The following is a 60,948-nucleotide window of genomic DNA, read 5'->3' as shown; positions in this document are numbered from 1 at the left end:
AAGTTTCCAGAAGAAGTTTATTCTCAGGCTGAATTGTTGTAAAATGGCTGATAAACACTAACCTGGGAAGAAGGGAGGGGCTACTTACATTAGAGTTGGGCTACAGGGCGAGACACAGGAAAAACTTCTAAAAGGCAAACCGATTCCACAGCAGTGTAACAGCAACAATATAATAACAAAACAATACTGTATGATTCCCAAGTCGTGGGACATGACATTGATCAAATAGAATTTTGGAAATTTCATTTAATGAATACCTTGAGAAGTGTAGTTTTAAAACGGTCTGTTAGGCTATAATTTTGAAACCCATGAGCCACTTCAAACATTGGAAAATAAAAAGCAGCTTACATTTATTTACATACTAGGTCACTCAAATATTTTAACAGTTTTTCAAAGCTGCTAACAAAATATAGAAATAGTTACAATGTTATAAAATATTCCTATAGTATGTTGTACACGTGTAACATATTAGAAATTAAAAATGGGGAAAAGGAATTTTTGTACATTTTCTGCAAGTTACTAGTTTAATGAATATTCGCTAAAGTAGCAATATGTGTAAGAGTTACTTGGATGTGCAAAACTGTTGCAAACTTAAATGCTCTGACACAGTTCCATCATAGGTGACCATGCACCAGAAGAGGGTGGGAAGTGTCTTCTTTTGGCCTCCATCTGACTGGGATGCTCCAGCATACAGTAAATATACAGAATATAAAATGAAAACTGCATTGTGATTGTTATGGGCAGTAAACAGTTTTTCTTACAAAGGGACAAGGAAGCAGAGCGTTTTGGGTAATGTAAGTGTCAGAAAGCTGCTAAGAAGAATTTTATAGGTGATAAGGTCATCCTGTACTCCACAGGAAGTCAGAGACTGACTTCCTGTCTACACGAGAGCATATACTGGTCCTGGTAGTCAGGCTGGAGATCACATGACCCAACTGCCTATAATGAATGGGAGAAAATGTATGTATTGAACCTACCAGGGATGAAACAAATGACAGAGCTAGGATATTGCTGGGGAGTTACCATTATATGAGGATGTCGGTAAAATAATTGCACCAAGTAAAATAACATAAAAAATATGTGCAAAAATTTTTTACTGCAGTGCTACTTACAAGTGGAATGACTTATGTGAGAAATATGTTACTATCGTAGTTAATTAGAAAGTTTAGGACTCTGAAATGTGCTAAGACAGTTACTTTGTAGTTTTCTTGGTTACAAACCCAAAGGGCAACTGGAAATCTTTAGTAGACCTTAGATACTTAAAGGGGTTGTCCAGAATTGGAAAAAAAATCAACCACTTTATTTCAGAAACAGCACTGCTCACTGCTCATTGCATTGTGTTTCTTTTGTGTTGCAGTACAGCTATACAATATAAGTCACGCCAGGTCTTGGAAACAGTGCAACACAGAGGGAAAGGGAGCCCAGACACTAGGGAAAGGGGGCAGTGGAGACCTCCTAGTCTGGTCTAGTGTCACCCTGTCTCAACTATCGTCCCTAGATTGGCTCTTCACCAATCGCCACAAGCGTGCCTCGCCCTGACTTTCCCTGATATATGGCTAAGGCTAGGGAAGGGAGGAGATGAGCACTAGTCGATCTCCACTAAAACTCTATAGACAGCAAGGGTAGACAAACGGGGGAATTGCTTAGCTTTAGACCACTCCAGACAATTGCACACACGGCCTTAAGCTCCAGAGAGGACAAAGTACTGCTCTTGCTAAAGCCTTATAAGAAGTGATAAATATCGCCGGCACCTCCCTCTCAAGACACACCAGGTATTTATACACCCAGGCCAGGGAGCTAATTAACCAGAGGGAGGTAGCCGCTGGGTCCTAGAGACAGCCAGCCTCTAAGAAGATGTCTGTAATGCCAAACGTAGAGATCTTCTGCAACAAACAGCAGGGCGACTGTGTGTCACCTCTAATACATTCGTGACAATGAGGCTGAGCTGCAATATCACCTTCAACCTGTGGACAGGTGTGGCGTTGTTTCTGGTAAAAAGCAGCCAAGCTTATCTACTACTAAACAACCATTTTGTAAAAAAAACTTCATACAAAAACAAAAGTTTTGAATATGGACCATTGCGTTAGTTATCTCAATCCTTTGAGAAGGAGATCAGATGTCTCTGGTTGATCTCAAAGGGGCCTATTTTCCCATGAAAATAAGGAAAACTAGTGGAGGTTTTTGAACATCATGGCAGTTATTCAAGGAGGACAGCACTACTTCTAGTTTCATGTCTCACTATTTAGCATCTTGAACATCCCATAGGTTTCTCTCTGGTTTTATACTTAGCTGACTGAACGGCGGTGGTGGACCCAACTGTTCTCCAGACAAACAAATTAGTGAAGTTAGTGCTGAGTACCTTAGAAGATGCGAGATTGTAATATTCCTGAAGAAATCCAGTCTAGTTTAAGCAAGATCTTTCATTCTATGACTACAACAAACCGTCTGCTTAGACTAGGCGATAAGTCTCATAAAAATAAGGTCAGTATCTATCAGAAGGAAAAATTAAAATAGTAGGTCTCATGTTAACCCCAGTCGACACACTGCCATGGGCTATATTTCACTGGTGGCCCCTGCAACATGAACATCTTTCTTATTGAGCAAGAATCCATCATACTTCGAAAAGGTCTATTATCCTGCATAATTGTGGAGCCTAGATAGAGGATCACTGAAAGCCGTAAAGGATTGGTGACACATTGGGATAGACCACTCCTCTAACTTGAGGCAGTTATCATTAAAGATCTCTGCAATTTTCAGACTAGGATCAAAGGGAAGGTGGTAAGGTAAGAATATACTCAAACAATCCTCCGTTCTGAAGGTCAGTCGCCAAGTGTATAGGAAAATGGTCTTCTCGTCTACAACAATTTTTTTCACATCATGATCATGTAAAGGGGTCCACAAAGGTTTTATATAATTATCTCTTATAAGAAGGTTTTAGAAAACAAGAAAATGTCCTAGAAAATTACACACAGGCAAAATGTTTATTGGTAATGTCATACATTACATACAATCCTCTGATGTATAAGTAGATCTGATTGGGAGGTAAAACGATTACCACATTCATAACACAAATATGGCTTCTCCTCTGTGTGAATTCTCTGATGATTCGCAAGATCTGATTTGTGGTTAACATCTTTCCCACGGTCTGAACATGAAAATGGCTCCTCCCCTATGTGACTCCTCTCATGTTGATAAAGACCCGATTGACGTGTAAAACCTTTCCCGCATTTTTGGCATGTGAATGGCTTCTCTCCTGAGTGACTTCTCTGATGTCTGAGAAGATGTGATTTCTGGTTAAAATATTTCCCACATTCTGAACATGAAAATGTTTTCTCCTGCGTGTGATTTCTCACATGTGCAACACAATATGACTGATTTGTAAAACGTTTTCCACATTCCGAGCACGAATATGGCTTCTCCCCTGTGTGACTTCTTTGATGTCTAAGAAGATGTGATTGATTTGTAAAACATTTACTACATTCTGAACATCCATACGGCTTTTCTCGTGTGTGACTTCTCTCATGTACAATGAGATATGATTGATTTGTGAAACATTTACCACATCGTGGGCACGAATACGGCTTCTCCCCTGTGTGAATTCTTTGATGATTAAGAAGATGTGATTTCTGATTGAAATATTTCCCACATTCTAAACATGAATACGGCTTCTCCCCTGTGTGAATTCTCTGGTGATTAACAAGATGTGCTTTCTGATTAAAATATTTCCCACATTCCGAACATGAATACGGCTTCTCACCCGTGTGACTTCTCTGGTGTATCACAAGATATGATTTCTTGTTAAAACTTTTCCCACATTCTGAACATGAATACGGCTTCTCACCCGTGTGACTTCTCTGATGTATCACAAGATGTGATTTCTTGTTAAAACATTTTTCACATTCTGAACATGAAAATGGATTATCTCTTTCAAGAGCTGTTTGATTTTGATTACCCCATCTATTAATTTTATTTTGTTTATCAGTCTTTGATGAATCAGAAGATGAAGGTATGTCTGGGGTAATGGCAGGTTCTTCATGTGTAGCTTGTCTGATATCAGGATGATCTGCATTAAAATCTGGCATTTGATATCCCTCCGAGATTCTGGTACAGTCATCTGCCAATAAATAAAACAAATTTTAATATTTTTTAAAAATAAATAATTAAAAGTGTATGCCACTAACCCATTTTAGCTGAGGGTCATTCCATTTCAAGTGATCCAAATCTGAATATGTTTACCTGATATTTTGGATATTGTAAAATGGCCACCGGACATGTCCTTGAGTGGAGATATGTATCGCTGAGATTGGCAACTTCAGTGATGTAAAACCAGAAAACCATGCTCCAGTACAAGTAGTGCTGAGAGGGTTCATTAGGTGTATCGGGGTTGTTTTTAAAGAGCAGTCATAAGAGATTGGGGGGGAAATGACTGCTCACATATCCCCACCCCCAGGGCGTGTGTATAAAATGGAGACCAAGTGTCTTATTCACTGTCTGTGGCTGGAGGTGTGGAGACCTCCAGAGTGTTTGTGCCAAAAAGACACTGACCGTGACCGTGTGAACCCGCCATATTGTATTGGACTGTTTATTTTGTATTTGTTACACTGTGCCGGACAAGGCTTTCTTTTGTTTACTTCTGAAAGTGCGGTTTATGCAGCATAATAAACCTGCCTTGGACATTTTTAAAGAGACAGTGTCCCGTGCCTACCTCTAACGCGGCTAAGTGAGTACCGAACCCTACAATATTTATTTTCTTTGGTGTTTTTTGAAGTGCTACTTTAGTGAATTAAAAATAATAAGTGTTGCATTGTTATCTTCATTAACTCATTTTTACCGAACCCTACAATTGGTGCTAGAATCCCAAGAGGCAGTGTGACTGCTATAAGAAACCATTTATATCCTGGGTGAAGGCCGTCAGCCAGCCAGCCAGGGACGTCTGGCAGCATGGAGGAGCTGATTAAGCAACTGGTGCAGGCTAAACTCCAGCAGCACCAACAGCAGCAGCAGATGCAACAACTACAGCACAAGTAGCAGATGGAGCTCCTGGCAAAGGTGATCCTTGGCAGGGCAACCGCCCCACCCCCTACTCCAGGTGATGACTCATGTGAGGAAGACGGTAAGGAGAGCATTGCAAAAGAGGACCCTGGGTGATGATATCGAGGCGTTCATGACGATCTTTGAGAGGGTGCCGGAACGGGAGAAATTGCCTCCGGAGCAGTGGGCGGAGGTGCTGGCGCCATATTTAACAGGGGAGTCGCAGAAGGCCTATTATGATCTGGCCTTGCAGGACGCAAAGGAGTACGCCAAGTTGAAAAATTTGATTTTGGCACGCTTGGGAGTGACTCTGACTGTCAAGGCGCAATGAGTGCACCACTGGGCCTATTGCAATGACAAACCTCCCAGGTCCCAGATTTTCGACTTCCTACACCTGGTCCAAAAGTGGTTGCAACCTGAATCTTCCTCCCCAGCACAAATGGTTGAGAAAGTTGTCATGGACAGGTTCATACACTCCCTTCCGAGATCGGTGCAATCCTGCGTTGCCCAGGGAGATCCCCGCAATGCCGATGACTTGGTGGGGTTGGTGGAAAGGTACCAGGTGGTTGAGAGTTCTTTGGGGAAACAAGGGGTAGTAGCGTCTCTATACTGGGGTTCCCAAAAGGGGGCGGACACCCAAAAGAGGGGAGCTAGAGCCACACCTGGAGGGGGTCCTAGAGCTCAGGAGGGGTCTGAGTTGTTGCCCAAGGTCCAGTCCCATAATGTAGTATGCTGGAGGTGTCATACCCCAGGGTCATATAGCAGCCCGATGCCCCATGACAAATGAACCAATGGACTGCAGCACAGGATGGCGTTTCTCATATTTTGCATATCCTGCCTGCAGTGCTGTCCCTTAACCAGGCGAGTGACCGCAGGCATGCCTCGTCTTGGTGAATGGTATGCAAGTGACTGCTCTGTTAGACTCGGAGAGTTTAGTAACCCTAGTGAGAGCCACAGTTCCTCATCAGCTGGTTCTGGGGAAAAAGATCGGCGTCCGTTGTATCCATGGGGACGCTAAGGAATACTCTGTGGCCCAAGTGGTCATAGACACAATCTGTGGCGCCAAGTCCCATGAGGTCGGCGTAGTCAAGGACCTGTTGCATCTGGTTATAATAGGGCGGGACTTTGCCCTGTTTTGGGACTTGTGGGAGAATGGGAGGAAGCCGGGTTGTCCGGGCAACAACCAAGTCACCCCTGAGGAAACATCATCACAGGCCGCAGCCGATGGGTTTCCTTTTTGTGTGCTGGTTGGGGAGGAGGATGAGGCAGCATCCCCAGAGGCTAACATCCCTGAACTGGAGTTGTCTGGGGGAAACTTTGGAACTGCCCAGCTCAGGAACTTAACTCTAAAAGGGGTGTTTAATAATGTAACGGTTCTTAATGGTGTTGCTCAAGAGCCGGGGGCTAACACCCGATATCCGCACTTTGCAGTAAATGGGGAGCTATTATATCGGGTCACCAAGCTCAGAGGGGAAGTAATCAAGCACTTACTAGTGCGAGGGCCATACAGATGCAGGGTGTTAGATATGGCCCATGCACATGTCTTGGGTGGACATCTGGGAGTAGAAAAAACCCAGGAAAGGATCCTCCAGAGGTTCTACTGGACCAGGTGTCACCGAGAGATAGTGAATTATTGCAGGTCATATCCCAACTGTCAGCTGACCTCCCCGGTGCCTCACTTCCGTAGCCCTTTAGTGCCTCTGCCTATCACTGAGGTCCCATTCGATTGCATCGCAATGGATCTAGTGGGACCCCTGGTCAAGTCCGCCAGAGGACATCAGTACATCGTGGTGGTACTGGACTATGCTACGCGGTATCCGGAGTCCATGCCCCTATAAAACTCCTCCTCCAAGTGTATAGCCCGGGTGTTGGTCCATATTTTTTCCAGGACGGGGTTGCCTAAAAAGATTACAACGGACCAAGGAACTCCGTTTATGTCAAAGGTGATGAGGGAGTTGTGCAAGATCCTGCAAATCACACAACTAAGGACCTCAGTTTATCACCCGCAGACAGATGGCTTGATGGAGCGGCTCAATAAAACCTTGAAGGCCATGTTGAAGAAGGTCGTAGAGAAAGACAGCCGGGACTGGGAGTGCCTACTGCCGTAGCTTCTGTTCTCCATCAGAGAAGTCCCACAGGCCTCTACTGGATTCTCCCCTTTCGAGCTGTTGTATGGCCGACACCCACGTGGACTCCTGGACATAGCAAAGGAGACCTGGGAGGCTGAGTCTACACCCTACAGGAGTGTAATTGAACATGTGGCACAGAGCAAGAGAGGATTTCTGAGGTGATGCCCATTGTGAAAGAACACCTCCTCAAAGCACAAGAGGCACAGTCTAGGGTGCACAATAGGTCGGCGAGGGTGAGACACTTCAACCCTGGAGATCGGGTACTTGTGCTGGTGCCTACAGTGTGAGCAAATTCCTGGCCATGTGGCAGGGTCTCTATGAAGTAGTGGAAAAGGTTGGTGATGTCAATTATAAAATTCACCAACCAGGGAGGAGAAAGCCCTACCAGGTGTACCACGTCAACTTAATCAAGCCATGGCGAGATAGGGAGCACGTGGAAGCTCTGTGTTTGGTGGCGAAGTCTGAAGCCGATGTGGAAGAGGTCAAGGTGGCTGAGTCGCTGTCACATGCCCAAAAGCAACAGTGCCTAGAGTTGCAGCAGCGGAACAGGGACCTGTTCTCTGAACTACCAGGTTGTACCCAGATCATAGAGCATGAGGTCCTTACAGGCACGGTGGCGCAATGGTTAGCACTGCAGCCTTGCAGCACTGGGGTCCTGGGTTCAAATCCCACCAAGGACAACATCTGCAAGGAGTTTGTATGTTCTCCCCGTGTTTGCGTGGGTTTCCTCCGGGTTCTCCGGTTTCCTCCCACACTCCAAAGACATACTGATAGGGAATCTAGATTGTGAGCCCCGATGGGGACAGCGACGATAATGTATGTAAAGCGCTGCGGAATATGTTAGCGCTATATAAAAATAAAGATCCGATACGGTAAATCTGAAACCGTATCGGATTCCTGAATCCCGCCGAGGGGTAATCTCGAAAGAAGTAAAGCAGATGCTAGGTCTGGGAGTCACTGAAGAATCCAAGAGTGGCTGGTCCAGTCCCATAGTCCTAGTGCCGAAACCAGATGGAGAATGACGGTTTTTCAACGACTATAGGAAACTGAATGAGGTCTCTAAATTCGATTCATGCCCAATGCCCAGTGTAGATGAACTAACTGAAAGGCTAGGGCCGGCCAGGTACATTACCACCCTTGACCTCACAAAAGGGTATTGGCAAATCCCTATGGCCCAAGATGGCAAGGAGAAGACGGCCTTTTCAACTCCAGATGGGTGTTTTCAGTACACCAAGATGCTGTTTGGCTTGCAGGGAGCTCCAGCTACCTTCCAGAGAGCCATGAACTGGATTCTAGCTCCCCACAAGAAGTATGCAGCGGCCTACCTGGATGATGTCGTGATCACAGCCATGATTGAGGAAGCCATCTGAGTAAAGACCAGGCAATATTCGATGCTCTGCAGAAGGCGGGGTTTTCAATCAACCCAAAGAAATGTGTCATGGGCATGGAGGAAGCCAGATATTTGGGCTATGTCGTAGGCAGAGGAATGATAAAGCCCCAAATAAATAAAACTGAAGCGATCCAGGGTTGGCCACAACCTCTCTTAAAAAAACAGGTCAGAGCCTTCCTGGGCATCATGGGCTACTATCGCCGGTTCATCCCTAACTTCGCCATGATAGCCGCCCCTCTGACAGACCTCCTTAAAGGGACAAAGTCGGCTATGGCTAAGTGGTCTCCAGAAGCTGAGACGGCTTTCCAGGAGCTGAAGCAGGCTCTGTGTAAACAGCCAGTGCTGGTGGCGCCGGATTTCTCAAAGGAGTTTGTGGTCCAGACGGACGAGTCAGATGTTGGACTGGGGGCTGTCCTATCACAAGAGATGAACGGGGAGGAGCACCCCATAATGTATTTAAGCTGGAAGCTGACATCTTGTGAGAAGAATTACTCCAGAGTGGAGAAGAAATGTTTGGCCATTAAGTGGGCGTTGGACACCCTGGAATACTACCTCTTAGGCAGGAAATTCAGGCTGGTGTCAGACCATGCCCCACTTAGGTGGATGAGAGAGAAGAAGGGGAACGATGCCCGAGTGACCAGGTGGTTCCTAGCCCTCCAAGAATTTAGCTTCCATGTAGAGCATAGACCTCTGAAACTGCATGGCAATGCTAATGCACTGTCGAGGGTCCACTGTATGATAGCAGAAGGTGCCAAGCCCCCCAGCTTTGGGCAGAGGGGGGGTAGGGGTATGTAAAATGGCCACCGGACATGTCCTTGAGGGGAGATATGTATCGCTGAGGTTGGCAACTTCAGTGATGTAAAACCAGAAAACCATGCTCCAGCACAAGTAGTGCTGAGAGAGTTCATTAGGTGTATCAGGGCTGTTTTTTTTGAGCAGTCATAAGAGATGGGGGGGGATTGGCTGCTCACATATCCCCACCCCCAGGGGGCGTATGAATAAAATAGAGACCAAGTGTCTCATTCAGTGTCTGTGGCTGGAGGTGTGCAGACCTCCAGAGTGTTTGTGCCAAAAAGACACTAACCGTGAGCGGGTGAACCCGCCATATTGTATTGGACTGTTTATTTTCTGTTTTTGTTACACTGTGCCGGACAAGGCTTTCTTTTGTTTACTTCTGAAAGTGCGGTTTACGCAGCATAATAAACCTGCCTTGGACATTTTTAAAGAGACAGTGTCCCGTGCCTACCTCTAAGGCGGCTAAGTGAGTACCGAACCCTACAATATTTATTTTCTTTGGTGTTTCTTGAAGTGCTACTTTAAAGAATTAAAAATAATAAGTTTTGCATTTTTATCTTCATTAACTCATTTTTTATCTGTTTCTAAAGTTTTGAAAAAAAAACTGAATTTTAGGTTTGTTGTCTTATCTCGGGCTAGAATCAAGATCAAGTGATGGGAGAGGCACCATTTTGTTCAGAATTCTATAGGCTTTAATTTGAGTCACAAGACTATGTTTGTTGATATTTTGTTTTTGAGGAGTCAAACTCTAAATTTTGATGAGCGATTTCGGAAAAATTAAGTTATACATTTAAAAAAAAAAAAAAAGCGTATGAGTTACTTGTGTTCTTGGTTACATTTGTTCAGGGATTCAAGTTGAGATCTCCATAGGATCCTATTTCGCAGCGTGATTTTCTAAATACAGTCTGATCCTAATCATGTGTTTAATATTAAATTAAAAGGATCAATATTTAACACCTTTTTAAATATACATGTAACAATTTTTTTCCATTATTACATCGGTAGATGGATCTTTTTTTTCAAGTTTTTAAAAAGAATAGTACAGTAAAATCATCAACCTATAAAATAAAAAATATGAACTAGTCTTAAACAATTAATATAGTCTTTACACTGAGCTTTTACCATCCATTTGCCCCTTCTACTGGGTGAAAAGTAATCTTGTCCACAATCTCTTACTAACAATGGGCGTTTTCTTTTGTGTCAGTACGTCCGGCTGTTATGGGGTTTGGCTCCGTCTTCAGTTAATATCTGATTATTGTTTACTTTTAATATTTCTGGTTTTCTTGGATACACAAAGGACGGTGTTGGACCAGAAGGTGCCGAAAAGTCACTTCTACATCACCATAATCTTTGGAGAGTCCATTAGCCGGCAGCCACCAGTGCCGATCATACTCACAGGCCACAGAACCAGTTATGTCATCCATTGTCAATCTTGTGCCACCGTCAATCACTTTCATGGACTTCACTGTCGTTGCTGAATGAAAAAAATCCTTGTTTTTATTTCTGTTTCACTACATGGAATGAGAGTGGTATTGCGGAGTCCCTTGATGGGTTCTGCTCCCTGTAACCTATGTTTTAACAAACTCTCCTCTTCTTCGTAGTCCTGGTTTGTACAGTACATGAACTGGATGTTGCATGGGTGTTAAGATTTGGTCTAACTATGGCCTCTGGGGGCTAGCTCAAGCTGCAAGATGTTTCACGGTGCCCTCTAAACCATCACATACACCTTTGCCATGAGCTGTCGCAAAAAAAAAAGTGCCATTCAGCTTCCTCTACAAAATCTTCCTTGTGATGGCAGCCATTTATAAAGTTTTTCCTATTTTTATACTGTGCAGAAGAGCCCTCCGAGAAGTTGTAGGCCTAGCTCAAACTTGGTAAGATATCACTTTTTATCACTGAAATCAATTTTTTTTGGAACAAAAGAACAGCTATTGAATCATGAAGTAAGCAGTCAGATATCATATCTACACTTTTGTATTATATTGAGCCGACTTATTACTATTCAGCTAAGCAGACAACAGACCGGACGCTGCGCTCATCGCACAGGGCGTTGGGGGAGACATTGCACAAGGGAGATGCTGCACAAGAGAGACACCGCAGGGACTAGCCCCTGAAACGAGCGTCACTGATGACACTTCGTTTCAGGGCGGCAAATAAAGCGAGGGGAGTGACGAAAAGGGGAGTGACAGCAGTTTCAGCTACTAGATGACAATCGGTTGGAGTATCCCATCATCCACTGAGGATTCTCAAACAAATCGTCATAGGAAGTGGGTTGTATAAACAGAACCCTAAGCTGCAGTACAGAGTGAATGGTAGAGAATTTTTACCATGACTTGAATTACAAAAGTTATTCGTATTTTAAAGATTTATTAATGGAAATTTACTTTTGGGTTTTGAATTAACCCTTTAAGGACTATCAGCTGGTCACAAAAACGTTCTACAAAGTCTTATGCACTTTTAGAAACAGTGGCAAAAGTCAATCTGTCACCAGATATCCACTGTCTAAAAGTTATACTATCTCCCATAGCCTCTTCAAAATTGTTTGAAGGGAACCTGTCACGTCTTAGCTACTATCTACACTGCCCCCATAGCGTTGTTAGTGATGCATGATTTTATAACCATTGATATACTTAGATCCTACCTGCTCGTTTTCAGTCATAGGGGTGTGATTCTCACATTCAGTCATGGGCGGCGCCGCATTCAGCCACTGCTGGCGCCGCCCATGTATTTGACTATTGCTCCCGGCAAGCGCTTTTATTGTGGGGCGCAGGCGCATTTGTACACTCCTGAGAGTGCAGCTGATATTACTTTTCTGCCTTTTTAATATTTGTGATGTTGTATTCTGCCATTTTTTGTGCCTTTTATACTACGGGATCAATAAAGCAATTCTTTTAAGAAGATGTGAGTGCCGGCTATCGTTTGGACTGCTGCCATTACTGGAATATTTTGCCGTGCACCTGGACAGGTGAGCCGATTGCTCCTTTTCACATTCATTCATACGATCAGGGATGGCGTGAAATAAATATTACCTGCTGTGTTTTTTTCCTAGTCACTATGAGGCTGTTGCGTTTGGGTCAGGAGACCTGTGGCCAGCCCATGCATCTTGGTGTGTACTCGAACCGTGAAACGTGGAGGAATGAAGTCTGTGTGGGCATGCCAAGGGAAACATGGAAGATGTTAAACTCATAGGAATTAATCCCTTTAATTTAGTTTTTTTCCTCCCCCCTCTGCCATGAGCCATAACTTTTTTTTCTTCTTTACTTTTTATATAGGAGTATTAAAGGTTTGCATCTTTGTGGGACAAGTTGAAGTTTCAAATGACTCCATTTACCTTACAATACAACGCCATTGTTTTTCTTTTCAGTTTTCTTTTTATGGTGTTCGTTCGTGCGGTGAAAATGACCTGACAATATGATTCTTCAGGTTGGTACAATTTGATTTTGCTCTAAAGTATAATATTCCAAAACATTAGATCTGTTGGTGTAAAACTAATAGGTAAACTATTTAGCAGATATCTACTAAAAACCTGGGGACCATAGTAGAGCACGGCCCCCTGATTTTGAATTGTAGGGTGCCGATAGCCAGAGAGAGTCTGTTTAACACCTTAAATGCTGTGGTTATCATTAACCGTAGTATCTAAGGAGTTCAATCTGATTCCAGACTGGTGTGTCCAAGCTCGTAGCAAGGAGTTAGCAGAATGAGAGAACCCCGGCGAGACCGCAGAGGCCATTTAATCTCTTAAATTGAAGCAGCATGTTCCATAAGGAGGTTAAAGAGAACCTGTCACAAGATTTATGGTGCTTAAGTGCATGCCTTACTCTGAAATGCCACATCGTTTCATAGAAAACAGACTTGAAATGATGGCCACAGACCATAGGGAGACCAGTCTAAACCGCAGCATCCCCCGGCTGGCTTCTACTCCCACTCCTGCCCAGATGGTCGAGCAGGTGGTGATTGACAGGTTCATACACTCCCTTCCCAAGTCGGTACAGACTTGGGTCACCCAAGGCGATCCCCAGAACGCACACGACCTCATCGGCCTAGTAGAGGTACCAGGTTGTTGAGAGATCCCTTGGGACACCAGTATAGTCACTTCCCCCGTACTGGGATAACAAAAAGGGGGAGGGCTCACCATGGAAGGGGTTCAGAGCCACAACTGGGGGGCGTCCCACTTCCTTTGAAGGTGCCGCAAAGACTGCTGTTAGGGACTGCAGCCTAGGCAGACGGTGTTCATATTATGCTTATCCAGCCTGCAGTGTGGACTGTCAACCCGGCGAGGGGCCTCAGGCATGTGCCGTGTCCATTAGTGGAGTAAGGGTGCTTGGACTATTGGACTCTGGTGACCCTAATCAGTGCCACCCTTCTCCACCAGCTGATGCCTACCAAAACTGTGGGCGTCCGCTGCATACACGGGGACGCCAAGAATTACCCGGTGGCCAAAGCGACAGTCGGAACAGGCTGCGGCGCCCAATCCCACGAGGTCGGGTGGTCAAAGACCTGATAACATCCCGTCATATTGGGGCCCGATTTTCCCTTGTTCTGGGACTTGTGGGGGAAGGGATCCAGACTGAGTCACGTAGACAAAAACCAGGACCTGAGAGAAACACACCGGTCGACATCGGAAGTGAATGAGTTCCCACTGTGTGTCCTTGCCGGCGACAAGGATGAGACTGCGACCGAGGTGGCCGACCTCCCTGAATTAGAAGGTGCCCAAAGAAAACTTTGGGTCAGCTCAATTTTGGGGCTTGACCTTGAAAGGGGCATGGGACAATGTATCTGTTTGTAATGGTGTTGCTCAAGAGCCGGGGGCATATAACAGGTACCCACACTTTTCAGTTCAGGTGGAGCTATTATACCGGGTGGCTAAACTAAAAGGTGAAGAGGTAGTGAAACAGCTGTTAGTTCCAGGGCCATACCGTCAGAGGGTGTTAGACAAGGCCCACTCACATATTCTGGGGGGACACCTAAAGGTTGAGAAAACCCAGGAGAGAATAATGAGGAGGTTCTATTGGCCAGGATGTTACCGGGAAATCTTAAACTATTGTAGGTCCTGCCTCATCTGCCAGATAACCGTGCCTACCTCCCATTTCCGTAGTCCCTTAGTTCCACTATCTGTGATAGAGGTCCCCTTTGAGAGGATTGCTATGGACTTGGTGGGGCCCTTAGTCAAAGCACACCGTGGCCACCAATACATTCTGGTGGTCATGGACTATGCGACCCTGTATCCAGAAGCAGTACTGCTAAGGAACTCAAGTGCATAGCCAGAGAACTTGTCCATATATTTGCCAGGACCGGTCTGCCGAAGGAGATACTAACTGATCAAGGGACCCCGTTCATGAGCAAGGTAATGAAGGAGCTGTGTAGGGTCCTCCAGATTACCCAGCTGCAAACCTCAGTTTACCTTCCGCAGACAGGCGGCTTAGTAGAGCGCTTTAATAAAACCCTAAAAGTGATGCTCAAGAAAGTCGTAGAGAAGGATGGACATGACTGGGACTACCTGCTGCTGTTCCTGCTGTTCTCGATAAGGGAGGTTCCGCAAGCCTCCACTGGCTTTTACCCGTCTGAATTATTGTATGGACAACATTCGCGAGGGCTCCTCGATATCGCTAAGGAAACCTGGGAAGCCGAGGCTCCGCCACACCGGAGCATCATTGAACATGTCGCCCAGATTCAGGAATGAATGGCGAAAGCGATGCCTATTGTAAAGGCACATCTCCTCCAAACAAGGGTCTATAGCCGATTGGCGAGGCCGAGGTAGCTCCAGTCTGGGGACCGTGTTTTGGTTCTAATCTCTACCGTTGAGAGCAAGTTCCTGGCCAAATGGCAAGGCCCGTACAAGGTGGTGGAAAAAATCAGCAAAGTTAATTATAAAGTCCACCAACCTGGCCGAAGAAAGCCGCATCAAGTGTACCATGTGAACCTGCTCAAGCAGTGGCGAGATCGGGAACCTGTGGAAGCTCCTTGCCTGGGAGCCGCTCCTGAAGGCAAGGTGGAAGAGGTCACGATAGCAGAGACTCTATCGCCGGCCCAAAAGCAACAGTGTCGAGAACTACTACAGCGGATTAGTGACCTGTTCTCAGAGTTGCCGCGGCATACTCAGGTGGTAGAGCATGACGTGCTAACAGAGCTGCATATATGTACCTGAAGCCCTACAGGATTCACGAAGCACGCCGAGGTGATCTCAACCGAGGTGAAAAGGATGCTAGACCTCGGGGTGATAGAGGAGTCAAAGAGTGGATGGTCGAGTCCCATCATCCTTGTGCCAAAACCCAATGGGAGTGGAGGTTTTGTAGCGACTACCGCCGGCTGAATGAGGTGTCCAAGTGTGACGCATACCCGATGCCCCGCGTTGACGAACTCATCGAGAGGCTTGGTCCGGCGAGGTATATCACCACCCTTGCCTTGACGAAGGGCTACTGGCAGATCCCCATGTCTAATACAGCCGGTTTTCTCGATACCTGATGGGTGTTTCCAATACACTCGGATGCCGTTCGGACTGCAGGGGGCCCCAGCCACCTTCCAGCTTCCAGAGGGCTATGGATCGGATCCTAGCCCCACATAAGATGTATGCTGCAGCCTACCTTGACAACATTGTCATCTTTAGCCCAGATTAGGCTAGTCATCTACCTAAGGTACAGGCGATTCTGGATGCTCTAAGGAAGGGGGGATTTACAATAAATCCGAAAAAATGCGCTGTTGGAAAGGAAGAAGCCAAGTACTGTCGTCGGGAGAGGCGAAATAAAGCCACAAGTCAATAAAATAGAGGCAATCCAGAACTGGCCGCAACCACTCTCCAAGAAGCAAGGGAGAGCGTTACTAGGAATGGTGGGATATTACCGGTGGTTTATCCCAAATTTTGCCATGACGGCCGCGCCACTTACGGATCTCCTAAAAGGCACCAGATCAACAATGGTGAAATGGACAGAGGAAACAGAGACGGCGTTCCAACGGTTGAAGCACTGTGCACTGTGTAAGCAGCCGGTCCTGGTCGCACCAGACTTTGAGAAAGAGTTTGTGGTCCAGACAGACGCTTCAAAAGTTGGCCTAGGAGCCGTACTCTCTCAAGAGATAAATGGGGAAGAACATCCCATTCTATATCTGAGCCGGAAACTCTCATCCTGCGAGAAAAACTAAAAAATAATAGAAAAAGAGTGTCTAGCCATAAAGTGGGCCGTAGATACACTGAGATACTACCGTCTAGGCCGGAAGTTTAGACTGGTATCAGACCATGCACCCCTGAGATGGATGAGTGAAAGGAAGGGGAACAATACCCGGGTAACTAGGTGGTTCCTAGCACTACAAGACTTTAATTTTCATGTAGAGCACAGGCCCGGGAAACTACATGGAAAAGCAGATGCCCTGTCCTGACTTCCCTGTTTAGCGAGTAAAGGTGCTAAAACCCCTGGCTTTGGGCACGGGAGGGGGATATGTAACAAAGTCACTGGTTAAGTGCTGGAGGGGAGATACGTTTCCCTGAGGCTGTTTGTTTCAGTGAACTAAAAACCATTAAATTTCCTCCAGCATATTATTTGTTGAGAGGGGTTAAGTCTGTAGTAAAAGGGAGTGTTTTTTGTGAATGACCATTGTGAAGGGTGGGAGGTCATTCACCATATCTCGGTAATCAGGGGAGTGGCTGGGCTTTAAATAGCCAGCCTTGACACTCAGAGGTGGTCAGTATCTGGAGGCCAGCTCCTGAGAGAGGAGCGTGTGTTTTGTTCCTGCTAAAACTGAACCATGTGTGGTTTTTGCTAACCCTGAGTGGCCAGGACCCCAGCCGGTGCAAGAATTTTGCTGGATTCTTTCTTATTTTGTTTTGCCACTATGCCAGATGGGTTACGTTTATGTTTCATGAACTATACATTGGTTTATGTCACTAAATAAACCAACTGAAAATGTAAAGAGACAGTGTCACTTGCTTACCTCCGCATACAGCCAAGTAAGTCGCTTTACCACAATGGCTTCCCTTTAAAGTGGATTTGTCACCAGATTTCAAAATACCTTAGTAAATAAAGCACTTTGACCTGATGGAGGCTGGTGTACTTACTGTGAAAAAATGCACATTAAAATTATGGATTTCAAATGTGCCTATTATGAGTCCAGCTACAAACTTTTGGTTTCAAAAATTAGTACAGCAGCCTCTTCAGGTCCAAGAGATCTATTTAATACTGATGCAGTTTATGTTGTGAAATCTGGTGACAGATTCACTTTAGCAATTTGACCGTAAAATTGTTGCTTCCAGTGGAGAAGTCGAATATGTGACTGTAATCTGCATTTACTGCTCACCTGAGCCGTTATCTGTAGGAGTCTCGTCTTTATATTGCCTCTTCTCCCAGATGTCGATCTCCTCTATTTTTATTATGGTTAGATCATTACTACTGTTCAGATCTTCATCCTGATTCAAAAGCTGTGAAATAAATATAGTGAAAGTCACAGATACTTGGACGCTTCACATGGAATGAGCAGAAAAGATCCCGAAAAACAAGTTACATCCTGTCTGCTGATGATCGGCGGGGGTCTGACAGCACCATATATTGACTATGGGAATGCAGCGCTGCATCGTGGATATAGCGGAGGCCGACAATGCGCACCTGCGGTCCCATTCAGGGTGGGGCCAAAGAACCGCAATCTCGGTGGTACAGAGCCCCAATCTAATGATCTGATAGTCTCAGATGTCAGACCCCCAGTGTTCAACAAGTCTCCCATCATCAAATGCATAGGGTATAACTTGCTGTTTGGGAATATCCCTTTAATAAGCAGGATTACCAAAAAAAACACAACTGCAAATATCTGCAGGTCTCCTGTACACAGTAAATTAGACCTGTCCGTTCATTATCCCAATCTATTCCATACCCAGAAAACTGTGAGAAGATCCAGACAACCTGTAATGTCTGTGATCAGCTGCCTTCTCCGCCATGTATAAATCATATAATAATGGAGATTGACAGAACACACGACCTGCGCAGCCTCCTACACGAGATTCCTACAATCTTCTCTCCACCTACCTGATGGTCCCATGAACAGTCCTGAGGTCTGGGATGTCTCTCTGGCGTCGTCTTCTTACTGGTTCTTACTGTAGGCAAAACATAAGGAAATCAATTAATTCTTTATATACAGTCAAGGCGGAAAGTGTTGGCACCCTTGAAATTGTCCCAGAAAACGAAGTATGTCTCCCAGTAAATTAGTGCAATTAAACATGTTTTGTTATACACATGTTTATTTCCTTTGTGTGTATTGGAACAACACATAAAATACTGAGAAAAAAAATAAAGGCAAATTGGTTATAATTTCACACAAAACCCCAAAAATGGTCCAGAGAAAATTGTTGGCACCCTCAACTTAATATTCGGTTGCACATCCTTTGGAATAAATAACTTCAATCGCTTCCTATAACCATCAGCTTCTTACACATCTGACCTGGAATTTTGGACGACTCTTCTTACAAACGTCTCCAGGTCTCCCCTATTAGGAGACGTCTTCTTCCAATGGAATTTTAAGATCTCTCCACAGATGATCAATGGGATTTAGATCTGGACTCATTGCTGGCCACTTCAGAACTCTCCGGCGCTTTGTTTCCATCCATTTCTGAGTGTTTCTTGAGGTATATTTGGGGTCATTGTCCTGCTGGAAGACCCATGACCTAGAGTGCAAACCCAGCTTTGACACTGGGCACTACATTGCCACCCAAAATCATTTGATAATCTTCAGATTTCATGATGCCTTGCAAATAGTCAAGGCCCTCAGTGCCAAAGGCAGCAAAACAACCCCAAAACATCTGTGACCCTCCACCATATCTGACTGTAGGTACTGTGTTCTTTTCTCTGTAGGCCTCATTCCGTTTTGGTAAATTGTAAAATGATGTGCTTTACCAAAAAGCTCTATCTTGGTCTCATCTCTCCGCAAGACGTTTTCCCAGAAGGATTTTGTCTTACTCATTTACATTTTGGCAAACTGCAGTCTATCTTTTTTATGTCTCTGTGTCTGCAGTGGGGTCCTCCTGGGTCTCCTGCCATAGAGTTTAATTTCATTCAAATGTGGACGGATAGTTCTCGCTGACACTGATGCACCCTGATCCTGCAGGACAGCCTGAATTTCTTTGGAACTTGATTGAGGCTGCTTATCCACCATCCAGACTATCCTGCGTTGCAACCTTTCATCAGTTTTTCTCTGCTGTCCATGTCCAGGGAGATTAGCTACAGTGCGATGGGTTGTAAAGAGGGATTTTTGGTACTCACCGTAAAATCTCTTTCTTGGAGCCTTCATTGCGGGACACAGGACCATGGGTGTATGCTGTTGTCACTAGGAGGCTGACACTAGGCAAAAAAGAAAAAGCTCCTCCTCCGCAGTATACACCCGCCTACAGGCATCAAGCTCACCAGTTAGTGGCTAAAGCAGTAGGAGGTCTTAAACAATTAACTATGCAATGCCCAACATGGCACAACCGCGAAAACTATATTAGATGCCCAATAGCTATGCCCAAAAACAGGGAGGGTGCTGTGTCCCCCAATGAAGGCTCCAAGAAAGAGATTTTACGGTGAGTACCAAAAATCCCTCTTTCTTTATCGCTTCATTGGGGGACACAGGACCATGGGACGTCCAAAAGCAGTCCCTAGGGTGGGAGAACAAAACAAAAAGGTAGCCACAGACTAGGTCTGACTGCAGGCAACTGCTGCCTGCAGAACCTTCCGTCCAAGACTGGCATCAGCCGAGGAATAAGTGTGGACCTTGTAAAATCCTGAAAAGGTGCGGAGTGAAGACCATGTTGCGGCCTTACAAATCTGAGAAGCTTAAGCCTGATGGCTAACAGCCCAAGAGGCCCTCACCGCCCGGGTGGAGTGAGCCCTTACCCCCGGAGATTTGTCTGAGACGCGATATGCTTCCAAAATGGTAGAAAGTATCCAACGGGCGATTGTTGACCCTTGCGACGACCCTCAGGAACGACAAACAGGGCGTCCGAATGCCGAAGGGAAGCAGTTCTCGAAAGGTACAAATGTAGAGCTCTGACCAGATCCAGTTTGTGCAGGGACTTCTCCCGAGGGTGCACTGGGGCCGGGCAGAAGGAAGGCAAAACAATGTCCTCATTGATGTGGAAAGAGGAGACTACTTTTGGCAAAAAGGAGGGCACTGGCCTGAGCACTACCTTGTCCTGATGGAAAACCAGAAAAGGCGACCGACAAGAGAGGGCTGCGAGCTCTGCAACCCTCCTAATAGCGGTAACAGCCACCAGAAAAGCCACCTTCCAGGAGAGAAGAGAGGCTGAGATGTCCTGAATGGGTTCAAATGGGGACTCTTGAAGGACGCTCAGGACCATATTAAGGTCCCATGGATCCACCGGGGGGCGGTAAGGCGGCGCTAGGTGAGCCACCCCTTGCAGAAACGTCTTGACCTGAGGACGGAAAGCCAAGTTACGCTGGAATAGAATAGACAAGGCCGAAACTTGTCCTTTGAGAGTAATAGAGAGAGTCCCGCTTCCAGGCCAGACTGAAGGAAGGCCAAAATGACCGGTAGCGAAAAGGACATGGGAGCTAGCTGATCCTTTTCGCAGGGACGAAAGAAGGCTCTCCAGGCTCTGTGGTATATGCTCGAGGTTGCAGGTTTCCTGGCATTAACTAGGGTCTGGATGACGTTGTCCGCAAAACCAGCTTTCCTCAACACTGCGGCCTCAATGGCCATGCCATTAAATTCAGAGACCGAGAACTCTGATGAAGAATAGGTCCGGACAGGAGGTCCGGACGGTCCAGCAGTCTCTAGGGGGAGTCGACGAGCAGGTTTACTAGATTTGCATTCCAGACGTGTCTGGGCCAATCCGGGGCTATTAGAATTACCGGTACTCCCTCTGTCTTGATCTTTTTGATGATCCGAGGGATCAATGGTAGAGGGGGAAATAGATAAGGGAGCTGGAACTGAGACCATGAGATGACTAGCGCGTCTTGAGCGATCGCAAGGGGATTGCGGGACCGGGCTACGAAGGATGGAACTTTGTGGTTTAACCGAGACGCCATGAGGTCGACGTCCGGCGTGCCCCATCGTAAGCATATCTGATGGAACACCTCGGGATGGAGAGACCATTCTCCTGAGGCAAGGCCCTGCCGACTGAGGAAGTCGGCCGCCCAATTGTCGACCCCCGGAATGTGCACTGCTGAGATTGTCGGAACAGTGTTCTCGGCCTAAACTAGCACTCGTCACCTCTTTGAAGACGGACTTGCTGCATGTTCCTCCCTGACGGTTTATGTACGCCACCGCCGTGGCGTTGTCCGATTGTAGGCGGACTGGGAATCCTGCAAGGATGTCCTGCCAGTGATGCAACGCTAGGTAAATCCCCTTATCTCCAATATATTGATCGGTAGGGAGGCTTCGTGGAGACTCCAACGGCCCTGCGCTGTGTAGTTGAGGAAGACTGCGCCCTAACCTATGAGGCTGGCATCGGTTGTGACCACCTGCCAGCGAAGTGGTAGGAATGACCTCCCGGGTCTGAAGGAAGAAGGACGAGTCCACCATATTAGTGACCTTCTGACATGAGGAGGAAACCTGATGCGTCGATCTAGAGAAGACGGGTTCTTGTCCCATGCCGACAGAAGGGCCAGTTGAAGAGGCCAGGTATGGAACTGGGCAAACGGGACTGCTTCCATGGCTGCCACCATTTTTCCCAGGACACTCATGCACAGGCGAAGGCGGCGTGGACTCGGGTCGGAGAGAAGGTGAATCCCCCGATGGAGAGAGTTTATCTTCTCCCTTGGAAGAAGGACCCGGGCATGGGTCGTGTCGAACTGCATCCCTAGAAAGGTTAAGCGCTGAGATGGGACCAGGGAGGATTTGTCTGTGTTGATCAACCAGCCTAACTGAGAAAGCATGTTCAGGGTGATCTGGAGACTGTGGAGACAGTCCCTGAACGTGGGACCCTTGATCAATAGGTCGTCGAGGTAGGGGATAATTACAATCCCCCTGGCTCATAGAATGGCCATGACCGTCGCCATTACCTTTGTGAAAATCGTCGGGGCGGAGGCAAGCCCTAAGGGGAGAGAAGTGAATTGGTAATGTGTGTTCTAGAAGGCAAATCGAAGGTATTCCCCGGCCTCCATCGAGGCGATTACCGACCTGAGGGACTCCATTCTGAAGTGCCGTACGCGTACATGACGGTTTAGTTGTTTGAGGTCTAGGATCGGACGTAGTGAGCTGTCCTTTTTTGGAACGACGAAAAGATTTGAGTAGAAACCTGAACACCTTTCTTGAAGGGGGACAACTTCTGATGTGGTGCGGAAATTGGAATATGAAGATACGCATCCTGAATATCTACTGAACATATAGTGGAACTATAACTCCTGAATGCAGAAGGGAGGCAATGGCCTGAAGGAAACCGGGAAGTAGAGATGGATGCGGGTGGCGGGACCTGAAAAATCGTGCTCTTGGTATGGCGTTGAACTCGATCTTGTAGCCTGAGGTCACTATCTCCTTGACCCAGGCATCCTCTATTGCCGATACCCAAGGGTCTCGGAACAGAAGAAGACAGCCGCCCACCCTGGGAGAAATCCCAGGTGGGGGTGACCCGTCTTGCTGAGGAAAACCTGTTGGATCATGATCGGGATCCAGAGGGCTTGGAAGAGCGACCCTTTGCGCGCCAGCTGGGAGTGGGCCTAAAGGTAGGGTTACGTTTGTTGTGCTGGGGTACGGTCCTGTTGAGAGGCGGATCCTGGTTGAGGGAAACGACGAAAGGATCGGAACTGAAGGTAACGTTTTCTAGGAAAAGGGCGATTAGGTCTCGGCTGAGGAAGGGAAGTGCTCTTGCCCCCAGTGGCATCAGAGATGATCTGGTCTAATTTAGACCCAAACAGTCTGGAGCCCTGAAAAGGGAGATTTGTTAACGATTTCTTGGAGGCCAGGTCGGCGTTCCAAGCCTTCAGCCAAAGAATCCTACTTATAGCGATGATATTGCTGGAGACGCGTGCTGAACAGGTAGCGGCGTCAAGGGATGCCGTGAGGAGATACTTCCCTGCGTGGGCGATCTGATCCGCTAGGTCAGCCAGATAGTCTGGGGAAGCCCCGGAGAGGATGCCCTGCCTAAGCTGTTTGGCCCATGTGGAGACTGCCTTTGATACCCAAGTTGAGGCGAAGGAAGGACAAAAGGAGGTGCCAGCAGCCTCGAAGGCTGACTTAGCCAAGGCCTCAACCTGTCTATCCGTAGTGTCCTTGAGGGAAGAACCGTCTGGAAGGGACAGTACAGTCTTAGCCGAGAGACGAGAGACAGGAGGATCCACAGAAGGGGACTCCGTACATTTGCTGACGAGGTCGTGGTTAAATGGGTATAGCATGTCTAACTGTTTCTTTCCAGTGAAGCGCTTTTCTGGATGCTCCCATTGTTTTTGAAAGATACCATCAAATTCTGAATGGTTAGAAAAGGTGCGCGCCGGGCACTTAATTCTCTTGAAGGAAACTGAGTAGTCCTGAGAAGGGCTCTTGTCCTCTTTAACATGCAGAGTGTGATTGACGGCCGATATAAGGCTGTCAACCATGTCCTGGACTCTAGAATATTGGTCCGTGTCGGATCCAGAGTCAGAATCTGATTCCGTGTCAGATCCCGGAGCGACCTCTGGGGAAGAGGTGTGAGATGCAGGGAGCAATTTGGAGTCTGGAGAGCTGGAGGATGAGCTTGTGTGAGTCCGTTTCTGAGAACGTGCCCTCGGTCTGCCCTTAGAAGGAGGGGGCAGGGGTGCCTGCGAATCATCCGTTGGAACGTTCGGAGCACTGGTGGCCGTGGATAGCATGGGCAAACGTTCTAGGACCTGCACCAGAGATTGAGATACCTTGGTGAGATCGGAGACAGACTGGGACATAGCAACAGCCCACTCCGGAGGAGGTGGAGTTACCTCGTCATGGGCGGCAGGGGGGGTCTTGGGGTGCCAGCATGGTGGGAGGCCTGCAGGTCGAGCAAAAGGCCGTTGTCAGACCCGCGGGCCACTTAGTACTTCAAAGAGCGCAGGCGTAGTATGTGACTGTGTGAGCGGGACGGACAGAAAGCTCCCTGGGTTTGGGCATATGTGCCTGACCAGAAATACTGCAGAGGAGGGAGCCTGTGTTGTGAGGGTGCCAGAGGAGGTCCTACCCGGTCTGGAATGTGCACTGTCCCGTATCCCCCTTCGGAAAGTCCGGAGCCGCGGAGACAGGAGCAGGGCTGCGGTGATGAGGCAGTCAGACAGAATGCTGCTGCCGGAGCCAGAACAGAGAGCAGCGTAGAGGGGCGGAGCATGTTGCCCTGAGCGAGCTAGGGGAGCCAAAGCTCCGATAGGTAGAGGGGATGGGGGAGGCGGGCTTAAGAACTTGGCCGCTGATAGGCCCCCGGGATAAAAGTGGGCGTGACAGAAGTGTCATAATGCTCCACAGTCCTGATTGGCCGTTTTCCGGGAGGGGCGTGTACCCGCCCGAAAGTAACGCCCACCCGGACCCGCCCCCCTATCTGAAAAATAAAGAAGAAATGTTAATAAAACACAACAGGGTTGGATCAGTAGAATCCAGGTCTACCTCCTACAGACACTAAGCTTAAACTGGTGAGCTTGATGCCTGTAGGCGGGTGCATACTGCGGAGGAGGAGCTTTTTCTTTTTTGCCTAGTGTCAGCCTCCTAGTGACAACAGCATACACCCATGGTCCTGTGTCCCCCAATGAAGCGATAAACAAATGTCTTGATTATGTTGCGCACCGTGGACAAAGGACCATCAAGATCTCTGGAGATGGACTTGTAACCTTGAGATTGTAGACGTTGTTCAACAATTTTGGTTCTCAAGTCTTCAGACAGTTCTCTTCTCTTTCTGTTCTCCATGCTTAGTGTGGGACACAGAGACACACAATGCAAAGATTGAGGCAACTTCTCCCCTTTTTATCTGGTTTCAGGTGTGATTTTCATATTGCCCACACCTGTTACTTGCCATAGGTGAGTTTGAACGAGCATCAGATGCTTGAAACAAAGTTGTTTACCCACAATTTTGGAAAGGTGCCAACAATTTTGTCTGTCCCATTTTTGGGATTTTGTGTGAAATTATGTCCAATTTGCCTTTTTTTCACAATGTTTTTGTGTTGTTCCAATATACACAAAGGAAATAAACATGTGTATAACAAAACATGTGATTGCAATAATTTTATGGAAAAATACTTCATTTTCTTAAAGGGTACCATGACTGTAAAAGAATGGGAAACTCTTTAAGAAATGCAATAATTGTAAAAAAAAGTTCTGCTCTGTTTTCGCTCCTCCAGAAGCCACGTCACCTTCTTATGACAGCTGCATCTTCTGATTACTCGCCGGTCCAGTCATTAATATGGGAAAGCCTGTAACCAGACAGATCACTCTGCATCATATACAGACGACTCATCATGGGCTGCAAAGGTGACTACTACTCCTGTACCAGTGATTGACGGAAGTGGTCACATATCCGTTTATACTGTGACAAGAGACCGGTGAGGAACCCAGGAATGGTTGGAATCAGTAAAGTGAATATTTATCTTATATCGTTCTGAATTTTTCTTTTTCAGTGGTTGGACGACTCATTTAAGATTTTCCTAAAGCAGATAAAACGTTAACAGACGTGTAGTTGGTCGTGTCTATTACCTGGTGATGTGTGGGGCCGGTGCTCCTCCATTATGACTTCCTTGTACCGATCCTTGTGTCCTTCTAGATACTCCCACTCCTCCATGGAGAAGTAGACGGTGACGTCCTGACACCTTAGAGGAACCTGACACATACAATGATACCGTCATCCCCCCCGATCCCTTCATAGCGTCACTGTATAATGTCCCAGCATTCCCAGCAGTGTCACCTCTCCAGTCAGCAGCTCAATCATCTTGTAGGTGAGTTCTAGGATCTTCTGGTCATTGATGTCCTCATGTATCCGGGGGTGCGGTGGAGACCCCGGGATTGGGCTCAGGGTTCCTCCCCATCCTTCAGACACAGGGGCCTGATAGATATCACTAGAGGTCTTCTTCATCACCGTGTAATCCTGTGTATGGAGAAACACAATAATAAATATCACTGTAGACATTTCCAGAGTCCTCAGCTCTCCGATCAAATCATCTGTTATTACCATAGATGATGTAATGTGAAGTCATCAGAGTCTCTCACCTCTCCTGTAAGCCGGAAGAGGATCTCTAGGGTGAGGTGTAATATCCTCTCTGCCATCTTCTCTTTGTTCCTTTCCATCCTTAAAGGGTCAATCAGGAAAATTCTCTTGTATAAAAGATATCAGCGCAGAGGCTCCTCTATTGTAGGAACCTGAATGGAAAGAAGATGAACAAATGTAAGATGAGATGAAATCCCGTGGAAATTTAAAGTGCAGATTTTTCCGTCTACAGATTGGAACATGATTTAAATGGCTTCATACAACCGCTGCAGCTAATCACTGGCTGCAGTGGTGATGCTAATATTAAGTTCTTGAAGAGCACTTCATAATCTAGAGCTCACAGATTTCCCAATGTCCCGTCATTTGGGATCACACACTGACCGTCCAGGACAACAATGATGGTTGCAAACATCAATAGTTCCTGGAAAGATACCGTAAATTCTATTCATGGTAAATGGTTAAAATTGCAGGGTGCTTCTAAAAACAAACCACTATTTGTTAACAATCCTCTTCACAGGCAAAGATAGTCTCCTGCACTTTGCAAAGGCTACCAGACACCACTGCAGTCTAAGGCAGCCAGGCTCATAGATGAAGAGCTCAAGTGCTTGCAAATTCTTTGCCGTCGCTGGCTGGATCACTGGATCTGCTCGGTTTCGGTGCCATGCTCACCTCCAATCCCTCAGACAGACAGGGCTTTGCCCCTGCGGCATCAGAGAGGACCAGCAGCGCAACCACGCCAATGGTCTGAACTGTCAGTCAGTTTCGTTCACCATAGTGAACCCCTTAACGACATACTGGTACATCGTATGTCGGGTCCTGTTCTTTGATGCAGGCTCAGGAGCTGAGTCTGAATGTTTGCCGGAAGATGATGGCTGTGATATTTAGCCATCCTCTGCCTCTAATAGCCGTGAGAGGAGCTGAGTTTCGCCCTCAGCGGCATTTACAGGGCCCGTCATGACGGTACACCTATGAAAAGTCAGCCCATGGGAGGGTGTTCATAGGAGAACATGATTGTCGCTACACGCAGCAGTAATATGGTATTGCTGTATACAGTACAAGCGATCAGACGATTGCAGGTTCAAGACCTCTAAATATTTGTAAAAATATGAAGAAAAATATCACCGTAGTAGATAATAGTTAATAAAAATAAAAAATGCAAAAATATATATACAAGTTTGAATCACCCTCTTTTTTTTCCACCATTAAAAATAAAGAAAAAAATGTAAAAAGATAAAGATATGTGGTATCTCCATGTCCGGAAAAGTCCAATCCATCATAAAATAAAATTAATTGACCTGATCAGTAAATGGTGTAATAAGAAAACCAGATCAAAAGGCCAGAGTTGGGATTTTTCACAATTTTGCCGCACTTGGATTTTTTTTTCTCTGCGATCTTGTACATCACATACTAAAACTGATGGCGCCATTCACAAGTACAACTCGTCCCGCAAGAAAAAAACAAAAACCCCAAGACATCACACGACTATGTTGATGGAAAAATAAAAGTTATAGCTCTTGGGGAAAAAAAAAACAAATGCACAAAAATGGTAAATTGCCATGTCAGGAAGGGGTTAAAAAAAAAACCAATAAAAAAGTGATCAAAGCGGAAAACATTAGTTCAAGGAGCAAAAAAATTAGTAAAACTAAAAGTACAGATGTAAAAAAAACAAACAAACTGGGGACAAACTAAATAATTTTTGTTACAAATTTCAGAATTTTTGTTTAACCCCTTTACGACCCTGCCAGTAATAGTACATAGCTGCGCCCTGGGCCTTATAGACCAGCTACGTACTATTACGCGTGCGGCGATCGCGCACGCACACAAGCGGTAATTGTAACAGGTGACACCCGATGCTATGTGCCAGGAGCAGTCCCGCACCGCTGCTGGCACATTAACCCCCACAATGCTGCGATCGAAGTCGATCGCAGCATTGCGGGGGTAAGGGGAGGTAAGCGCCGATAGTCACTTCCTCTGCTGGTGTCCCGCGCTGTCTGCGGCAGCTCCCGAATGTTGTCATGGTGACCCGATGTCGTCATGACAACATCCGGGTCACCAGACAGCAGGAAGTTACTTTGGTCATGCGCAGTGCATGACCAAAATAATGTCTCCCTGTGTGCAGCGCTGACAAGCTGTATAGAATAGAGATGCTGCTGCTCTCTATGCTATACAGCCGATCAGGCTGCAGAAAGTGAAAGTCCCATAGTAGGACAAAGTTTAAAAGTAAAAAAAGTGCCAGAAAGTGAAAAAAAAAAAAATCCCCCAAAAGTACACATATTTGGTATCGCCGCATCTGGAACGACCTGACCTATAAAACTGTCCCACTAGTGAACCCCTTTAGTGAACAAGGTGAAAAATAAAAATAAAAAACACGAAGAAAAAAACAATGCTTTATCATCATACCAACCTACAAGAAGCAAAATGAAAATAAACCCTGCTGTAAATAAATAAAAAGCAAGTGCATTTAAATAAAATAGGGTTCTTAGTAACACAGTTTTTGATCAAAAATAGTATGTATTGCAAATTTCGTGGTTTTTTTCTTTGTATATTTTGCATTCTGTGCAAACTTGGGTGTGGCCTCCCTTCCTAGAGCTGGATAACACATTTAAAAGCTTCACTTGGCTTGTGTTCCCACTTTGGGACCGAAGCCTCAGTCTGCCCTTATTCACACATGAAAAGGTTTTTAATATTAGACAGAGTAGGTTCTATCCCGAATGGGTTCACCTCGTCGCTGGTGGGATAGCTTTCATACTATTTTTGATCAAAAACAGTGTTACTAAGAACCCTATTTTATTTAAATGCACTTGCTTTTTATTTATTTACAGCAGGGTTTATTTTCATTTTGCTTCTTGTAGGTTTTTCTGATTCATGGCTATTGTGAAACATGCATTTATGTGCTGCATGTATACCATTTTAAACCAAGCTCAAATTTTGTGTTTTTTTCTTTATCATCATACCGCCAAACAAAAAATGGAATAACACGTGATCAAAAAGACGTAAATAAAAATGGTACCGCGGAAAACATCATCTTGTCCAGCAAAAAACAAGCCGCCATACAGCTGAATCATCCGAAAAATAAAAAAAAGTTATAGCTCTCAGAATAAAGCGATGCAAAAAATATTTTTTTCTATAAAATAGTTTTTATTGTGTAAAAGCGCCAAAACATAAAAAAATATATAAATGTGGTACCGCTGTAAATGTACTGACCCGAAGAATAAAGCTGCCTTATCAATTTTACCACATGCGGAACGGCATAAAAAAAACAATCCCTGAATGGTTGGTTTTTGCTTATTCTGCCTCCCAAAAATTGGAATAGAAAGCGATCAGAAAATGTCACGTGCCCCAAAATGGCACCAATAAACTTGTCCCGCAAAAAACAAGTCGTCACATGACTCTGTCGGCCGAAATCCGGAAAAATTATAGCGCTCAAAATTTGGCGATGCAAAAACTAGTCTTTGCAAAAAAAAAAAAAAGCGTCTTTTAGTGTGTGACAGCTGTCAATCATAAAAACCCGATATGATTCTGGTATCTCTGTAATTGCACTGACCCGAAGAATAAAGTCGTCTAATCACTTATACCGCACGAGGAACGGCGTAAAAAATAAACTCTAGGGTTAGAGTTGTTGTTTTTTTTCATAAGTAGAGAAAAAAAATATGATGACAATATGGCGACTAGTGTTGAGCGCAAGTGCTCGCTACTTGAGTTTGCATCGGGTGCTTGGGTATGCACCGAGTATCGCAGGTGCTGGAATGACATGCTCGAGTCTCCGCCCCATATGCTTCGTGGCCAAAAAAGCTGCATGGATTGCACAATCGATCCCGCATGTTTTATTTTGGGTGTCTTAACAACCGTGAAACATGCAGGGTGAGAACCCGCGATACAAGCTGCATTCCCGAGTACCAGATGCAAACTCAAGTAGCGAGCACTTGCGCTCAAGACTAATGACAACTTATTCAATATAATGACCTAATGTTATCAAATTCTGTGTCGTACCTCTGGGTTCAAAATGTTCACTATACCCCATGATAAAATCCTTGAGGGGTCTAGTTTCCAAAATGGGGTCACTTGTGGGGCGTTTCCATTATTTAGGCACATCAGGGGCTCTCCAAATGCGACATGGCGTCCGCTCTCAATTCCAGCCAATTTTGCGTTCAAAAAGTCACACAGTGATTCCTCCCTTCTGAACTCTGCCGTGCGCCCAAACACTGTATTTTCCCCATATATGGGGCATCGGCGTACTCAGGGGAAATAGCACAAAAGTTTTTGGGTTCCATTTTCTCCTCTTACCGTTGTGAAAATATTTTTTAAGGCTAAAACATCATTTTTGTGGAAAAAGTTAGATTTTTTTTTATTTTCACGGCTCTACGTTATAAACTTCTGTGAAGCACCTGGGGGTTCAAGGTGCTCACCACACATCTAAATAAGTTCCCTGAGGGGTCTAGCTTCAAAAATGGTGTCACTTGTGGGGGATTTCCACTGTTTAGGCACATCAGGGACTCTCCAAGGAATTGCACAACAAATTTTGGGGTCCATTTTTTTTCGGTGACCCCTGTGAAAATAAAAAAATTGGGTCTAAAGTAACATTTTTGTGAAAAAAGTTAAATGGTCATTTTTTTCTTACACATTCCAAAAATTCCTGTGAAGCACCTGAAGGGTTAATAAACTTCTTGAATGTGGTTTTGAGCACCTTGAGGGGTGCAGTTTTTAGAATGGTGTCACTTTTGGGTATTTTCTGTCATAAAGGCCCCTCAAATTCACCTTCGAATGTGATGTGGTCCCTAAAAAAATGGTTTTGTAAATTTTGTTGGAGAAATGAGAAATCGCTGGTCAACTTTTAACCCTTATAGCTCCCTAATAATAAAAAAAAAAATTTGGTTCCAAAATTGTGCTGATGTAAAGTAAAAACGTGGGAAATGTTATTTATTAACTATTTTGTGTGACATATCTCTCTGATTTAAGAGCATAAAAATAAAAATTTTGAAAATTGCAAAATTTTCAAAAAATTTTGCCAAATTTCCATCTTTTTTTCCATAAATAAACACAAGAGATATCGAAGAAATTTTACCACAATCATGAAGCACAATATGTCACGAAAAAACAGTCTCAGAATCAGGGGGATCCGTTGAAGCGTTCCAGAGTAATTACCTCATAAAGTGACAGTGGTCAGAATTGTAAAAATTGGCCCGGTCATTAACGTGCAAACCACCCTCGGGGGTAAAGGGGATAACAAAAATTAAGTGGAAAAATGCTTTCGCCGTAAAGGAGAATCTCATTACCGCGTAATAAACACTGAAAAAAAAATTACCCTCTTAAAAACAATGGCGGGATCGGTTTTTTTTTCTAGATATCTTTGCTGTTTTTCAGCAAAACATGCCGTAAAGTGAGCAGTTCGTCTGTCGACACAAAAACTGATGATTTATTGTACTGAATCTATAGGCGTCTGCTCTCGCCGTAATGGCGCCGACCACAGAATAAACTTTATCTGTCAAAAATGACATCACAGACAAAAAAAACAATAAAAAAATTTTAAAAAAAGGTTTTGGCTCCTGGAAGGCAGCGAGTAGATAAAATACAGGGAGTAAGGAAAGAAAATGTGTGATAAAAGCCTAAAACTGACTCCCCCAGGAAGGGACACAAGAGCAGCCCGCTGCTGAAGGGGTTAACGCTGGCTGAGCCCAGAGACGAGTTCACACCTACCTCCTCCTGCAGAGCCGCACAGCTCGGGTGTACGGGGCACTTCCGGCTGTGTGTGCTGGGGGGGTGACATCACCGGAAGGGGCGGAGCTAGTACCAGGAAGTAGCGGTGCACGTGTGTGCTGGAGCCGGTGAGCTCAGCTCATTCCTGCTTCTCTGTAGATGGCTCAGTGGTGACGGAGAATCGCACAGGAGCCGCTGTAATGTGCACAGCTCGTCACTGACAAGAAAATGGAGGAAGCTGCTCATGGAAGGGGCTTTCTCTCTACAGAACAGGCTGCACGGAGGAGACTGAGCTCATAATGAGGAGCAGGGAGGCAAACTATTACAGGGCTTATACTGGAGCAGGGAGGAAGCAATAACATGACAGATATAATATATATATATATATATATAAGACATATCATTTTTAATGATTTCATGGTCCTCTGTATGGCCGGAGTGCAAAGACCTTAACTATAACATCCATATGTCCTAACAGAAAATAGGAAGAGGTTGTCTTCACAACCTACCGTAAGTACTATAAGGATACAGTATCTATTCTGCTAAAATAATGTAACAATTTCTTCTTTTTTTTTTTACTAGGACCTAGATTTTTACTGCTGAGCGAATAAATTTGAGTGGAATTGAATTCTCAAATTTTTTTTATGAAAATTGACATTTGCCAAAATGCAGATTTTTTTTTTTTTTTTTTTGTGATTCGCATCTGCGCAGATTCAGCAAAATGGCGACCACTGAATGCCATTTTTCTGAACCATAAAGGGCTATCAAAAGGTCGCTCATCTTTCCAGTCCCTCTGCTACTTACTGCCAACCATCCAATCCTCGCTCCGTCTTTGGATCCCTGCTGCACATGCTGGAATCCTCAGGCCTCTTTCTCCGGAAAGTTCTGCGCATGTGCAGAAGGTCACGGTGCACTTTGTGATTTCAGAACAATGTGAAATCCCATTGGCATGCAACAAACCCTTCCAGGCTTCGTGAATGCCCTGGCTATAGGCCCGGGGAATCCATTACAAGCGGCGGAGATCAGAAGATTCAGCGAGGACAAGATGGGCGGCAGTGAGTGCGGAGCCAGAGAGGTCAGCGGTGAGGTGAGTATAAGGATTTTTTTTTTTTTTTTTCTTTCCCCACATATTACGTTTATTATGCTCAGGGGTCTGGAGAGGCCTCATACCATGATAAGGAGCATTGAATTCACATTTCCTGGGAAAAATCTACACAAACAGGTGAACTCGAATTTTGCCAGATTCACTCATCTCTACTGCTGATTACTAGTTTTTGTTGTAGAAGCTAGACTGTGGATCCGCGCTGTTTCTGAGGTGTTGCATAAGACGTAGGAGTAATTTTATTAATTCTGTGTAATGGTTAGATAGTGTAAACTTAGACTAGACAGTCTTAAACTGCACCAAACTTATCACAATGTTAAAAAGGATTATCCACGACAGAGGTGTATCTAGGTTTTCTGGCACCCGGGGCAAGAACTCAGTTTGGCGCCCGCCTCCCAATAAATATCCCCCCCTCCCCACAACATCTGAAATACGCAAGCACAATTGATCACTGATAGGTAGCAGCTGCACGTTCTGTGAGCTGGGTGTCCGTTTGACACCCTGCTCAGAGAACCGTTGAATTCCGGTCCAGGGGGCGGCAGAACGCAGCCGCCGGGGGAGACACTTCGGACCGCTGAATTAGGTGGAATGATTGCACCCCTCGTGCCTGATGCGCCCGGGACACATGCCCCGGCTGCCCCCCCCCAGATACGCCTCTGATCCACCACATTGTGAAAAAAAAAAAAGGGTGTAGAAGCACTAACAGGCAGGTAGTGGCTATCACACAGGCCACTCCAGCCGGTGTTTCTGTGGCTTTGCTGACGTCACGTCAATAGACCAGAGGCTTCTTTTCCGCTCTAGTCTGTTGACGAGGCGTGACTGCCAATGTCATGTCGATTAACCGTCTGCTCCCTAATTACAGGAACCTGACTGTCAGTGAGCATGAGGCCAGAAGTCTCGCCCTGTCGGTTGACATGGAGCAGCTGAATCGCCAGCAGGAGCGGTCAGTGACTCCAGGTACAATAGATAGGCAGTTACCTCTGTTAAGGCCCCGTCACACATAGCGACGCTACAGCGATCCTGACAACGATACGACCTGTCAGGGATCGTTGCTGCATCGCTATGTGATCGCTGGTGAGCTGTCAAACAGGCAGGCTGAGCAGCGACATCGTGGAAAGAATCTTTCCACGATGTCCTGCTCCTGGTTACCAGCCTGCTGAAGCAGGAGTAGGCTGGCAACCATGATAAACAGCGGGTTACTAGGGGCACACGCGCACCTAGTAACGCGCTGTTTATCATGGTTACCAGCGATGTGTGCTGACCAGCGGGAGGGCAAAGACCAAAAAATGGTCCAGGACATTTTGCAGCGATCTCACAGCAGGGGCCTGATCGCTGCAAAGTGTCACACATAGCGACATCGCTCGTGAGGTCGCTGTTGCGTCACCAAAACCGTGACTTAGCAGCGATCTCGCTAGCGATCTCTGTATGTGAGACGGGCTTTAGCAATTACCTGCCTGTTAGATTTTAGGCACACAGTTTAAAAGAAAAAAAAAAAACTTCCGGATATCCTCTTCAAAAAAGACATTTTTTGACACTTGTCTAACTTCACACCACCTCGTAGTTGGCTTACTTTACCACTTATTAAAGATTACCTGTCACCAGGTCCAAAGTGCCCAGTTTTTTCTCTTATTTTCTTTCTGCTGTTTCGCTGAATATTCTATTTTTTTTAAATTGCCATACAGAGAGATGGGGATTATTATTTGACACAAATTTTTATAGCATTTATTAAGGTTGAAAAGATCACAGGGTGATTATGCATTGCATCCTGTAGGCACTTCCTCAATGATTCCTGTGAGCCACGTCCCTTTTTGTAATGATTATAACAATAAAGCACAAAATAAAAAGGTCCGTATGTGTATGGGATATTCAGGGAAGCAGTGGGAACAAAACAAGTGCAAAATTGGCCAAGAAAAAACAAATCAGTCAGGTCACCCACTTGAATGTCCAAAGCACGGAATCAGCTGTGCGACAGGGCTCCAAATGAAAACACAGGATATATTCCAGCTTCAGATAAAAAGTCCAATTTTTATTAGAAAAATATATTAAAAATTTATACTCATGACCTTGAATCAACAACCTCGGCCAGAATATATATTATACTCAGACGCGTGTCATTCATTGCATGTGCTGCAGACTCAGGGCGCATCAGTGTCAGCACGAACTATTTGTCCACATTGGAATGAAATGAAATGCGATGGCAGGAGACCCATGGGGACCCCACTGCTGGCACAGAGACATAAAAAAGCTAGGCTGCAGGTTGCCAAAATGTATGTGAGTAAGCCAAAATTTTTCTGGTTAAGCGTCTTGTGGACAGATGAGACCAAGATAGAGCTTTTTAGTAAAGCACATCATTCTACTGTTTACCGAAAACAGACTGAGGCCTACAAAGAAAAGAGCACAGTACCTGCAGTCAGATATGGTGGAGGTTCAAAGATGTTTTGGGGTTTTGCTGCCTCTAGCACTGGGTGCCTTTACTGTGTGCAAGGCATCATGAAATCTGAATATTACCAAAGGATTTTAGTTTGCAATTATAGTGCCCAGTGTCCGAAAGCTGGGTCTGTGTCCTAGGTGATGGGTCTTCCAGCAGGACAATGACCCAAACATATGTCAACAAGCCCCCAGAAATGGATGGAAGCAAAGTGCTGTCGAGTTCTGACGTGGCAGCAATGAGTCTGGATCTAAATCCCATTGACACCTGTGGAGAGATAGCGTAGGGGAGGGTTCAGTGGGGCCCAGTTAGGAGTTTTTACTTAGATCCTTGCTTCGTGTTGTTGAGTAGATGAACACCGAGAAACCAATCTCTGCCTCATCCTGTCCTGTGGAACCGCCACGTCTCATTATCAAATTAAAGAAGACAATCTTTTCTGCTGACACCTGGAAAGCTGATTCTGTAGAAGCGGACTGACTTATACCCATGTTCCATTATCTCATTTCCAGGAGACCTTGCTACATAGTTTCATCTTATACAGAGGTTAATTTGATGAATCAAAGTGGAAGAAATAATAGCTCTAATTTGTTACATGACCAAAAATTTCATAAAGAAATTGGTGCAGGACACCAATTACTTATAATAATCTAATTATTGTTTATTAATGTGATCACAGGAGTGCTGTGTGTGATGGGAGACTGTATCTGGTTATGATTAAAACAGTATAGCCGAAACACATTGACATTATCTGTGGCTTCTCTATAGATATCATGTACTAATGATTGAAGAAATAAAAGTCAAATTTTCATGGAGTTTTATCACACTTCTGGATTAATGTGGCGTCCCTGATATTTAGGTCTCTCTCCTAATTCCACAAGAAAGAAGGGAAAACCAATCCGAAGGAGATCCCAACATGGCATAAAGTCAATGTAGAGTGTGTGTAACAGGACATGAGCCCAGGGATAGGACTTCCAATGACATTTTGTGGTGGTGAGTGAATGGTGTAGGCTGTGGCAGGGAGGAAAGGGAATGTGCTGTTGGATTGCCCTCCAACATGCTAAAGAGATGGTACCCGCTACAGTCTTCATGTTACATAGGGTCATCAAAGAGCTGTCTCAAATACAGTCAACTGCCCTAAAATAACTCACAGGGGACCAGCGCCTATGCACTGAGTCACAGATCATTGGTAAGGGCAAGGTTTCAGATTTCAATTCTTACCCTATTTTTGCAGTTTCCACTCTGTATTTTCCAAACCCTCAGTGTTTATTTTCATGCCATCCATTCTGTATAATACTTTGTAGTGCCCGTTTATTTTTGACTCACCCGCGGTATTTCTTCTTGCTATGCAATTAACACTGTATTTGCTCTGTTCTTGCCATAAACACTTCATTCCTTTTTTGCCACAGACATTTCATTCCTTTCTTTGCCATGCACACTATTCTTTTTTGCCATACTGAACATTCCCAGCTTCTTTCTCCGCTTGTGAGTGATATCTGTAGCGATCAGTTGATGCTACGGCCAATACTCAAAGCTACGAGGATTGTTCAGTGCAAAGAACCCAGGAACCCGGTACATGAAGGGAACACCCCTTAATCACAACCACGGGGACAATACAACTTGGATTCCTCGGCCATGCAACCTGCAGGGCCGTCCATATAGGTTTATAAGACCTATAGATTTCAGTGAAATGCAATGCCTGCATGCAATCTGAAACAAATCTTCATTACAGCTTATGTAAGTTTCTTGTAATGGCAGCATTACAGCACACATTGTGCAAGTGATTGAAAACATTTCCTGAAAGTTTAGATTGTTTGACTTCTCCTTTGTGTTTGGCCAAGTGCCCAAATAGAATCAAGTGACGAAGATTCTGTATACACATCTCGGTAAAGTCTCATTACAGAGAGTCTCATTACAGAGAGTCTCATTACAGAGAGCCGCTACAGCTTCTACTATATGCGACAACAAATAGAGCTGTATCTTCTTTATGACCCCATATACTTTTATTGTGTCATTATTCTTTTTGTTTTTAGTTTTGCCCGGACTCTCTCTTCTTTGTAGCAGCTTTTTTTTTTTTCACTGATCTTTTTTAATTTCCTTTGTCAGTTCCGCTTTTTGTTTTAATCACTCTATTCTTTTTTAATGACCCATTTTTTATTTTCTCACTCTATTTTTACTGTCATTGTAGGTATGTCTTTTCCTTGCTATGCCCAGTTTTTGTGATATCCAATCTGTTTTCTCTGGCAGAGAAATTCCTACTGCGTTTTTATACCATTCTCTTCCCACTCTCTATTCCTGCCGCGGTTGCTTGTTTTTTTTCTGCCTTCCTCAATCTGCTTTTGACTTTCTTGCTTAGTTTGGTAAAACAGCTTTTGGTTGCGTGCTCTGTGCTTTGTCTTCTTACTGCAAACTTGTGACAGTATTGAAGGTGACGGGCGGTCACTAGAGATGAGCAAGCACTGAAATGCTCGGGTACTCGTTGCTCGGGTCGAGCACATTGGAATACTCGAGTGCTCGGTCCGAGTAACGAGCCCAATGTAAGTCTATGGGAAACTCGAGCATTTTTCAGGCGGCTCCCCCCGGCGGTCTGCAGAGGGCCTAAAAATCGCCCAAATCGATGGGAACAGCGCTCAAATGGCATGGGAACAGCATGGGGAAGAACCCCAGAAGCCTTTCTGACTCCCAGGTCACTGCTGTCAACAATTGTGTCAGAGGTATTAAGCCACTTTTACGGACTCACGATAAAACATACAAAATCAAAATGGATTTTCCTGGAAAATATGTTAAGGAACATCCTTTCCAGGGTAATGACTTGTATATAAAGCAAAATAAATAACCAAAAACAAAAATGCTCCTCTCCACACCTTGGGCTATGTTCACACATAGCGTTTTTGATGCTTTTTTTTTGCAGTTTTGCATTGCTTTTTACCGTGACCAATGCATTCACTGGGAAATCTCATTTTAACATTTTACAACCTTATCTGGCCATGTGGTGTGTGACATGGGAACAGCATGGGGAAGACCACTGAAAGCATCTCTGACTCCGCGGGCACTGCCTAAAACTGTGGTCATCTCATCAGATGGTCTACTCCATTTAAAATGGGCAAGGTGTGTGTCAAGGGACGGGGAAGTCGACGTTATGGTGATCGTGATAGTGCACGCAGAGGCCGTGGGCAAGATGAAACTGCCTGCTGAGGTAGCACAATAAACACCCATGTCATGTCGAACTACCTTCCTGTCCCAATTTCTAGGGGACCGCGGAACACCACTATTGAAGCCAGAGCAGTGTGAAAAGGTTGTTGTTGGATAGCAGATAAAGCTTCCAGTCAGTTTGCCACCACCCCGTGTTCCACATGGTCCAGTCTCACTAGATGTGAGTCTGGATCACATTATTATTATTACTTTATCACCATTTATTCCATGGCGCTTTACATGTGAAAAAGGGGTATACATCACAAAAACAATTACAGTAATCTTGAACAAAAATGGGACAGTGACTATTACAGGAGAGGAGAGAACCCTGCCCGCGAGGGCTCAGTCTACAAGGCATGGGTGAGGATATAGTAGGTGAGGATAGAGCTGGTCTTGCAGCGGTATGGTGGAGCGAGGGTTACTGCAGGTTGTACGCATATTGCAAGAAGTGGGTCTTCAGCTTCCTTTTAAAGGTTTCAACAGTAGGTGAGAGTCAGAAATGGTGGGGTAGAGAGTTCCAAAGAAGGGGGGATGCACGGGAGAAATCTTGTATGCGATTGTGGGAAGAGGAGATAAGAGGGGATTAGAGAAGGAGATCTTGTGAGGATCAGAGGTTGCGTGCAGGTAAGTACCGGGAGACTAGGTCACAGCTGTATGGAAGAGACAGGTTGTGGATGGCTTTGCATTCCAAGGTTAGTGTTTTGAACTGGAGTCTCTGGGTAATGGGGAGCCAATGAAGGGATTGACAGGAGAGGCCGGGGAATAGCGGGGGGACAGGTGGATTAGTCAGCAGAGTTTAGGATACATTGGAGGATATGCGAGAGTGTTGGGAGGCCACAGAGCAGGAGGTTGCAGTTGTTGAGAAGGGAGAGGATGAGCGCGTGCACTTGTGTTTTTGTAGATTCGTGGTTAAGGAATGTGTGGATCCGGGACATTTTTTTTACTTGGAGTCGGCATCTTCCTCACCCTGATCCTCCTTCCTTCCACCATTCCGAGTGCCCTTAGACACCTGATCCCACACTTGGACACTCCAAAGAGTTTTGTTCATCTTTCCATTTATAGATTCTGGCCTCTAACTCGGTCCGCTCGGAAGTGGAAAGAGCTTGGATATGTGGTTTGAAGGAGAGATTAAAGTCCAGGGTTACCCAAGAGCTGTTCACTTTTCCATCGATAATTATGGGCCTCTCGACTGGCCAGCTCCGAGCAGGGCAACAGAAAATCACATGTAGCGATTTGAGGAGCCATGGTCACCCAAAAGTGACTGTGGGAAAGTTCAAATAATGTTGCAAGAGGTGGATAATGATGAGACACAATGGACATAAAGTCAGGAGGAGGACCAGGGTGCGGAAGTGGAAAAAAAAGCGGTGGACAATGAAGTCACTAACCCAATCTGGCAAGGGGACATGTAGCGTGAGAACAGCAGCACACAGGGGGAGGGAGGCGTAGCCCCAGAACAGGCAGGAACAAGCAGTGAGGTGGCCAGACACAAGGCGGGCAATTGCTCCCCGAAACACCAACACAACGGAAGTTGCCAGTACAACTGTTAGGTCTTCCCGAGTCTGGTTCTTTTTTAAGGACTGTTTAGATAACCCCAAAAAGGCCATTTGCAACATCCGCCAGGCCAGCATCAGCAAGAGAACCAAAACTACCAGCCTGACCACTATCAGCATGCTCAGGCACTTGACAGCAAAGCACCTGACAAGTTGGGCCAAACACCAAGGTACAGAAACAGTGTCTGCGGGTGACACCACTGCCTCTTCCGCTGTTGTGTGTGCATGCCAATCCCCTATTCATGGCGCATGCGAAGATGCCTCCCGCCCTGCACCTGTCATTGCAGACTTGCAACCATCACCGTCCATGTCCTTGTCCCTTTGCAGCGTTCAGTTGTTCCTACCACAGTTCTTGGAATGCAAGCGCAACTATAAATCTAGCCAACCACCCACCCACAGGCCGCAATACTAAACTACCACATTTCTGGACTGCTTGAACTTGAAATGTTGCCTTTTAGGCTCGTGGAGGCGGAAGCTTTCCACAACCTCATGGCGGCGGCCGGGTGTCCATACTCAGTCCCCAGCCGCCACTATTTCTCCCGGTATCGTCTCCGCCTTCCACAAGCGCAGGTCCCAGAAAATTACCCGTGCCCTCCCAAGTGCACTTACTGGGAAGGACCGCCTAACCACAAACACGTGGGCAAGTGAATGTGGCCAGGGACGGTACATCTCACGGACGCATGTCACTGGGTTAATATCGTGCTCGGTCTCCTAGACAACGACCAAATTATTCATGATGGTTGGATCATCCATCTCCTTAGCTTTGTGTTACTTATAATGCAAGAGCAAGTATGCAGCCAACCACCCACCCACACACAAGCTGCAATCCTAAACTGACACATTTCAGGACTGATTGCATTTGAAATGTTGCCTTTTAGGTTCGTGGAGGTGGAAGCTTTCCACAACCTCATGGCGGCGGCGGCCGGGTGTCAATACTTGTTCCCCAGCCACCATTATTTCTCTCCGTGTTAATATTGTGGAAGCCGTGACCCAGTGGGACCCTGAGATGGAGCACATCCTCCCGACGCAGAGGATTGCGAGTCCTGGGTCAATCAGGGTTACCCCTACATTCTACCGCTCCTGCACCTCCTCTTCAGCCTCCATATCCATCACTTGATTCATTTTTCAGGACATATTCCAGATTATTTACTTAAACTTCATGTGTGGCAATAACAATAAGCAGGACTGTATGCTTAGGCGACAAACCGCATACCGTTTCAGAGTTGTTGAAAGCCGTATCCGAGAACCTGGTGTCAGCTCTGAAGCTAGGCAAGCTTGCACATGTACCATGCCTGGCCCATGTGCTCAACTTAGTAGTTCTGCAGTTTCTCAAAATCTACACAGATCTGACAGAGCTGCTTGTGAAAGTATGCTGCGTGTGTGCCCATTTCAGAAAGTCAGGTACAGCTTCCACTGCCGTCGTAGGGCTTCAGCAGCGTTGGCAGCTTCCAGCTCACCGACTGGTGTGCGATGTGACTACGCATTGGAAATCAACGTTGCAGATGTTTGGAATGATTTTGAGCAGCAGAGAGCAGTTGTTGAGTACCTGCTTCAACACATCCGTTGGCATTCAGGTCAGCCTCCGCACATAAGAGCTGATGAGTGGGCATGGATGTCTGACATCTGTGCTCTGCTCCAAAACTTTGAGAACTCACCAAGATGGTGATCGGCGATGATGCCATAATTAGCGTCACCATCACGCTTCTCTGTCTAGTGAAATGCTCGCTCACAATTAAAGAGGAGGCATTGCAGGCAGAGCAAGGCACTGTACAGGGTGATGCTACCCAGCCTCATCTCAGCGCAGATTGGGTGATAGTGAGGAGGAGGAGGAAGAGAACATAGACAGTAATACTCTCGGTGAGAACAAGGAAGTCTTGGCTTTGGCAGTCTGGCACACAAGGCCTACTTTATGTTCCCCTGCCTTTACCATGACCATCGCATTGTACTCATTTTGGGCATTACAGAAAACTAGCACGGCACGAGGGAATTCTTGGAGACGGAGGTGTGAGGTTCTGATTAAGGAGGATGTCTGTCTTAGATCAGTTGCAGAACAGACGACACAGGAGGGGTGATACACAGAAATGAGGGAAGAGATATAGGCCGGTGCAGAACTGTGAACAACTTGGTGGGTGAGAGAGATGAGTTTGTATTGTATTCTGTAGTGATTGTTTAACCTGACCTGTGCAATGACTGGCACAGGGTAGAGGCATCGGTGAAGCGGCTTGATAGAAATACGACCCTGGCTGCTGCATTCGGAAGGGATTGGAGAGGAGACAGTTTGTTTAGAGGGAGACTGATTAGTAGAGGCACTAGTGAATAAGAGTGACAGTAAGAGTTTTTGCAGTATCAAAGGTGAAAAAAGTTTGACTTCTGGAGAAGTTTTTAAGGTGCAGGTGATATGAGCGAGTGAGTGATTTTCCAAGTTGAATAAAGGAAAGTTGTGTGTAAAATATGACTCCAAGATAGCAGACATGCCGAGTGGGAGGTATGGTGGCAACACCTAAAGGAAATTGCAAAGTCAGGTATACAGTTGTGCTCAAAAGTTTACATACCCCGGCAGAATTTTTCCTTTCTTGGCCTTGTTTCAGAGAATATAAATGATAACAAAAAAACTTTTTCCCCACTCATGGTTGTTGGTTGAGTGAAGCCATTTATTGTCAGACTACTGTGTTTTCTCTTTTTAAATCGTAATGACAACCAAAAATATCCAAATGACCCTGATCAAAAGTTCACATACCCTGGTGATTTTGGCCTGATAACATGAACAGAATTTGACACAAATGGGTTTGAATTGCTACTAAAGGTAACATCCTCACCTGTGACCTGTTTGCTTGTAATCAGTGAGTGTGCATAAAAGCTGAGTGAGTTTCTGGGATCCAGATAGACTCTTGCATCTTTCATCCAGCCACTGACGTTTCTGGATCGTGAGTCATGGGGAAAGCAAAAGAATTGTCAACGGATGTACGGGAAAAGGTAGTTGAACTGCATAACACAGCAAAGGGATACAAAAAAATATCCAAGGAATTGATAATGCCAGTCAGCAGCGTTCAAACTGTGATTAACAAATGGAAAATCAGGGGCTCTGTAAAAACCAAACCACGGTCAGGTAGACCAACAAAAATTTCGGCCACAACTGCCAGGAAAATTGTTTGGGATGCAAAGAAAAACCCACAAATAACATCAGCTGAAATTCAGGACTCTCTGAAAACTAGCGGTGTGGCTGTTTCAAGATGCACAATAAGGAGGCGCTTGAAGAAAAATAGGCTGCATGGCCGAGTCGCCAGAAGAAAGCCATTACTGCGCAAATGCCACAAAGTATCTTGCCTACAATACACCAAACAGCACAGAAACAAGCCTCAATACCTCTGAAACAAGGTAATTTGGAGTGAAGAGACCAAAATTGAACTTTTTGGCCATAACCATAAACATTACATTTGGAGAGAGGTCAACAAGGCCTATGATGAAAGGAACACCATTCCTATAGTAAAGCACGGAAGTGGAACGCTGATGTTTTAGGGATGTGTGAGCTACAAAGGCACAGGAAGCTTGGTAAAAGTTGAAGGAAAGATGAATTCAGCACGTTATCAGCAAATATTGGAGGCAAATTTGCACTCATGCGCCCGGAAGCTGCGCATGGGATGTACTCGGACGTTCCAACATGACAAAGATCCAAAACACAAGGCCAAGTTGACCAGTCTACAGCAGAGCAAAGTGAAGGTTCTGGAGTGGCCATCTCAGTCTCCTGACCTCAATATCATTGAGCCACTCTGGGGAGATCTCAAGCGCGCAGTTCATGCTAAACAGCCCAGGAATTTACAGGAACTGGAGGCTTTTCGCCAACAATGAGCAGCTTTTACATATGAGAAAATAAAGAACCTCATCCGCAACTACCACAAAAGACTTCAAGCTGTCATTGATGTTAGAGGGGGCAATACACGGTATTAAGAACTGGGGTATGTGAACTTTTGATCAGGGTCATTTGGATGTTTTTGGTTGTCATTAAGATTTAAGAAGAGAAAACACAGTCGTTTGACAATAAATGGCTTCACCCAACCAATAACCATGAGTGGAGAAAAAGATTTTTTTGTTATCATTCATATCCTCTGAAACAAGGCCAAGAAAGGAAAAATTCTGCCGGGGTATGTAAACTTTTGAGCACAACTGTATGTAGGTTAGTAGAGGGAGGAAACCAAAGGAGTTTATTTTGGGACATATTAAGTTCAGGCTCTTGTTGAAGAATTATAACAAAGAAAAAAAAATTCCCATCTGACTACTCTGGCGACAGAGGTCACAGTCAGACAGTTCATTGGACAACCAAGGAGTACAAGCGAGGAAGACACAAACCAGATGCGGCAGAGGCAGGAGAACGCTGTCAATGGTCTGGGACAGTTTTCTCAGACCCTCCCAGGCCCTGATACATGGGGTACTCTGACAAGGATGGAAAAGTTTTGGAAGATGCAAGCTGGACACGTGGCATGAACTGTCTTTCTACGCTTTGGAGGTCCTGGCCACTAGCGTTTTGTCAGAGATAGTTTTTAGTGCCGCCAGGGGCATTATAACTGATAAAACTGATAGGCGCATCCACCTGTCAACTGAAAATGCTGACAGGCTGACTCTTATAAAAATGAACAAGGGCTGGATTAGGCCAGACTTCTCAACACCACCGAATGATAGCAACGTAACTCAAATCCAGTGGTTATTTTTTGGGGGGTCTATTCCTATGCAACCCTTCACACCCAGACATGGGTATACCCTTCAGGAATTGTTCTATTTTATGTCGCCCTCCTCCTTCTCCTCATCCTCCACCACCATATAACCAGGGAGACCGTGATGCAACACCCACATAATTTTTTTAAGGGTGTTTCTGATTAGAGACAAGCAAATATTTAAATATTTGTTTCGTATTACAATCGCCGTTTTTGCAATATTCGCCAATGCAATTGTCGAATATTCGCCGAACATTGCCAAACGCCATTGGATTCAATGGGTGCCAAAACCAAACGTATACACAACACCTTCAAACGGGACCAAAAGCTGCCAAAACACATAAATTTAGGGGCAGTCACCAGGAAAGTGCCATCAATTGACCCAGAGTACAACAAGTAGCATAATTATTATTATTCATTATCATAGCGCCATTTATTCCATTGCGCTTTACATGTGAAAAGCTGGTACAAGAGCAGAGAGGAACCGACCCGTGAGGGCGCACAAATAGTCTATAAGGGATGGGTGAGGGTACAGTAGGTGAGGGTACAGCTGGTTGTGCAGCGGTATGGTGGAGCGAGGGTTACTGCAGGTCGTAGGCTTGTTGGAAGAGGTGGGTCTTCAGCTTCCTTTTAAAGGTTTCAACAGTGGGCGAGAGTCTGATATGTTGGGGTATATAGTTCAAGAGTAGAAGGGATGCACAGGAAAAATCCTGTATGCGATTGTGGGAACAGGAGAAAAGAGGGGAGTAGAGAAGGAGATCTTGTGAGGATCGGAGGTTGCGTGCAGGTAAGTACCGGGAGACTAGGTCACAGATATGTGGAGCAGACAGGTTGTGGATGGCTTTGCATGTCATGCGTTGCCAATGGGGAGCCAGTGAAAGGATCATAGATTGCAATCTTATAGATTACTGAAGGCAGTCCACAGTAAAAAAAAAAAAGCAGCCATAGAGTGTCCGGGAACCTTCCCACACACTTTTCTTAGGGCTGCTTCTCAGCAGGGTTTTAGGGGCCCACCAGAGAATCCTCGGGTGGGCCCTGGCTTCTCCATCAGGAGAGTTCATGATAGCACAAACTTTGCAGCTGCTATGGGGCTCTTGAGTGGGGGAGAAAGGTGGGCCATCAAAATCAAATCCTCTGGTGGGCCCAATGTTTTTCACTGACACTGCTTCTTGTTGAGAGTTGTATTTCACCACAGCCATATTCTTTAGCTCAGTGAAAGGATTGGCATATAGGGAAACCATATCTACTCCGGCTGTCATTTCTCCGCCCATTGCCACACTCGACCATGCCTGGCTGTATGTTCAGCGGTGAGAGCCACAGATCAGGCTGCTGTGTTACAGCTTTCAACAACTCTGCAGTGCTGGGCGGTTTGTCACCTGAGCATTAAGCATAGTATCTTCAGCACAGCCTGTTGCTGCTTGGCCAAGGCAGTGCTGCACTACTTTCAGCTTGTGACTGATGTGGTCATTTTGGAGATGGAGGCCGAACTGGAGGAGGAGTTGCAGGAGCTAAACAATGTGATTACATTGAGGTTACATTGGCAAGTCTGGTTTTTATACTAAAGAAAAATCCTACTGTGTTTTTTTTATTTTTTATGTCTCTTCAAATGTGTATTGGAGTGCGTCCTAATTTTTGGCAGCCCTTGAAATTGTTGCATATGCAATAACAGTATAGAAGACACACGCCTTAATAATGGGAAGGACAATTCAAATAGATTCTATGTTCTAGAATATTAACTGAAAATAAATATCACTGCACTCCCTTTGTAGGTGCTCGAGCAGGGGCCAAACCCTTTAGGACACAGTTCAAGAAACCTCGGCACTCAAAATGTCCTTTATATGTGGACACCGCGATGCGCAACTGGAGCCTACGCATGCTCCTCTAAGGTAGCCCGTTTGGGACCCTATCCCTCTACCTACACCAGCAGTTCTATTGTTATGTTCTGCTACCAAAGCTAAGGAAAGAGAGGAGATCTGTCCCTACTATAAGACTCAGCTGAATCCCTACGATGTAACAGGGAACCTGATCCTGCGATCAGACCTGCTAAAGTCCTAATCTAGTCTGTACGGAGACCTATAGATTTGGGGAGGGAATCCCTACAAGTACTAAGGACTGGGAGGAATATGGGACACCTCCTAACAGAAATAGTAGCAGAAAGACGAACAAACAAAATAGATAGAACATAGAGGTCCGTAGACCAAGCAAACTAACAGAGTTAGATACAGAGCACAGGCTAGCTAGAAAGTAGATATACAATGAAGTCCAGCAAAGCCAGAAGGGCGGAGCAGGATTAAATAGGCCAACAAGGTCATGTGACCAGCAAAGGAAAAAAAACCTAACAGCAAGGTTCTAACATCTATTGGCCAACTGAAGAAGGTCATCATGACCGAAACGTTTTGTTGTAATATTGCTGTGTTTATCTTGCTAAAATAAATTTTCACATATAAAGGACGTTTTGAGTGCCGAGGTTTCTTGAACTAGAATATTAACTGTCTTATTTAAAATTCTTTTACGGGTGAGGTATTGCAGTGGATAGCGTATTACACCGATCCAGCCAGGTATTATTGCCTTATACTGCGTGCTGCTGGTGCTGCCCAAAAAATTTTTAAATCTATTCTATTCCCTATCGATAAAGCTGTCAGATGCATTTACAATAGGAACAGGTGTGTTGCTTGGTGGTATCATCACCATCACCAGTCTGCAAAAGTGGCATAATACTATGACAACATTGTTCACAGATATGTTATTTGTCAGCGGCCAACTGAGAATAGGTTTGAACCCTCAATGGCAATACTTTAAATGGAGTGTAATATTTGACACGCTGACAATAATTGCTGGATTCATATGGGATAACGTCTGATGGCCACGGCTTCAGGCAGTTGCCTAATAGTATGGTATTTGTCAGCAACCAAGTGTCAATTGGTTGAACAAAACACAGGTGGCTGACTTTAAAAGGAGTGGAATATTTGGTACGCTTCACAAAATTTATGCATTATTACGTCAGTCATATGAATCATGTGCGTCTGATCATTGCAAAAAGTTCCTCTGCTTCCACAATGCAGTAATATGAATAAAATGAAAAAAATCTGGCTGTATTCTGCATACAAGCAAATGGAGCTGTAAAATGGTGTACACTGACACACTGCTACAATCTATAAATGGAGGACAATATTTTCCACGTTCACTACAAATGGCTGGATTTGAACTGCAGTTATATGTGATACGTCTGACAGAGTACCACGGTTTTAAATAGCAGGTGTTATGATCTGCAACATATACTAAGGAAAGATAGGGGAAAGCTGTCCCTACAGTAAGACTAAGCTGAATCCCTACGATGTAGCAGGCTGCCTGTACCTAGTGAACAGACCCGCCTTAGTCCTCAGCTAGTCTGAACGCAGACCTATAGAATTAAGGGAGGGGTCCCTAAAAGAACTAAGGACTGGGACAAAAATGGGACATCTCCTAAACAGAGAAGTTGTTGCAGAACACAAAAAGACAAACTGACAAAAATGTACTAGAGGTCCCAGAGGACCAAGCGAACTTGACAGAGAAAGGCACCGAAGCACCAGGCTAGAGAAACAGTCAAACACTGAAGTCCAGTACATCCACAAGGGCGGAGCTGGAATATAAAGGAAGATGGCGTGCCACATAATAGGTTGGTATACAAAATGAGAATGATGGGGCTGGGGGAAAATGTTTGCAAGTGGGTAGCAAACTGGCTAAGGGATAGAAGGCAGAGGGTGGTTAAAAATGGAATATACTCAGATTGGGTAAGCGTCACTAGTGGGGTACCACAGGGGTCTGTACTAGGCCCAATGTTATTTAATATCTTTATTAACGACATAGTCAACGGGATAAATAGTAAAATATCAATATTTGCAGATGACACAAAGTTATGTAAAACAATTAATACAAAAGAGGACAGTGCAGACCTACAGAGGGATTTGGATAAGCTGGGTAGGTGGAGCATTAAATGGCAAATGAGGTTTAACGAGGAGAAATGTAAGGTCATACATATGGGAAGGAAAAATGGAAGTCACCAGTACTCACTGAATGGGAAATCATTGGGGAATTCAGAGATGGAGAAGGACTTGGGCATCTTGATTGATAGCAAACTAAATTGGAGTGCCCAAAGTCAGGCCGCTGCTGTAAGGGCAAACAGGGTAATGGGATGTATCAGAAGAGGTATAGCTGCAAAGGATGAGAACATTGTTCTTCCACTGTACAAAGCACTGGTCAGACCACACTTGGAATACTTTTCTCAGTTATGGGCCCCAATATATAGAAAGGATATAAATGAGCTTGAAAAGGTGCAAAGGAGGGCAACAAAATTAATAAAGGGAATGGAGGGACTGCAATACCCAGAGAGGTTGGCAAAACTAGGACTATTCAGCCTGGAAAAGAGAAGGTTGAGGGGGGACATAATAAATGTGTACAAATATGTTAGGGGACAGTATAGAGACCTTGCCAGGGATTTGTTCAAAAGGAGGGATATTACGGTAACAAGAGGGCATTCACTAAGACTGGAAGAGAAAAGGTTTCAGCACCAGCATAGGAAGGGGTTCTTTACGGTAAGAGCAGTGAGAATATGGAATTCACTGAGTGAGGAGACGGTAATGTCGGATTCACTACACCAGTTCAAGCGGGGACTGGATGCATTTCTAGATACCAGGCAGATTTCAGCGTATACTTAAAAATAAAATAAAATAGTAGGTTGATACAGGGATTTATTCTGACTGCTGGTTTTAGAGTCGGGAGGGAATTTTTCCTCAGGTGAAGATTGGCTAAATCATTTGGGGTTTTTGCCCTCCTCTGGATCAACTTTAGCAATTACAGAACTAACAGGTCGAACTTGATGGACGCAAGTCTTTATTCGGCTTTACAAACTATGTTACTATGTTACTATGGTCATGTGACAGCAAAACACAAGATAGAAAAAACAAACAGGAGGGTTCTAACAGTACCCCCTCTTTTATGAGGATCCTCCGGATCCTCCAGGCCCAGGCCTATCCGGAAGCCTCCTATGGAAAGCTTTAACAAGCCTAGGAGCAGAGACATCATCCGTCCTTACCCAGGAGTTATCTTCTGGACCGAAACCCTTCCAGGAGACAAGATACTGTAATCTCGCTTTATGCCATCTAGAATTCAGGATACGAGAAATTTCATATTCGCCGTCTTCCACAACAGGAGGAACTGTGACAGTGGCATCCCTATCAGATACATCAGCCTTTTTCAACAAGGAAACATGAAACACAGGATTAATCTTCCAGGAAGTAGGGACATCCAACCTAACAGCAGATGGGTTAACAACATGAAGCACTTTAAATGGACCCACAAAGTTAGGACCCAGTTTTTTAGAGGGAATCCTCAACCGCAGGTTCTTTGAGGACAACCAAACCATGTCACCCACAGTAAACAAAACCTCCTTAGGTTTCCTGTCAAAATACTTCTTGGACTTCTTGTTAGCCTCTTGAAGGTTGCAACGTACAGTACATTAGTCTAAACTCTCTCCAAATCACCGGAAAAATTCTCCTCCTCCGGCACCGCCGACCCCAATTTGGAGAACCAACCAAAAGACGGATGTCTCCCAGTACAACAAAAAAAAGGAGAACACCCAGCAGAGGAGGATGTATGATTGTTAAGAGCAAATTCTGCGAGAGGCAGAAACTCAGACCACACCTCTTGATTGTCAGCCACAAAACAACGCAAAAACTGTTCAACATCCTGGATCTTTCTTTCATTCTGTCCATTAGACTCAGGATGATACCCAGACGAAAATGACAAATGGACTCCCATCCTGTCACAAAAAGCACGCCGAAAGCGAGCCACAAACTGAGGTCCTCTATCAGAAACAATATCCGTGGGAATGCCATGGAGCTTGATAATCTCCTTAAAAAATGCCTTAGCGAGTGTCTTGGCGCAGGGCAACTTAATGAATGGAACCAAATGACACATCTTACTAAAACGATCCACGACCACCCAGATGGCAGTAAAACCCTCGGACACAGGAAGATCAGTAATAATATCCATTGTGAGATGCGTCCAAGGTGCACTAGGAACCTCCAGAGGGCAAAGCAACCCCGCAGCAGGAGTATGTGAAGCCTTTGACCTAGCACACATAGTACACTGACACACCCACTTGATGACTTCCTTCTGCCACCTAGGCCACCAAAAACTGTGACTGATAAGTCTCTTAGTCTCCGAAATTCCTGGATGACCTGCGAACCGAGACTCATGACACTTCACAAACAAATCTCTCCTAAAGGCTCTAGGCACGAACAACCTCCCATGGGGAGTGTTAGATGGAGCATCATCTTGAGCTTTCAGAATCCCATTCTCCAAAACGGAGTCCAATGCTGCCACCACAACTCCTTTCTGTAAAATGCTCTCCTCCTCCTCGGCACCGACCGTAGGAGAGAAGCTGCGAGAGAAAGCATCGGCTTTAACATTCTTAGTACCAGGGATATAGGTAACAAAAAAATGAAACCGAGAAAAAAAAGTGCCCACCTAGCTTGACAGGCATTCAAGTGCTTGGCCGAATCCAGATAGATCAAATTCTTATGATCTGTGAAAACCTGAATAGGAAATCTAGCGCCTTCCAAAAAATGACGCCAATGTTGAAACGCAAGTTTAATAGCCAGCAACTCCCGATTTCCAACATCATAGTTCAGTTCGGTTTCCGAATTTTTTTTCGAAAAGAAGGCACAAGGATGTACTCCACCCTTGTTCTCCTGAGACAAAACTGCTCCGACCCCCACCGATGAAGCATCGACCTCGACCAAAAAAGGCTTGGTCTCATCAGGCTGCATAAGGATAGGGGCAGAACTGAACCTCTCTTTGAGATACTCAAACGCTTCAATGGCCTCAGTAGTCCACTGGGCCGTATTCGCAACTTTCCTGGTGAGATCGGTTAGAGGTTTAACAATTACAGAAAAATTCTTAATGAATTTCCTGTAATAATTGGTGTGATGAACCTGTAGCCGCCATCTTGGTAATGATAAATCATATCCAGGGATGGCCACACTTCAGCAGCCCCCACCCTTGGGACCTTCTGTTAAAACGTCAACTAGATAGTTTCCCCCCATCCAGGCTCCTGTAAGATAAGAAGCCTACTTAACACTTGAATGCTAGGAGCTTCAAAGACTTCGAGAGGAAACACAGCCAGCAGGGGGGGGTGCTTCGTCCATCTGTAACTGACCATTTGTCCCATAGGACTAGTTTCTTTGTCTGTCACAAGCATGGAGGCATAAGATATAGAAACATGAATAGTACACGCATGTTGCGTGGGATGGGCCAATAAAAAAATATCACGGCGTCCCGGAGCCATTGCGCACACAAGCCTCCGCGGTAGACGTTTGTACGTGCTCTGGAAGCCAAGATATAGCGCGGAGCCATTCCTGAGGACCGTATGGTATCATAATTGATATCAAAAGGTCGGTTACGGCGGCCCGAATCCGTGGGAACCCCTGTGGGTATCCTGAGACCATCCCAGAAGAAGTTATTGGGTTCCTTAGAATTTGGGCTTCTGATCGAAGTTAGACCTGAGGGTGGAGACTGAGTCAGCTGACCTCACCAGCAGTGGGCGGGACAGGGCAGGTAAGATAGCAGGACAGACAAGAGACAAGTCAGTTTTTGACCCAAGAGTGGGGTGCTGAACATCTGAGCACCAGCTGAGGCCACCAAGGGGAGGAGCAGTTTGACCATGCGGTGGTAGGCCTCAGCCTGTAACAAAGAACCGTGCCTGCGACCGCAGAATCCTCTCCCTGCGTCACAAGAAAATCAAGAAACCGGTAACTGATATGCTGTGGTGATTCTGTGTGTTGTATTCCATTGTTGTATAGTTTAGCCTGACCTTATACCTGTGTATATTTAGTTGTATATCGTGTATCTAGTGTATTATTATAATCAATTACCTCAAGTAATTGTGGGCCTGCCTTTTATTCTGCATAACGAACGCACGTCCGTGTGAGCTCGGCTCAAGCCAAAAACGCTACCCAGGGTTGGTTCCTGACCCGATATAGGCCCATTCACGGACTGGGCGTATATCTAAAATAGGGACTGGTGGCAGCATACCAACTGGGGATTGGGGAAGGCTGGTAGTGACGGTCGGAGGTTCAGATATATATATTCCTGGCGCGGCCAAGGAAGATATATATACCGCCCTCACTACAGAGGGCCCCGATACCCAGTAGGTTACAGGACAGTCTCCCTGGCGACCGCTTATCCTAGGTGCAGTTCCTTGACTGACCTGAGGCTAAGAGGGCGCTAGCGAGTTGTGCTGTGTAGTGACGTTACGGTTTAGTGACGTTGAAGGGATAACACACTACCGTGTTCCCTGCGCTGGTTGCAGCTTCCTGGCACTACTTTCTCTAGGTGCAGTACCTTGACTGACCTGAGAGGTAAGGGGGCGCCAGAGAGCTGCACCCACCGGCCGGCTTTCATCACAATTGGCAAAACCAAAAAATCTCTGTATAGATTTCATACCAACCTAGGCCATTCCTGCACAGCCTGAACCTTCACAGGGTCCATCTCAAAGCCCTAGCTGGAGACAATGTAGCCCAAAAAACTAATTTTCTGCACAGCGAACTCACATTTCTCCAGCTTAGCAAAGAGTGAATTATCACTCAATAACTGCAAAACTTCACGTACGCTCTGCCAATGGGACTCTAGATCTGGTGAGTAAATCAAAATGTCATCCAAATACACAACCACATTCTTACCAATCAAAGGTATCAGGTGCATTGGTAAGACCAAAAGGCATCACCAGATTCTCAAAATGACCTACCGGAGTGTTAAAAGCAGTTTTCCATTCATCACCCTCCTTCACTCGTAACAAATTGTATGCCCCCCGGAGATCAATTTTGGAGAACCACTTGGCCCCCACTAACTGGTTAATCAAGTCAGGAATTAACGGAAATGGGTAGGAATTGCGTACGGTAATCTTATTAATTTCACGAAAATCCAGATATGGACGTAAACCGCCATCCTTTTTTTTTAACAAAGAAAAATCCAACTGCCACAGGCGACTTAGAAGGTCTAATGTGACTTGCAGCCAAGCTAGTCTGTATGTACTCCTCCAAGGCCTTTCTTTCAGGGATAGTCAGATTAAACAAGCGACTCTTGGGAAGAGTAGCTCCCGGAACAAACTCAATGGTGCAATCATAATCCCTATGAGGAGGTAAAACTTGCGACTTCTCCAAAAAAACCCTCCAAAAATCTTGAATAGATACCGGTAATTCCCCTTTTTCCACAGCCGCAATGCGACCATTACAACATTTATCATAGCACTTCGGACTCCAAGACTTAATCACATTAGTAGACCAGTCCAATAAAGGATTATGCAGTTTTAACCAAGGCAATCCTAGAACAACTGGAGAGGGTAAATTATCTAAAACAACCAAGTCCAAAATTTCTTGGTGAACTCCATTGATAGTGAGGGGAAATGCAGCAGTCTTGTGAGTAATACATTTCAAAGGAGTGTTATCAATTGCAATCACAGAAATAGGTGATGACAAACGTTTGGATTTCAATTTAAGGTTTTCCAAAAAACCTTTATCAATCACATTAAGTGTTGAACCACAATCCACAAATACCTGAAATTCAATCAAATCTCCCTGCAAAGTAGTACTCCCAGAAAGAAATAGTCCTGCAGAGCGTAAACAAGCTATACGGGCAAAACTGACCTTTTTTTTTTCTTTACTTAAACGAAGCTCACAATGCTTAATCAAATGGTCAGGTTTACCACAATAAAGACACAATCCCTCGGTAAACCTCCGGTCTCTTTCCTGAGAGCGGAGTGACTTCGCCCCAACCTCCATTGGTTCTCCGCCATCAGAGCAAATTTTCTGGGGACTAGGAACTGACATTACAGGAGTCTTTACCTCATTGAGCCTGCACCTCAGTCTCCTGTCTATATGAACAGCTAACTGCATGGCATCCTGCAGAGTCTCAGGTGCAAGGAATGCAATTAGCAAATCCTTAACCCTTTCACTCAGACCAGCAAGAAATAAACATCTCAGCGCAGGATCATTCCACTTAACTTCTGAAGCCTATCTCCTGAAGTGTGTGCAATAATTTTCAACATCATCTGACCCCTGATTCAAACGCCTGAGTTCAGATTCAGCAGATGAGATTAGATCAGGATCGTCATATAATAGCCCCATAGCAGAAAAAAATTCTTCTACAGACCTTAAACATGGATCATTAGTTTGGAGAGAAAAGGCCCACCCCTGTGGTTCATTGCGCAAAAGTGACACAATAAAACCAATGTGCTGTGATTCATTCCCAGAGGACCTTGGTCTCAAGCGAAAATATAACAAACAAGCATTTTTAAAGGAAAAAAAATCTTGCTGTTTACCATAAAAAACATCAGGTAGTCCTACCTTGGGTTCAACAAAATGCGCTCCAGAACAGCTACTCACGTGTTACTGAAGCTCGGCCACCTCCAGAGACAATCCCTGCAGGCGTTGAGCAAAATCCTGGACGGAAACCATACTGATCCCCGAATTTCTTTCCTTTTAGTTTTTTGGGCTGGACTTACTGTTATGATCTGCAACATATACTAAGGAAAGATAGGGGAAAGCTGTCCCTACAGTAAGACTAAGCTGATTCTCTACGATGTAGCGGGCTGCCTGTACCTAGTGAACAGACCCGCCTTAGTCCTCGGCTAGTCTGAACGCAGACCTATAGAATTAAGGGAGGGGTCCCTAAAAGAACTAAGGACTGGGACAAAAATGGGACACCTCCTAAACAGAGAAGTTGTTGCAGAACACAAAAAGACAAACTGACAAAAATGTACTAGAGGTCCCAGAGGACCAAGTGAACTTGACAGAGAAAGGCACCGAAGCACCAGGCTAGAGAAACAGTCAAACACTGAAGTCCAGCACAGCCACAAGGGTGGAGCTGGAATATAAAGGAAGATGGTCACGTGACAGCAAAACACAAGATGGAAAAAACAAACAGGAGGGTTCTAACAGCAGGCCTGTAATTTACTAATATTATTCTATACAGAGACCTAGTGTGAATAGCTTCACCGACACACTGCAACGGAATGAAAATGGAAGAAATGTCTGATTTTGGAACACTGTTATAGGTGATATGTCTGACAGAGAACCACGGTTTTAAATAGCAGGCCTGTAATTTACTAATACTATTCTTCACAGACACCTAGCTTGACCGACACACTGCAGCAGAATGGAAAAGGAGGCCAATATTTTCCACGTTCAGTTCAAATTTCTGGATTTTTATCGCTGAAATATGGAACAGATCTGGCTGTATTCTGCAGTGAGAATAAGCAAATGGAGCAGAAAAATGGTGTACTCTGGATTGCTTTTTAAGCAAATAACCAGGATTAAGATAAAAAAAATTTGCCCTGGCCCCTGATATCTGGGGCTATGTCTACAAATATCTGTAATTATTACAGCAGCAGACAGGACATTCAATGGACCATCTTGTGCTGTATCATACACTGCAGTCTGCCACATACACTGCCTGCCTGCCTAGCTGCTGCTGTCACCTTCACCACTGAAAATATGCAGCTGGATTAGTCCTCAGAAGGACTGTTAGTTCAGATGGATATATACAGTGCATTGTGAAAGAATTTGGCCCCCTTGAACTTTTCTACCTTATGCCACATTTCTGGCTTCAAACATAAAGATATAAAATTCTATTTTTTGGGGGAAGAATCAACAAGTGGGACAAAATCGTGAAGTGGAACAAAATTTATTGGATCTTTTAAACTTTTTTAACAAATTAAAAGCTGAAAAGTGGGGCGTGCAATATTATTCGGCCCCCTTGAGTTAATACTTTGTAGCGCCACCTTTTCCCGCGATTACAGCTGCAAGTCGCTTGGGGTAAGTCTCTATCAGTTTTGCACATCGAGAGGCTGAAATTCTTGCCCATTCTTCCTTGCAAAACAGCTCGAGCTCATTGAGGTTGGATGGAGGGCGTTTGTGAACAGCAGTTTTCAGCTCTTTCCACAGATTCTCGATTGGATTCAGGTCTGGACTTTGACTTGGCCGTTCTAACACCTGGATACGTTTATTTTTGAACCATTCCATTGTAGATTTTGCTTTATGTTTGGGATCATTGTCTTGTTGGAAGCCAGAAATGTGGCAAAAGGTAGAAAAGTTCAAGGGGGCCAAATACTTTCACAATGCACTGTATATATATATGTAGTTTTAAAATATTTTTATTAAGTTTTCAATTAACAAAACTGTAAATACTTTATGTATTATATTATACAGAGTGGTAGTTGTAGATGTAATGCACACGCCCGGGCTGAGCGGCGTGTGCGTGTGATTCCACTGGACCGTGCCGGAGAGTGAATGCCTGGAGGGGCGTAACTAGGTATTCACCCGATCCGACCAGGGTCGCATGACGGCATACAACGCCAGTGCACCAAGGAGGAACCGAGCAGAGGGACCAGGTGCTACTCCAGGACAGATCCCGGACACGGCTGTTGACCCACACAGGGGAATACAGGAACAGACTGGTTAGGCTGGCACACAGACTGGTGGGAATAGGCAGGCACGACTGGTATGCAGGCAGGCGGGTATGCAGGCAGGGGGGTACAGGCAAGCACGGCTAGAGTGCAGACAGGAAGGCACTAGCAGGTAGGAACACAGGCGGGATAGGACCCAGTACACACTGGGACTCTGGAACAGAACCACAGATGTGGCGGACAAACACAGCAGAGTGAGGCCGCCCAGAGAGGTGAGCGAGAGCAGGGCAGGACGAGACCGCCCGGAGCGGTGAGCAAGAGCAGGGCAGGACGAGACCGCCCGGAGCGGTGAGCAAGAGCAGGGCAGGACGAGACCGCCTGGAGCGGTGAGCAAGAGCAGGGCAGGACGAGACCGCCTGGAGCGGTGAGCAAGAGCAGGGCAGGACGAGACCGCCTGGAGCGGTGAGCAAGAGCAGGGCAGGACGAGACCGCCTGGAGCGGTGAGCGAGACCGCCTGGAGCGGTGAGCAAGAGCAGAGCAGGACGAGACCACCTGGAGCGGTGAGCAAGAGCAGAGCAGGACGAGACCGCCTGGAGCGGTGAGCAAGAGCAGAGCAGGACGAGACCGCCTGGAGCGGTGAGCAAGAGCAGAGCAAGACGAGACCGCCTGGAGCGGTGAGCAAGAGCAGAGCAGGACGAGACCGCCTGGAGCGGTGAGCAAGAGCAGAGCAGGACGAGACCGCCTGGAGCGGTGAGCAAGAGCAGAGCAGGACGAGACCGCCTGGAGCGGTAAGCAAAGGGTCAGAGCTGAGCGAGACTGCCGGAGCAGTGAGCAAGGAGTCAGAGCAGGACGAGGCCGCCTGGAGCAGTGAGCAAGGAGTCAGAGCAAGACTGCCGGAGCAGTGAGCAAAAGGATAAGAGCAGAGCGAGACTGCCGGAGCAGTGAGCAAAAGGGTCAGAGCGGAGCAAGGCTGCCGGAGCAGTGAGCAAAAGGGTCAGAGCGGAGCAAGGCTGCCAGAGCAGTGAGCAAGGAGTCAGAGCAGGACAGACAGGGCTCTGTTCACACGGAACAGACAGGAAGGGAAAGGCAGAGCCAGACACCCACAGGGCACCCGCAGTGAAGCAGCGAGTGGACCACAAACTCACAAACGGGAGTACAGAGACAACAAGCAGGAGTTAGGTACGAGTTCAGACTCTGCAGAAAAAGGAAAGGAACGGACATAGAGGCAAAACAGGTAAAGGATAGGAGAGAGTTCAGACTGGAACTGAGTGTACGGAAGAGACCGACACTGCAGCGGGATACAGGAGCGGGTCTGGGAATACGGCCCCCAGAGAGGCGGGACGAACAGGCAAGGAGCGTGTTCAGACAGGACAGACAAGATACAGGAGCGGGTCTAGGTAATCGGCCCCTAGAAGGCGGGAGGAACAGGCTAGGAGCGTGTTCAGACAGGACAGACAAGATACAGGAGCGGGTCTAGGTATTCGGCCCCTAGAAGGCGGGAGGAACAGGCTAGGAGCGTGTTCAGACAGGCCTGGAAATACAGCCTCCAGGATAGGCAGACAAGAGAAACACAGAACGGGACCTGGCACCTTCAGAGTGCAAGCACACACTGAATGAAGCACAATGCTCAGGCAGGGATTGATTGGAGCAGCTGGGTTATATACCAGGTGACAGACAGCAATAGGCTGAGGACGCACAAGGGGTGTGACCCACAGCAGGTACAAAAAGCAGGAAGTGATCGGGCGCCGCCCTTAAGCAGCAGAAACAGACACAAACAGACAGCATGGAGGGAAGCCAGAGAGACATTCTGGACTGGAGATCAAGTGCGTGCTCTTGCACAGTGGGAGATGGACCACCATGCAAGGGCACCGCCAGGTATGTTACAGTACCCCCCCCCTTACGCCCCCTCTTCTTCAGGCCTGCCAGAATGTTCTGCAGGGAATTCGAGGGCCAATGCTTCACTTTAAGGAGATCACTCTCACTGTCCACAGGAAAAACTGGTCTCATCTGGTTAGCTAGGATGCTACCTCCTATCCAGCCATCCTCAGCAACAGACGAAATGGGTGGAGTACCAGGAACAGCACACAAGGAAGTCTCTCTCCACATATTTTCAGGTGGCACCCCAGGGGGTACAGGAGACAACTGGAAGTCCTCCACCGGGTTGGAGGGGAGCAGAGACTTGGGGGTAACCTCTGCTTCGAGGTACATCTTGTCAAGCTCACAGGAAGAAATAGACGGGTTATCAGGTACAGGATGAGGAAAAATCACTGTCTCTTTGTTATCTGGTGGTACCCCGGAGGATTCAGGAAACAACTGGAGGTCCTCCGCCGGGTCAGAAGAGTGCAGAGGCTCGGAGAAAACATCTGCTTCAGAGTACACTAGGTCGAACTCACTGGACGAAGCAGGCGAGGTATCAGGTACAGAGTATAGGAGAGTCTCTGTCCTTTCGCTACCAGGTAGCACCCTGAAGGGTTCTGGAGACAACTGGAGGTCCTCCGCCTGGTCGGAGGGGTGTAGAGACTCGGGAGTAACCTCTGCTTCGGAGTACACTAGGTTGGACTTACTGGACGAAGCGAGCGAGGTATCAGGTACAGAGTATAGGAGAGTCTCTGTCCTTTCGCTACCAGGTAGCACCCCGAAGGGTTCTGGAGACAACTGGAGGTCCTCTGCCTGGTCAGAGGGGTGTAGAGACTCATGGGTAACCTCTGCTTCAGAGTACACTAGGTTGGACTCACTGGACGAAACGAGCGAGGTATCAGGTACAGAGTATAGGAGAGTCTCTGTCCTTTCGCTACCAGGTAGCACCCCGAAGGGTTCTGGAGACAACTGGAGGTCCTCCGCCTGGTCGGAGGGGTGTAGAGACTCATGGGTAACCTCTGCTTCAGAGTACACTAGGTTGGACTCACTGGACGAAACGAGCGAGGTATCAGGTACAGAGTATAGGAGAGTCTCTGTCCTTTCGCTACCAGGTAGCACTCCGAAGGGTTCTGGAGACAACTGGAGGTCCTCCGCCTGGTCGGAGGGGTGTAGAGACTCATGGGTAACCTCTGCTTCAGAGTACACTAGGTTGGACTCACTGGACGAAACGAGCGAGGTATCAGGTACAGAGTATAGGAGAGTCTCTGTCCTTTCGCTACCAGGTAGCACCCCAAAGGGTTCTGGAGACAACTAGAGGTCCTCCGCCTGGTCGGAGGGGTGTAGAGACTCATGGGTAACCCCTGCTTCAGAGTACACTAGGTTGGACTCACTGGACGAAGCGAGCGAGGTATCAGGTACAGAGTATAGGAGAGTCTCTGTCCTTTCGCTACCAGGTAGCACCCCGAAGGGTTCTGGAGACAACTGGAGGTCCTCCGCCTGGTCGGAGGAGTGTAGAGACTCGGGGGTAACTACCACT

At 45.8% G+C, this 60,948-nt stretch overlaps 1 protein-coding gene across 2 annotated transcripts; it reads right to left on the bottom strand.

Annotated features, from left to right (window-relative positions):
- Nucleotides 1-615: 615 nt before the first annotated feature.
- LOC141273216 (uncharacterized) lies at nt 616-32,232 on the bottom strand. Of its 2 annotated transcripts, XM_073684785.1 has the most exons (8): nt 32,138-32,232; nt 26,446-26,595; nt 26,144-26,323; nt 25,936-26,059; nt 18,348-18,415; nt 17,629-17,749; nt 10,742-10,819; nt 616-4,114 (listed from the first exon to the last, which is right to left on the bottom strand). In XM_073684785.1, the coding sequence occupies exons 2-8, from the start codon at nt 26,521-26,523 to the stop codon at nt 2,994-2,996; spliced, it is 1,770 nt and encodes a 589-aa protein (XP_073540886.1). In that variant the 5' UTR covers nt 26,524-26,595; nt 32,138-32,232; the 3' UTR covers nt 616-2,993. The 2 variants fall into 2 exon arrangements, with proteins under 2 accessions (XP_073540886.1, XP_073540887.1); XM_073684786.1 differs by lacking the exon at nt 10,742-10,819 and having other exon boundaries at nt 622-4,114.
- Between the last annotated feature and the right edge of the window lie 28,716 nt (nt 32,233-60,948).

Source organism: Phyllobates terribilis, unplaced genomic scaffold (genome assembly GCF_046119375.1).
Source record: "Phyllobates terribilis strain yellow unplaced genomic scaffold, ASM4611937v1 Scaffold_5__5_contigs__length_657084704, whole genome shotgun sequence".
Classification (NCBI taxonomy): domain Eukaryota; kingdom Metazoa; phylum Chordata; class Amphibia; order Anura; family Dendrobatidae; genus Phyllobates; species Phyllobates terribilis.
Note: the sequence above shows the minus strand (reverse complement) of the source record. Positions and strands in the feature narration are given on the sequence as shown.

What these genes read in the sequence shown, in the direction of transcription:
- LOC141273216 (XM_073684785.1), bottom strand. Translation starts at nt 26,523, where the DNA reads ATGGAAAGGAACAAAGAGAAGATGGCAGAGAGGATATTACACCTCACC. An exon ending in TCTTCCGGCTTACAGGAGAG is followed by an intron (nt 26,324 to 26,445) that starts GTGAGAGACTCT and finishes CTCCATACACAG; the next exon opens with GATTACACGGTGATGAAGAA. An exon ending in CCGGCCCCACACATCACCAG is followed by an intron (nt 18,416 to 25,935) that starts GTAATAGACACG and finishes TTTTGCCTACAG; the next exon opens with TAAGAACCAGTAAGAAGACG.